At 38.7% G+C, this 52550-nt stretch overlaps 2 protein-coding genes across 8 annotated transcripts; both read right to left on the bottom strand.

The window, feature by feature from the left end:
• Positions 1-6906: 6906 nt before the first annotated feature.
• On the bottom strand, positions 6907-22347 carry ZNF879 (zinc finger protein 879). 7 transcript variants are annotated; one of them, XM_067032211.1, is made up of 6 exons: positions 22236-22347; positions 21101-21168; positions 18195-18321; positions 17645-17740; positions 13320-13532; positions 6907-7095 (listed from the first exon to the last, which is right to left on the bottom strand). In XM_067032211.1, exons 2-6 carry the CDS (start codon positions 21131-21133, stop codon positions 7001-7003), a joined length of 564 nt encoding a protein of 187 aa, XP_066888312.1. In that variant the 5' UTR covers positions 21134-21168; positions 22236-22347; the 3' UTR covers positions 6907-7000. The 7 variants fall into 7 exon arrangements, with proteins under 7 accessions (XP_066888312.1, XP_058918394.2, XP_066888306.1 ...); XM_059062411.2 differs by lacking the exon at positions 6907-7095 and having other exon boundaries at positions 11473-13532; XM_067032205.1 differs by lacking the exon at positions 6907-7095 and having other exon boundaries at positions 11473-13532; positions 22223-22329.
• A 5197-nt stretch (positions 22348-27544) lies between these two features.
• LOC131755799 (transmembrane emp24 domain-containing protein 2-like) lies at positions 27545-34211 on the bottom strand. Its single transcript, XM_067032226.1, has 2 exons — positions 33631-34211; positions 27545-27575 (listed from the first exon to the last, which is right to left on the bottom strand). Exons 1-2 carry the CDS (start codon positions 34209-34211, stop codon positions 27545-27547), a joined length of 612 nt encoding a protein of 203 aa, XP_066888327.1.
• Between the last annotated feature and the right edge of the window lie 18339 nt (positions 34212-52550).

Raw genomic sequence — 52550 nt, 5'->3', positions numbered from 1 at the left:
CCATTTTTCTAAATTTTGTTAAACATTCCTTTCATTAGCCTGATGAGTAGTAGGTCATATTGATACAAACCAGGGTTCTTGGCCTTCCCCAAAGGCCAGACAAGAAATTCAGGCGAGGCTTTATTGGGGCCCCTGCTGCAGCAGAGGGGAGCAAGAACAAGTAACAGGTTTCCTTGCTCACTTGCTGGGGGGGCAGGGGTAGCTTGTTCCTTATATGGGGTGAGGGTAGGGGTGTGTCCAGAGGTCCAGCGGGAGGGGAGGCTTAGGTGGTTTGTCCACCCCTTAGATGGTGTTGTGTGCAGGGGACATGGGCAGTACCCTGCTTTTGCTCTGGGCTCTTCAAAAGTGGCAGTTGGCTTTTTTGGTCTGTTTATATCTTGTCCAGAATTTGCTCCAACTGCACATGCAAGCAGTTATTTTTAGTCCCATATAGTTTCTTTGTATTTCGTTGCTGGAGGAGAGGTGTGTACAGGTGCAAGCATTGCAGCACTACAGCAAAAGGTCCCAGTCCCAGTCTGTCTCAATATGTATGTGTCCCTAAAACAGTAAGTGTTTACTTTTGCAAGGTGTTTGATACTTATATAAACAGAATCTGCTATATGTTCTTCTGTGACTTACATCCCCAACATGAACACTTATTAGGTTCACCTATCTTGATATATGAAAACTTCATTTTCACTGTTGTATGACTCCATTATTCATTCATTGAACAGAGAAAAGTATACTTAACACCTGTCTTGTGCCTGGCATTGTTGTAGATGCTAGAAATAGACCAGTAAATAAACCTGGCAAAACCTCTGCATTCATGCAGCTTAAATTCTCATGGGAGAGAAAGAAGAAAAATAATAACAAAAATAACTCAGCCATAAAAAAGGAAATAATGCCATTTGCAGCAACACGGATAGACCTAGAGATTATAATACTAAGTAAGTCAGGCAGAGAAAAACAAATAACATATGATATCATTTATATGTGGAATCTAAAAAATAATACAAATGAATTTATTTACAAAACAGAAACAGACTCACAGACACAGAAAACAAATTTATGGTTACACCAAAGGGAAAAGGGGTGGAGGAGAGATAAATTAGAAGTTTGGGATTAGCAGATACAAACTACTATATATAAAATAAACAACAAGGTCCTACTGTATAACACAGGGAATTATATTCAATATTGTGTAATAAACTATAAAGGAAAATAATCTGAAAAAGAATATGTATAGCTGCATAGATGAATCACTTTGCTGTACACCAGAAACTAACACAACATTGTAAATCAACTATACTTCAATAAAGTAAATAAATAAATAAATAAATAGTATGTGTTTGGAAAGTGATGAATATTAACAAGAACAGGAAAGGGGAATAGGAACCTTGGCAGGAGAGGAATTTTACAATTTTACACAAAGTGATTATGAAACATTTGACCAACAAGGTGGCATCTGAAGAAGGACCTGCAGAAGATGAGAAGTGAGCCAAGCTAAATATCTGGGGGAAGGCTTTCTGATAGACTAACAAGCAGATGCCCTAAGATGGGAGCATGCCTGGCCTGTTCAAGGAACAATAAGGAAAACAGAAATAAGGAGGGAAAGAGAAGTAGGGGATCAGCGGCAGGAGGACTAGAATTTATAGGCTCTTATTTGTCATTATGTCACTGGATTTTACTCTCAAGAGAATTCTCTGGGGACTGGAGAGACATACTCTTGTGTCCATTTTTCTTAGTGATCATGCTGACTACTGTGCTGAGAATAAACTAAAAGTTCAAAGGAACAAGTAGAGAGACTAGGACTAGTTAGAAGGCTATTGTGGTAAATCTGTGAGAGAAAACAGCAGTTTGGACTGAGTAGAAGTTATGAGAAGTGGTTGGAAAAAGTAAAAATTCAAAATATGGAAAAGATGAGGATGTTAAGAACATTGGAATATAATGTTTTTCAACTATGAATTATATATATTCCTTTTAAATTGTCCTGGTAATATTACACTTTTAAAAATATTCTTTATGTTCTGTTTTTCTGGTTGTAAAAATTAAGAATTAGCTTATCTCTTGACTTCCTTTTGTTGACCTAAAACAAATAGACTGCCAGTTTTTTCCTCAGTGAAAATGTGTTTATTCAGGATTAGCAAAGAATTGCAATTTAGGGTCTGTAAACATGGTTGTGCAAGTCCTCAGCAAAAATGGAGAGGAGAACTTTTTTATAGAGGGGAAAAGGAAGTTGAGAGGGCTATAAAGAAAGAGCCCATGGCTTTTTCATTGGCTGAGTCCTAACAGACTCTCATTGGCTGTGCTCCTTCCAGGAAAGAAGGGGAAGTCTTTCATTTTCCTGTTGGGCTCTTCCTGTTGTAGGGGAGAGAGCACCCCCTTCTAGTGTCCCATGAGGTTTCTGTTTATTAATTTCTTACACTTTATACTTTAAACCAAATGCAATTTTATTTTCTGTCCCATTTAAAATTTTTAAAAATATGAGCTAATAGGCCTATCTAATTTTAGTACTTCCATATTCCATTTTCTCTCTCAACTATGAATTTTGGCAATTTCCTTGAGTTTTATAATTTATTTTTATTTGTAATTAAATTTATATTTAATCTGTTTCTCTTCCTTAATTTTCTCTTTTGGTCTTGACATTTCTGGGTTTTTTCACATTGCCACAGCCTAGTTTTTATCTGTGTCCTCTCAGTTATTCCATGGGCCTCTTTTACTTAGTTTTCTGGAGATATCTGAGGCCAATTTTTTCTTCTCTTGTAGGTAATCTTCTTCTGTTTATTTATTTCTCTACATTGACTTTTATAAATCCCCCCCCTTTATTTCCTGTATTTCTATTTTTTTTTCCTGTATCTAGCAATTGGTTTTTTCCATTATTATTGTCTGGGACACAAAGAAAGGATAAGACTCTGTTCTATTTTTTTCTGCTTTCTTCATTGGCAACATATTAAACTGTTATTGATGTCTGGCTTTCATGACAATGTGCAAACCTCACATTTAATTCTTTGTCCTTTCCTCCATTTTCTGGGAGGAATCTTCAAATTTATCTTCCAAGCTTACAGAATCCAGTTTACAAAGTGACTGTCCTTCCACTTTCTCTTTCTAATGTAGTTTATTCTTTTAAAATAAATGGCCATCTACTTTGTTTGAAAAAATGTCTGCACTGCATACGATATCCATGAAATAGTAAGAAACCCAATATCCTGACCTGGCAGGTTCCTTGGGTCCATTGTGGTATAATTGAAGGTGGACAATTTTTTTCCTTCCTTCCTCCCTCCCTTCCTCCCTTCTTCCCTTCCTTTTCTGTACAATGGGGAAATTTTAGAAAAGGAAAAATTGGAATTGTTCCCAACTATTCAAAATTTGAAAGGCTAAATTGAAGTATATGCATAGTGTTTAAAATTAAATTACAGCTCCTTTTCCATCTTATTCTCTTAATCAGCTGATGATCTTAACAACATCCATCCCTGTGTACATGTGGAATCGAGGCTGATGGACTGGCTAGATTGGGGGGACACAAGGGTGTATACTGTTTAAAATGCCATCCAGATACTACTGCAAACCTGAGTGATAGAAACATGCAATGTTATTTATATCTTCCTGTCCTGTATGAACTCTTAGAAGTTTAAAGGATTTTGTACAAACACATTTAAGAATGATTGCAAATATTTGTTTAGAAAAAATAATCCCACTGACCTAAGTGAAGAAATGTGCAGGCTGGATGGTATTGAAAAACAGGAATCCAAGGTGTAATTCTATTCTGGGCTTTCCATCACAACTTTTATGAAGTGACTCATGAAAACCTACAGTTTTTTACTGTGTATAATCTATTTGCTTGAAAGAAACTGAAGCTCTGCTAACTTGTTTCCCTTTGCCCATATCTTGCTACTGAAGCAGAGATCACAAAGCAAATGTTGGAGCACTGGCAGCTTTTAGACTTCTTGCCACAGGCATGACAAGGGTTTGCTCTGTTACAGAAACAACAAACTTTTTTGGATATGGCACATAATAAGCACTTAAAGAATACTGTTTGAATAAAGAGAAATAAAAATCAGGTAGAAATTCTGTGGAAATTGGATAACAAAAATGTTTCCTCAGGTAATTCTTGGAGGTAAGGTAGCGATGGTGATATAATCTAAAACTCCCATCATATCCTTTGAAAAAACAATAAAGGATAGGCAACAGAAAGGAGAAGAGGTGGTGGTGTTCCTAAAATTGATATAAAACCACCACCAGAAAGAGAAAGTACAGCCTATGTGTGAAAATATGCAAAAGTTTACGGTATGTAAGAGAACTATATATACATAAGTGCTTTAAAGTACATGCAGGATATATAAACAACTTCCAAAGCTCAATAACAACAACAACAAAACAATGCAGTTCAAAAATGGGCCACGGACTTCCCAGTGGTCCAGTGGGTAAGAAAGACTCTGTGCTCCTAATGCAGGGGGCCGGGGTTCGATCCCTCATCAGGGAACTAGATCCCACACGCATGCTGCAACTAAGAGTTCGCATGCTGCAACTAAAAAATATCCTGCATGCCGCAATGAAGATCCTGTGTGCCGCAACTAAGACTCAGCGCAGTCATAATTAATTAATTAATTAAAATAATTAAATAAATGGTTAAAAAAAACCAAAAAACAAAAACGGGCAAAGGTTTCAAATAGACAGTTCTCCAAATAAGATATACAAATGGCCAATAAGCATATGAAAAGATGCTCAATATCCCTAGTCATTAGAGTCATTAGAGGAACACAAATCATAACCACAATGAGATACCACTTCACACCTGTTAGAATGGCTATTATATTTTTAAAAAAAGCAATGTTAACAAGTGTTGGTGAAGATGTAGAAGAATCCACATTCAAACTAGAACCCTTGTACATTGCTGATGAGAATGTAAAATGCTGCAGCTGCTGTGGAAAACAGTTTGACAGTGTCTTATAAAGGTTAATATCCACTTCTCAAATGATTATGCAATCCCACATTCTTAGGTATCTACACAAGGAGAAATGAAAACTTAATGTTCACACAAAAACCTGTATGCAATTGTTTGTAGCAGCTTTATTCATAACTTCCAAAAATAGGAAATAACCCAAATGTTCCTCAAGTGGAGAATGGATAAACAAACTGTGGTACATTCATATAATGGAATACTACTCAGCAATTAAAAGGTGCAAAATACTGATACAACAACATGGGGGAAATCTCAAATGTACTAGACTAAGAAAAAGCAGCCAGACATATGATACTCTATAAAGGCAAAACTATAGGGAAAGTATTTGAAAGCACGGAGTCAAACAGATACTTGTATGCCAGTGTTCATGGCAGCATTATTTACAATAGCCAAAAGGTGGAAGCAACTCAAAGGTCTATTGACAGATGAATGGATAAACAAAATGTGGTCTATACATACAATGGAATTTTATTCAGCCTTAAAAAAAGGAAGGAAATTCTGATAACATGCTACAACGTGGATGAATCTTTAAGACATTACCCTAAGTGAAATAAGCCAAACACAAAAAGAAATATATTGTATGATTCCACTTATATGAACTAGCTAGAAAAGGCAAATTTTTGGAGACAGAAAGTAGAATAGAGGTTACCAACGGCTGGGGAAAGGGGAAAATGGAGAGTTACTCCTTAATGAGTACAGGGTTTCTATTTGAGATGATGAAAAAGTTCTAGAAATAGATTTTGGTGATGGTTACACCCACATTGTGAATGCACTCAATGCTACTGTAGACTATGGTTAAATGATACATTTTAAGCTATATATATTTTACAAATTTTTTTTAAGTACATGCAGGACGCAAGGAGGCATTAGTGGGAAGGTAATGCTTCGGGGGAAGATTGTTAACAGAAAATAGACGTGTGGAAACCATGTTTCAAGGGGGAAAGTAGCAAGAGGAGGAAATATAAGATACTGCAGAAAAAAGAGGAAATCCCCCCACTTATTTTTGACCTCACAATTCTTCTCCCCAACCCTCAAGTCATCTAGTTAATAAATCATACTTTGCTACACAGAAAGAAGTAGGTGTACTTGAATTACAAATCTTGGACACAATTCTAAGCTTGTTGTGACAGAAAGGACACAGATACCAGCTTGCAGGGAATCTCAGAGGCCAAGTCTGGGACAATTTCAGCATCAAAATAAATAATGATATTAGCAGATTACAGTGCATTGAATAAAATAAGAAACTGTGCTTCCAGAGTCATAGAAACAAATAGAAGATAAAACTCTTCCCTAAAGTAGAAAGCCAATTAAAAAGTATAGAAGGAATGATGGAATTAGATAATTTCCATTTGGAAACCATTATAATAACAATTGATTACAGCAAGTGCCATCAATAGATGCTAAAACTAGTGGAGGGGAGTTTGACCAATAAAAATATATATGCATACACTCTAGGATTTCCTCTCAAGATTACGATGAGAAAAACAGTAACTTTACAGTGGGACATTAGGCAGATACCACCTTAACCAACAGAGCAAAGTTAAATTTCCCACGAATAGGTTAACTCAACATCACAAGCCTCCTAATGTGATAATATAATGTACTGAGATGAATACCGTATTACTTTGGTGACTTTCTTACCAAAAAGCAAAATCTAATCATGAGGAAATATTTGATAAATTCAACGGAGCGACAGCTGAGAAATAAAATGATCTATTCATTTCACAGATCTCTTCATGAGAAAACATCTGTTTGATAATGCAACCCAAAGCGCTTGAAAAGATGAATATTTTAAATAATTTAATCACTTTGAACACTGTAAATATATCAGGCATGTCAATTATCACAAAAATTAAAGCATAGTTTGCTTTTTCAGGCTGCTTTGAAAATGGCCTATTAAGAAGCTATGAAAATGGACATTTTTCTCTTTTGCCTAGATTCTGAACAAGTCTCTGAGAATAAGAGAAATTAGGCAAAGAAAAACCTATCGACAGCTTAATGATGATTATTACTTCTTTGCCTTGTTCTCTTATGATGCACGTTTTGGTTTACTACGTTTCCTTACTTGTGATAGGAGCCAATATTCTCTTCCTCTGGTGATCTAGGGAGACGAATGAGAAAGGGAAGGTGCAGACAGGAGGGAGATGTTGATGGTTCTGTTAATGAGACACATTTAAATTTAACAGTGGCCTGAAGAATGTTAATCACTTTGGGATAGCCCTTGGTACAACATCTGAGGTCATTACATCTTAAACTTTATCCTTAAACTATTTGTTCCTTAAACTTTATCTTAAACTACATGTTCACTTTATCCAGGGTGATCAGGCATGAAGATGTCTGCTTTATTCTCTCTCAAATCACCCAGTACAGTGTTGGACCAAAAATTTATACTTAATTAGTTTTACTGACATACACACTGGCCATCATTCTAGCTGGCCTGGGCAGCTTCTTCTTGACAAGGGCTCCTCTTTCAGGCATCAAGCAAGCTGAGGAACTCTATGCTCTTTCCCAAGTCATTTCCTTGCCTCACACCCTGAGGTAATTACCATACAGAATTTTGTGTTTATGTGGTAGCTAGTCACCAAATGTGGTCACCCAATGAACCATGCCCCCTGGTATTAATGCCCTTCTATAATCTTCTCCCCTTGAATCTGGGCCAAAGCTGTGAATCATTTTTGATCAATAATATTCAGCAGAATTAATGTTGTGACTTTCAAAACTGAGTTATAAGATTTGCCACTTCTACCTAGGTCTCTCAGAATGCTTGCTCTAGGGACACTCCCTCTCAGAAACCAGCCACCTTTCTGTGAGAAGCCCAAGCCACACAGAAGCCCAACCATGCTCCCACCTGGCAGTCATCAACAATGGCCCGCCATCTTGGGTATCAAGCCCAGTCATGCCTTTAGCCCCAGCTGCCACTTGAACGCAAACATATTAGACACTCTAAGTAAGAATTGCCCAGCTGAGCCCAAACGTGGAACCAAGACAGATGTTAAAAACTTGTTTGTTTGTGGTACGCGGGCCTCTCACTGTTGTGGCCTCTCCCGTTGCGGAGCACAGGCTCCGGATGCACAGGCTCAGTGGCCATGGCTCACGGGCCCAGCCGCTCTGCGGCATGTGGGATCTTCCCGGACTGGGGCACGAACCCATGTCCCCTGCATCAGCAGGCGGATTCTCAACCACTGCGCCACCAGGGAAGCCCTAACTTGTTTTTTAAGCCAGTAAATTTGGGGGAGAGTTGTTACACAGTAGTGAATAATGTGGACCATGAACAACAAAATGGAGTTACTTATGTCAAAGGTATCTAAAATGGAGCCAGGAGGCCACTAAGGAAGTAGAACTTACACACATCCACCCCCGATGCAATATAAACTTTTGACACAGCCAACCTGAGACCATCTGGAACGTTTTTTTTTAATGGAACTTGTTTTCTTTTCTCCCTCGAGACCACAGCTTAGCAACCAATCTGCTGTCCCCAAGCGACTGGATGCCACCAATCGTAGTTCTCTAAAAATAACGTGTATATAATGCTACTGGGATGTTTTTGTCTGTTGCTTTTATAAACCCTAGCCATTTTTTATTTCCCTCAGAACATATCTGAGTGGCTGCTAGAATCTGTGCCTCTCAAGTTGCAATTCTTAGGACCTCAAACAAACTTTTTTCTTATTTGCAGTCTTCTGCATTTCGGGGGTTAACAATAACTAAAATACCATCTCATCCAATCACTTGCTGTTTTTATGATCTTCACCACATATACATATCACTTAATAAACTTAATTTTGCAAAAAATGATATACCACATGTAGTTTCCTATGACTTTAGAATTCAACATGTTTTACAATTCATCAAAGTTTTGTATATAGCTTTGGTTCATCAATTTTCATTGCTGTTTACTGTGTTAATATTCTAAAGTGTATCCATTCTCCTACTAACGGACATTCAGACTACTTCCAAATATTTTCTATTATGATCAGTATAAATGTCTTTACACATAATTCTTGGTGCTCATCTGCAAACATTTATCTAGCATGTATAGGTGCCTGTGTATTACAACAAGCAGGTGTTCAACTTTGCAAGATGTCATGACCTGTATCAATTTACACTCCCAGTAGTAGAGTATGAATGCCAGTTATTCTACATACACTCCAAAACTCAGTATTGTCATACATCTTATATTTGCTCATGTGTACTTTAAAATCATGCCTGTGGTCCTAATTTACATTTTTAAACTAATTAAGTTAAGCATCTTTTCATGTTTTTGGAAATTTGTATTTCCTCTTCTGTGAAATAAGTAGCCATGTATTCAGATCACTTTTTTCTATTAAGTTTTTCTTTTTAATTGATCCATACAAATTAGTCAAAATTTCCAGAAAACATATTGGGCATGCTGTGGAAAGATTTCCTTCTGTTTTGTGTCTTGATTTTTCATATCCTTTTTGGTATATTTTGATAAGCATAAGTTCCTTATTTCAATGTGGGCAAATAATATAAATATTTTATATAGCTTATTTGTATCCTGTTTAAAAAATCCTTCCCTATCTTGAGGTCATAAAGTTATTCCTTACATATTCTTCCAAAATCATATAACTCTTGATATGGTGAGGGTAGGCATCCTTTTTTTTTTGTATGTGCATGAACCATTTCTGCTTCTTAGAACCATTATTGGGTAGTTCATTCTTTCTCCATACTCATCATGTCATGAATACTTCTTTTTATCATTTTTTTAGCAGGTTTTTTGTTAAATACTTTTTTATCTGGTTAGAAAGTTCCTTTCTACTGCTGCTTGGCTAAAAGTTTTTATCATGAGTAGGTACTGCGTATTTTGGGTTTTTTCCTACATGTATTGAGATGAACATATGGACTTCTGTTAATATTAAGGTAGTGCACAGCATCTGTAAGTTTCCTAATGTTAAAATAACCCATGCATTCCCATGAAAAAGCTGTATTTATCATGTGTTATCTATGTTTCGGTACTTTGGTTTACATTTGCTAATGCTTTGTTTAGGATTTTTACATTTCTGTTGATAGATGATACCAGCCTGCAATTTTTCTGTCTTGTATTTTCCTTGTCTGATTTTGGTACTGGGTTATATTAGAATCATCATGCTTATAGATTATCTCCTCTGAAAGATCCTGCAAAAGACTTAATCTGTTACATTCAAGTTTGATAGACCTTGCCTTAAAAATAACTAGGCTTAATATTTTGTGTGACTTTTAGATTTAATTTTTTGATGATTTTAGGACTATTGATACTTAGGGAATGCTATTATCTGAAAGTTTGTGTCCCCTCAAAATTCATGTTGAAATTCAACCCCAAAGATGATGGTATTAGGAAGTGGGGCATTGGGTGATGATGATCATGAGGGTACCTCCCTCATGAATAGATCAATGACCTTATAAAAGAGGCCCCTGACAGCTCCCTCACCATGTGAGGACACAGTGAGAAGTCACCAGAAATGAACCAGGAAGAGGGTTAACCACAATACAGCTATGCTGGTGCCTTGATCTTGGACTTCCCAGCCATAATTGTGAGAAATAAATTTCTGTTGTTTATAAGCTACCCAGTCTGTGGTATTTTGGTATAGCACTCCAAACTAAGATTGGGAAGTTATGTGTTTCCTAGGAATTTTCCTTAGGTAATTAGAGAATTTTAAAGAATGGTTGTTGGGAAAGAGACGTTGCAGGTAGAGTACTAAATGACCCAGAAGAGTTTGTTCCTCACAAGTCTGAAACAATGAGACTGATTAGTCCCAGGAGGCAAAGCTGAATTCACTGATTTTTGCTTTGCTTAATCTCCACCCCAAATAATAACATTTTGGAGTTTTTGTCTTGTTTTGTTTTAGCACCTTGGCAAATAGAAACTAACAGTTTTTTAAATGAAATGAGTATTCCTGTCCTTAACTGCTTGTCTACTCCTGATAAAACTGGCAAAACTGGATGTTAACCTCTGAACTTCTGTGAAGCTCAACAATTTTAGTATGACTTGTTTTTAGCTTGCTCAGATTATTGTTAACATTTTAGAAATGCTTTACTGGGATAACTTGTTAAAGGGCATAGCCCATTTCTTGGAGGAGAAACCATCTGAACTTAGAGCCTGAATTTTTGTCTAGTGGCCCTCAGAGTGTGCGAGGGAGAGAGCATCATCTGATGGAGGTGAAGGTAGAATGTAAGAGTGAAAGTTATCTTGTTCACTTGACCTCCTAGGAGGACAACCCAAGTTCCATGTTGTTCCTGGGCCTTACTGGTGGCTGGTAACCAGAGAACTCAAGGAAGCAGGCACAACCTGGGGGCCAAGAGTCATACTCCCTATGGCTACATTGCAAGATGATTTTTAAAAACATTTATCAGTAAATTAACTTGCAAAAGCAGTAGTTATCTAAACAACCTCTAATTCTCAGCTTAACACAGCAAAGGTAATCACCTTTTGAGAAAAACAAGTGAAATACCATGCCTTCTGTGATTTGAAATGATGTGACTTTAGATCTGATTCAGAGTTTGGAATAGTTGGGGAGAAAACTCACAGGACTTACACCTGCAGTTTACAGCGTGATTTTATTTTCAGGTGAATGGCTTAGGAAGCAGGGGAGAAATAACTCAAAAGTTTTAACAACCACCAAGTACAGAAGTTGCTTTTAAACTCTTACAAAATAAATTTTTGTGACAGTGAGGTAGCTCCAGGTCACCTGCTTACACTTCCTCTCCAATACATTCTTCTTAGTACAACTGGCTTGCATAACACTCAAATTGCAGTTTCAAAAAAATAGAATCCTAGATTAATCTGAAGTCTGGATTTTATGGCTGCACTTTTCCATAAATCAACATGCTTCCCAGTGATGCCTGTGAAAGCTGGTGGCTGTTATCATACATCACTAGAAAGAAAATAAAATACTAACCTTTTGATCTGACAAATTTTCTATTTTATAGTCAGTAATAACTTAAGAATATATGAAAAAACATCTTATAGAAGCTTTCCTAATATTCCTAAGGTTATCTTGCATCATAAAGTCTCTGATGTTTGATGAGGTCTAAATTCTGAAGTTTAATGCACAATTAACTAATCTTCATGATTTTCTCCCCAAGATGAATTCTTTGATATTTCATGTGGAATTAACTTCAGTTGGAAGGTTTTTTCCCATGCATTTAACTTATAGTTTTTCTCCAGTATGAGTCCTCTGATGATTTGTAAGGGATGAGCTCTGACTGAAAGCTTTCCCACATTCTTTACATTTATAAGGCTTTTCTCCTGTATGAATTCTCATATGTGTCATAAGGGATGAACTCTGTCTAAAGGCTTTACCACATACTTTACAGTTATATGGTTTCTCTCCAGTATGAATTCTCTGATGCTGAATGAGAGCTGAGCTTTGGTTGAAGGCTTTTTCACAGTCATTACATTTATAAGGTTTCTCTCCAGTATGAATTTTTCGATGAGTATTAACTGCTGAGTGGGAACTGAAGGCTTTTCCACATTCCTTACAGTTATATGGTTTCTCTCCAGTATGGATTCTGTTGTGTATATTAAGCCGTGAAATCCAGGAGAAAGCTTTCCCACATTCATTACACTTGTAAGGTTTTTCTCCAGTATGAATTCTTTGATGTTGTATAAGAGCTGAACTTTGGCTGAAAGCTTTCCCACATTCTTTACAGGCATAAGGTTTCTCACCAGTGTGAATTCTCTGATGTATAATAAGAGCTGAGTGGTAACTAAATACTTTTCCACACTCATTACAATTAAAGGGTTTCTCTCCAGTATGAATTCTATGGTGTCTACTTAGCCGCGATATTGAAGTAAAGGCTTTCCCACACTGACTACATTCATACGGTTTCTCTCCAGTATGAATTCTATGATGCTGAATAAGAGATGAGCACTGGCTAAAGGCTCTCCCACATTCATTACACTTATAGGGCTTTTCTCCAGTATGAATTCGCTGGTGATTATTAAGGGATGAACTACCTTTAAATGTTTTTCCACATTCATTACATTTATAGGGTCTCTCTCCAGTATGCATTCTTTGATGTCCAATGAGAGATGTAGTGAAACTGAAGGCTTTTCCACATTCACTACATATATAAGGCTTCTCTCCAGTATGAACTCTCAGGTGCTGAGTTAGAGATGAGCTTTGGCTAAAAGCTTTCCTACATTCCTTACATTTATAGAGCTTCTCTCCAGTATGGATTCTCTGATGTTTACTCAGAGAAGAACTGTGGAGGAAGATTTTTCCGCAGACACTACACTTGTAACACTTACGCACTGTGTTGATTCCCAGCTGTTTAAATAGAATTGAATACTGCTGTGAACAGGGTTTCCTTCCTCTGGAAACAATTCTGGGTTTTCTAATAAGTGATAAATTTAGATCAAGATTTTTCCCAAGGTCAATACCTGTAAAGCTCTTCTCCTTCATACAAGTTTTCTTGATGGTAACTAAGACTTCCCTCAAAGGTCTGTTCTTTTTGCCTTGCTGATTCTCTAGTTTTTCCTCATTTATGTAGATTTCTTCCAACTTGAAGTCAAAAGGACCATCACCTATGAGTTGATTCATTACTTCCTGATTTTCTTCTTCAGAAACTGTGGTTTCAAACAAGCTCTCCCATCCTAAAATAAATGAAACATGTAAGTCTCTCTTGCACTGAGAATAAAGAAAAATGACATCAACATATACAAGCATGGCTAACAAATGTATCCTGGGAGTCCTTAGAAAAGGATGAAAGAAGAAGAGCAAGAGAAAAAAGCAGGATGGAAGATGTGCCTGGGTAGGAAAGGGTCTGAAGAAACCTATGTGTGGGCAGGCTGAGGAACTGAGAGGGCAGCTCTTCCAGTAGAGCCAGGCCTGATCTAGTAACACAGCAGAGGTCAGCAGGGTATACAGCATTTCTGTGTACTGCAGGTTGTATTGTTATTCAGCTTCATCTTCCAGGTCAGCTACCAGTGTACTCAAGCCAAATCCAAGAGAAAACTGCAGAGGGGCTATAAACAAAAAGTGGAAGAAGCGCTGCCCTTAAAAGGCTCTTTGAAACACCAGACCTCAGCTATTGAAGTTCTGGGACTCATTTGAATGCTATGCATAATGTTGTAATGAACTTCACTGACTCACTCAGACAATATCTACTGAGTATCCACTATGTATTACCATGCAAAGGTCAAGACTCAGGGTTATGGGGAACATGCCAGATAAGAGTCAAATTTTCACAAGGTTTACATTCTAGTAGCCAACGCTGACAATAACCAAGTAACCAAATAAAGTATTGGGAGTAATGAGAACTGTAAGAAAATAAACAAAAACAAGGCAATGTGTAGTATGAGTGAACAACCTGATATTTTAAACTGTGTGATGAGGAAATAAAATTAAACATGAGATCTAAATAGCACACAAGAGCTGGCCATGAAAAAAACGTGGGTATAAAGATGATTCCACCTAGAAAAAAGAGCCATTATAAAGGCACTAAGGCAGGAGTAAGTTTTGTGTGTTTACAGATAAAGAACCAGTGTGGCCTAGGCAAGAGGGAACTGGGGGAAAGTGCTTCAATGGGAGGAAATGAGGTGGGCAGGGGCCACATCATGTGGCATCTTGTAAGATATAGGAATGTGTTTGGAATTTCTTCTAAGGATCACTGGGGGATGGTTGTGTGACAAATGGGATGTAATTAGGGGCAGAGGAAAACAGAACAACGACAGGTATAGAGCAGCCAATTAGGAGGCTGCCACAGTCTTCCCGGAGGAAGGTGATGGCAGTCTGCACTGGCATGATGGCAGAATCAGGCACACTGAGATATTTTAAAGGCAGAGATGACAAGTATGTTCACCTGTGAATAGGGGGTACGGAATAAGTGAGAAGATTCAAGAATGATGACACCTAGCTTTTGGCTTGGGGAACCCAATGGAGATGGGTGCCATACAGGAAATACTGGGAGAAGACTAGATTTTTGAAAATGATTTTCTGTCTACCTTTTTGATCACTTAGGATACAGTGCAAGAAATGGGATCACTGATTCAAAAGGAATGAATGTACCTTATGAAAGAGCTTTCATTTTCTTAACTAAAAAGGAAATATATAATCATTGTAAGAAAAATTAAGAACTACAGAAAACTATAAAAATGAAAATACAGTTCACCCATAAACACATCATGCAAATATAATCACTGCTATATGTGGAATTCAGCTCACCAAAATTTTTCTGTATATAAAGAAAACATTTTTACTTAAAAAATTAAAGTGGTTAAAACTTCCCCCTCCCCCACTTCACTTAAAAAAAAATCATGAACTCTCTCCATGTCCATAAATGTAGGCTGACATCATCATTTTGATGGCTGCATAATATTCCAGTACATGAATATACCATATTTAATAAATCTCCTTTGGTGTCATTTAGCTTTAGTTACTCCTAGTAATGCCTCATGTTATAAGAAACATTCTTTTACACTATCTTTGCAACGTTGCACAATTATGGAATTATTTTCTTAAGATAAATTTCTAAGCCTGGGATTGATTTTAATAAAGCCAGAAAGACTTCCAATCAAAATCCCACTAAAGATATTGCTTCTTGCTCAGAACAGTAGCAAAACACTGGATGTGTAGTTCTTAACCTTTGGTAATATTCCCTATTAAAAAGAAAAATGGTATCTCATTGCTTTAGTTTGCATTTCATTGATTTATAATGAAGTTGAATAGTTTTTCAAGAAATCTTTTTAATCATAATGCTCATGCCTTTATGCTATAATTATTCAGACCTTCTTCCCCTTATATTTACTTTTGTATTCCATAGTCATGACAGCAATATTAATAGGGAAAAATGGGAAACTAAATTTCCAAAAGGAAGATTGTTTAATAAAATATGGCTTAACAATACACTAGAGTTCTTTCAATGAAGTAGACCTCTATTCAATGATGGCTAAATAATTGAATGACATTCATAATTAAAAACAAACTCAAGAACAATATGTATAATCAATCTGTTTCTCTGCATGCGTGTCTTTCTCTCTCATGTACAAACACACTCAAACAAATATCCACAGTCTGAAAAGATAAATAGTAAAATATTAACAATGGCTCAGCACAGTTGGTAAAATGTCAAGTGAATCTCCTTTTTTTTGCTCCTCTGTCTTTTATTTTTTTACAATACCATGCACACCTTTAACAAATTTAAAATAATTAATTTTTTTTAATGCTTGCAAAAGAAGAACACAGTCAATTTGAAAGTAACGATTTCTTTGCCAACTAGCAAGCTCACAGCCAAATTTGAAACTCATCCTTCACTACCATCCTGGTTCTTACAACAGACACATTTATTTTCTACAGTTCTGATTGAATTTCTATTTTATTATATTGTTATTCTTACAGTCAGGCTTCTCCAATTTTCCATGGAATATGGCAGAATATATTTTAGTATGTGGTAGAAAAAAGATCCCTGAACTGAAAAAAGACTTGGGTCTTCAAAGCAAAGGGCCCCGTGAATGCCAAATAAGATTAAAAACAAAAACAAAAAAGTCAAACCTCCTTGATATAACTTAATGAAACTTCTGAATTCCAAAGACAAAGAGGATATCTTATAATATTCTAGATAGAAGACAAAAAAGGGGGAAAAGGTTTTCTACACAAGAAATAGAGGGGAAAAAACTCCAGAGGACTTTTAATCAACAATACTCAGTGCACCAACACAGTGGAGCAAAGTCTGAACAATTCTTGGGAATAAAAACTGATGCCAGAATTCTAGATCCCAAACATAATTCCCACAGGAGAGGTAAAAGAATTGATAATAGACATGCACAAATATAGCACATGCGAATCTTTCTGAAAACATTATGCAGTAAATACTCTAGTCAAACCAAAGGAAAAAAATCTGAAGACAGAGTTCATGAATAGAAACACAGACTGAACTGACACAGAAAGGCTATCTCTTGCTATCAAGTGAAATAAATTCTGGACAAGCAGCAAAACTCAAAAAGTGAGCCATCCTCTGGTGTCAGAAACAAGGACAAAATTCAAAGTAGAACAGAAAGCAAGAGCTTATGATTCAGCAACCCACAGGGATTTTAGAGATTGAGAGATATGTCCTAGAAGCCAGGGTCTGGAACATATTAGTTTAAATTTTTTCACACAAAAGAATTAGGAAAAAGGCATGTTGAACATCTGCAAACCTTCTGCCTGAATTCAGTAATTGTTACCACTTTGCTAACCTTGCTTTCTCTCTTTTGCATAGTACAAAATATACATGCATTTTTTTGTTTTGTTTTTTCTTCTTTTGTATTTTTTTTAGCTGAAACGTGTAAAAAGTTGCAGATAAGTCAAAGCAAAAACCCAAGATGGGACAATGAGAAATGCATTGTAGTGATAAAAGGTTTGTTCAGACCATAAAAAGAAAATAATTTAAGAAAATAATCAATCCAGTAAAAGCAAGAAAAAAGGGGGGAGATATGAAACACAAACCTTTACACATTACATATTGCATTACATATTCTGCATTCAAATTACAAAGGACATATGACAAAAATGCAACCCATATTGGAAGAATTCAACTCTCCCTCTGAACCTGCTGTACCAGGTACTCAAAAAGGTCAAGTGAGGATATGCCCTTCACAGCATTTCTCACCTGGCCTGGCACATCAAGGAGGGCCTTCATCAATATCTCCTGAGTGCAGCCTCCTCACTGATCAGCAAAGCCCAAGCAGTCAGAAAATGCTATACCCATTTCCCAATTACTGTCACTCACCTAGAAATGTGCTTTGAGAAACTCCATTTTCCACCATCCAGGGGTCTTCCCCTTGCTCTAACTGGAGGATAACTTTTGGTTTGGAAAACAGAATCCCTGTTCATGAGCAAGAAAGAGAATGAATCCATGGTGCAGACATGAGTGGCCAGTCTGACACTCAGATCCAGCCCCTGAGTCTGGGGCAGAGGGACAGTTGAGAGGAAAGAGATTTGTTCTGAGAAGGGCTTAAAATTGGGCTCTCAGATGATGGCCAGGAGGTGGTCTCAGGAAGAAAGTTAGGGTTCTGGCTGTGCACTCCTCTAAGCTGGAACCTCCTGTGAGACCCAGAGGGACAGAGTTCAGGGGGCAGAAGACAGGAAAAGCACAGAGAGGATGCCCATCACCAATTCTACCAAGCCGAGACTTGTCCCGGCGGCCAAGGGCAATAGCAACCACTACTTTCTGAGTCCACCTGTGGGTTGAGCCTGGCCATGCCCTCCAAGTGTCCTCCTTGGAGAGGGCACCAAGGTGCTCCCCCAGCAGATTCTACATCACAAGGAAAGGTCCTTACCCAGCGAGAACAGAGTGCTGTAGTTCTCCAGCATCACCTCCTGGTACAAGGTTCTCTGCGCAGAGTCCAGATGCAACCACTCATCTCGGCTGAAGAACACAGCCACATCCCTGAATGTCACAGACTCCTGTAACAGAAACCCATTCTTGCTCACCCTCTGTGGGATGACCGGGCAGCAACACTGCCGCCACTCTAGGTTCTGAGAATTTCAGGTTGAATACTTCCTGACCACCCCTCAATTACTGATCACATATACATTTGTCACCTACCTACTGTCAGTGAAGCACTGTGTCCCCAGAAAAATGAAACATAGCAGCCAAACAAGGTAAAGCACTTGAAATAATTAAATAAAATCAGAATGATGGCAACACTGGACTCTAGACATGAACATGTGCAATCACCTAGACCAAACTCATTTTACAGGAGAGACATAAGAATTGGGTTTTAGAAGGTTTTAGAGCCTCCAGTACACTCACTCAAGGAGGAATAGGTGTGCTTGGATTCTGTCATCACCGTGGGCCATCTGTGTCCTGGGCGAGAGGACACTGACTGACAGTCACAGTAAGGGAGACTCAGAGAATGCCGCAGGCATGGCTTTCCCAGGAGCGGACCCAGCGTGGTGAGCTGCACAGTCTTTGAAGAGCCAGGTGAGAAGGCTGCAGTTGGGACTCTCTCTCCCCACCCCAGAAGTCTTTGTTCTACCTCTCTCTGATACCAAGCAGGACCCTGTGGGGCCCTCCTGTATTCAAAGAGCCTTTCCATGTTCCCCATTTCTTGTTTGTAGGAAAAGGGCTTCAGCTTCCTAGACCTTCCTGAACACCAAAGAGCATATTCAAACAGTCGCTAATCAGGGAAGTGAGAGAATGCAAAAACAAAGGAACAGACAAACAAAGGAAACTGTTTCTGTTGTCAAGAAACAACAGTGCAGCCAAAAAGCAGGGTCCTGGTTCCTGCTCAGGGGACATACATAACAATATATCTTTGAGTTCTTCTGCAGGAACTAAGGCCCCCATCCAGATAGAGAATGTTACTTAAGGCTGAGTGCAAGAGTCCTGGAATACTGCCCTGTTACCTCACCACCAACCAATCAGAAGAAAGTCACACACTCTGCAGCCCTCACCCCAAATTTTCCCTAAAAAAACATATCCCCAAAAACAGGGAGTTCAAGTTTTTTTTAACACAAGCCATCCGTTCTCCGTGCTGGCCCTGCAATAAACCTCTTCCACTCCAAACTCTGACGTTTTGGTTAGTTTTGCCTCACTATGCATCAGGGACATGAACTTGCTTCACTGCATCACAAGTCACCTCTTTTAAAGTAGTGGCCCCTTTCTTTTACTATTAGGAATCTTTTTTTTTTTAAAGCAAATTAGGAATAAGCAAAAGAAAAAGGGATGTTAATCTAACTTTCTACCACTAGAAACAAGGTTTATTAACTTCTTGCTGTATGTCCTTTAAGACTTTTACATGATAATATGGTTCTAAGTTTAAACAAAAATAAAATGTTACACAGGTAACTTTATCCAACAACATTTTTTATTTGCTGCCCAGCATCTCACTGTATAGATTACTTATAGATTATTAGATGGTTTACTTAACTAATCTACTGGTGGGCATTTAGGTCGTTTCCATTTTTGTAACCCTAAAAATTCTGGATTGAGCATCGCTGCACATCACAAAAAAGTGTGCAAAGCCTATTTCCTTAGGACACATTTCTAGAGGCAGAAATACTTCCACACCTTCTCTTTATCCCCAAAACCCAGAAAGGAGATCACAAGGCCAGGGATGTTCTCTGACTGATAAGGGCAAAAACAAATTAAAACTACGAGGCTGTTGGAAATAAGTGAGAAGACTCCCACCCCAATCTCCATTTTCTTTCTGAATTTCTTTCTTCGTTCTTACCAAATGTATGTAAATCTTTTTAATAGCTACATAAACAATCTGTCAGTTTCACAACTCAGGACTGTTTCCTCAAGGACCTGGTAACCATTTCTTTGAATGAGCCAACATTCCCAGTTCCTGGGAGGAGATGGGCCTAACTTGTCACCTGACAAATTTCCAAATTGCAAAATTGGGTTATAGCACTTAGCTATATAAGAGTGAGTTTTCGGTCTTTGCACCTCTTTAGTGGATTGCCTGTGATGCACATTACATTCTGGCTTAATGTGTTTATTCAATAACAAAAGTGTTTTCTTTCTCTTCTACCTTTGTGGAAAGGTTTCCTGGGTTGGGAAGAGATTATGTTTTTAATTATAGTTCCCCAAGTGAAAGGGCAAAGAAGGGAAAAAAATCACTGTGAACCGGATGCTTCCCACCTCAGGGAAGGCTCACTTCCCTAATCTGTCCCTGCGAACCACTGCCCAAACTGCAACTTCTTTTCCTTTCACCATCTGTACGAGCCTAAACCTGCTTGCATGTGCAAAATCGCACAATAGGAGGGAGTATCCCTGACCACACCTGCTGACTCAGAGGTCTTCTTTGTAGGATCTTCTTAGAAAATCACCTGGACCCTTACCAGGTATTACTGGAGTAGACTGGTTCTTAATACCTTGAGGATAGAGACCTTCCTCTTCGATTTCCTAGCATTATGGAAAGATCTGACTCCCCCATGTCTCTGCCCTCCCCAAGACAAAACAGACCTGGATCCCACACAAAGCTCTGGGTGTGGCACTGGCATGGGGCCTGTGGGCCCATTCATTTCTTAGTCAACAAGCACTAACTGTTACGTAGAAAATTCAAAATGAGACTGGCCCTGTAGCAAGGGAAACACCTTCTTTCTGAAGTTCCTCAACTACCAGGCCTTCTGGTCCCTCAATGGGCTTCATTACTTAGAAAAGCTCAACAGTGGATGAAGCACATTTCCCACCTCTGAACCCAGAAGGCAGTTCAAGAAAGAAGCCTTCACATACCAGAGGCTGGGCTGGCAGCAATCTTGTGGCCATGTCTCCCTCCTGCCTGCTCCTCTTGGAGAACGCACCTGAAACGGAGAAAGAAACTGTGAGCTCTCTCCATCCTGTCTGCACTCCCGTCCTCATCAGGGTTAGACTAGGTTAAGAACCACACACTGAGTACCCTGCAGAAGGAAACCAGAAGGAACCTGGAAGCCCAGGCATTCCTGAGTGGGAGGGGCCCTGTGCTTGACCACCAAAACCAGGAGTGGGCAGTAACAAGACTGCCAGTCACTGGGCCTGCTACCTTTCAGCCAGTGGTTTATGAATAAAGAGGAATCAAACTAAGGGCCATCTAACATGCATTAACAGTGTAAAGGGCAGTCACACTGGGCTCATGGAAATGTTTAATCATTGAGAAATGACATAAATATTCCACACACCTGCATTTAGGTACGTTGAGCTATAGTAATTATGATATAATAATTCTTCAAAAGTCATTTTAAGAATTGGTGTCCTTTTCAGAAATAGTCAACCAAAAATTACTTGTGTTTTTGGAAATTGTGTTTCCTTTCGAAGAAAGAGTTATCAAAGCTCCTTAAACGTAAAAGGAAACATTACCTATCCACCTTCCCTACTCCCACACGCCCAAAAATACAAGACTTAGAAGAAATAGCTTCGTTGGCTAGAAATGAATTTAAAATTTAGAGAAAAGGGAAGTAACTTTGCAAACGGACAAAATTACTCTAAACAAAAAAGAAAACAGTTAAATCACTTAGGATTCACTCTAGGAGAACAATGTCAAAAAAACAAGGTTGGCAAAAACGGATAAACATAAAGTTTAAACTCTAGGGGAGAAAAAGACCAACCAACGGAAAAAGCCGAAAACCGCCCCAGGGTTCACGAACCCTGAAACAAGGCACAGCTTGCTGCAATCTCTTCTCGAGGGCCGTTTCTCCAGGAGCCTTGCCCCAGGCACAGGCCTCGCTGTCGGGCGGGGAGACCTCCCCGGGCAACGCCCCCTCCACTGGCCGCATTCACCTGCCAAGGCCGCCTGGCACGCCCAGAGGTGGGACTCGCGCCGCGGCTAACCTTCTGTCCTGGCCCCGCCGTAGGAGGCGCACACACTGGGCCCACTCTCACCGGCAGTCTGTACCTGGGCTCGCCGGGACGGGGACTCGAAGCGGCGGCCCTTACGGCAGGCAAGGGGAACACCTAGCGCAGGGATGTTTGTTGTCGCCGCCACCGCCGCCGCCAGGCCGCCGGACAAAAATGCGCGTGCGCAAAGGAGAACGGCAGCTCTTTTCCTTTCGAACTATACTTCCCAGACGTCTGCACTCTACGGCACTCTACGGGGTACGAGAAGGGCCAACGGCGGAAGGCTAGAGTCTTGCTAGAAGGCAGAGGAAGTTGAAGCCTTTGCTGTAACCACGTGTCCTCTCGCGCACCCTTTTTATTCATAATTATGAATAGTAAGAGGGAAAAATGAATATGTAATAGAAAATGTGGAAGACTAGACGTTTGCTGCTCCTTATTGGTTATTGAGAAAACTTAGAATCTATTTAACAAATTTTTGAATTTAAAAAAATTGTCTAAATTTTATAGCCTATGATAAAAGATATATTTTTTAACTGACACACTGGGTAAAAACAAAAACATAGACCTAGTATTGCCCTTTTCATGACACTCATTACTTCTTTTAAAAGGGTTCCTTTAAATTGTAAAGCTTGTCTTCCAGTATTGACTGTACTTCCCTTCTTTAACTGCATCCTCATTGTCTGGCACTGTACATACCAAATAATACGTATTCAATAAGTGTTGAATGAATGCTTTTTTAAATATCCACGATTACGGTTTACAAAAACAGACCTAAAATCAAAGGTTACCTTAAGGTAGAAGATAAAGAGATGAATTAAGATATACCCAGAAAAATAATATGAAAAAGAAATCTGGGATCACAATGTTACAAAGACAAAGATATTTCAAAGTAAAAATAGTTAAGTTGGACAAAATAGGTTGTTATGTATCGATAAAAGATAACAATACACATTACTTACCATTAGGGAAATGCAAATCAAAACCACAATGAGCTATCACTTTACACCCATTTGTTTGTTTACACCAAAACAAACAAACAAAGACAAAAAATAATACAGAAAACAACAAGTGTTGGTGAGGACTTGTGGAAATTGAATCCTTGTGAATTGCTGGTGACAATGTAAAATGGTGCAGCTGCTGTGGAAAACAGTACGGCGTGTCGACTTAAAAAAAATGCACAACGTGCAAGTTATGAGTCAAGTTTTATTTGGGGCGAAATGAGGACTATAGCCTGGGAGACAGCATTTCAGAGAGCTCTGAGAAACTGCTCCAAAGAGGTAGCGGGGGAGGTCAGTATATTTGTGATTTTGGTGAGGGAGGAGTACATGCAATCAAGCACATATTTTTTTTGCAGAAGGTTTCTGCTAGTCACAAGGAGCAATCATCACCATGAAGGTGCTTAGTGCTTTTCTAGATATGAGGAGATGCAAGAATTGGACTCATAAAATTGTCTCCTGAAAATATCTGACTATCTGAAGACCTGTTCTGCCAGTTTTTCCCAGAGCACAGAGTGCCTCATTTCTGTTCTCCACCCTGAATTCCTTTCAGGGAGTATTGAAAGTCAGCAGCTGCAGCAGCACATCTACCTTGTAGAGGTAGATGGCAAGTGCCAATGGCAAGTGCCAATTTGTAGTTGACAGGCGGTTCCTCAAAAAATTAAAAATAGAATTACCATATAATCCAGCAATTCCACTTCTAGCTATATTCCCCAAAGAACTGAAAGCAAGGACTCAAGCAGGTATTTGTACACTAATGTTCACGGCAACATTATTCACAATAGTCAAAAGGTAGAAACAACTGAAGTGTTAATGAATGGATGAATGGATAAACAAAATGTGGTCTATCCGTACAATGAAGTATTATTCAGCCATAAAATGAAGGAAAATCCAATACATGCTACAACATGGATGAATCTTGAAGACATGCAAAGTAAAATAAGGCAGACATAAAAGGACAAAAATTGTATGATTCCACCTATATGAGGTATCTAGAAGAGTCAGATTCATAGAAGGAAAGTAGAATAGTGGTTACCAATGGTTGAAGGAAGAAGGAAATGAAGATTTATTGTTTAATGGGTACAGAGTTTCAGTTTGGGATAATGAAAATTTTCTGGAGGTGACTAGTGGTGATGATTGCACAACAATGTAAATATGCTTAATGCTATTAAGCTATACACTTTAAAATGATTAAAATGGGGCTTCCCTGGTGGCACAGTGGTTGAGAGGCCGCCTGCCGATGCAGGGGACACAGGTTCATGTCCTGGTCCGGGAGGATCCCACATGCTACGGAACGGCGGGGTCCATGAGCCATGACTGCTGAGCCTGCGCCCTCAGAGCCTGTGCTCTGCAACCAGAGAGGCCACAACAGTGAGAGGCCCGTGTACCGCAAAAAAAAAAGATTAAAATGGTAAATTTTATGTTATATGTATTTTACCACAATAAAATAATAATATAAAATAAAATAACAATTATGGACCATTACTGGCAAGACAACATTGAGATTTACAAAGTAAAAACAAGGTGGCAGACTGAATACACATAACTACCTCCTTTTTTCTCTTTATATTCTTTAAAATAACAAAAACACATGTATAATTTGAAAAGTAATAAAAACCATACAACTCTAGAAAAATACCACCAGAACACCAGAAATGGATAATCTTGGAAGGCATGCAGCAGATATGTGCCCTGAGAGCCAAAGGCCATCTAACAGAGCCATATGTCTCCTTGCGTGGCCCTGCAATAAATCTTTTTCTGCTCCAAACTCTGACTTTTCTGTTTGTTTGGCACATGAGCTTGTGTTGGGTAACAAAAGTATTTACACAGATTATAGTTCCTAGAATAGCTCTGATGGAATTAATTATGAACATAATTCACTACAAAATCAACGAAAGTAAAATTTGTATGGATTACAAGAAAATGAAGTAAGTAAATTAATCAGTAAAACATTTGAGTCAAAATTAGTGTTGAGGCATATTGTGAGGGTAATTAATCATGCAATTAAAAACCAAAATGGGGCTTCCCTGATGGCGCAGTGGTTGAGAATCCGCCTGCCGATGCAGGAGACACGGGTTCGTGCCCTGGTCCGGGAAGATCCCACATGCCGTGGAGCAACTAAGCCCGTGAGCCATGGCCGCTAGGCCTGCGCGTCCGGAGCCTGTGCTCCGCAACGGGAGAGGCCACAACAGTGAGAGGCCCGCATACTGCAAAAATTTAAAAAAATAAAAAAAATAAAAAATTATATTAAAAAAAAACCAAAATGATTACAAAAGAGAGTGGCAAAGAGAATATGGTAGCAGGTTAGTGTTCTTGATTATTCAGGAGAATGACATAATTTCAGAAATAAGTTTTAAAAATCTTTAAATGTGTATGTTAAATATTCAATAGAAACCACTAGGCAAATCAATATATGACTATCTAACCAGCCACTGTGTAATCTTTTTTTTTGTAGGTTCAAATCTTACTTATTTATTTATTTTTATAATTTTTATTAGAGTATAGTTGATTTACAATGTTGTGTTGTTTCAGGTGTACAACAAAGTGAATCAGCTATACACATACATATATCCACTCTTTTTTAGATTCTTTTCCCATATAGGTCATTACAGAGTATTGATTAGGGTTACCTGCGCTATACAGTAGGTCTTCATTAGTTAACTATTTTATAAATAGTAGTGTGTATATGTCAATCCCAATCTCCCAATTTATCCATCTGGCTTTGTTTTTGCCTTTTTTTGTTTTTGTTTTTAAAAAGACTTGTTTATTTACTGGACCTGGGGCAGATTAGATACACAACCAATTTTAAATTTACATCTTTTAACTCAATTTTGAAGTGTTTTCACACATACACGCACACAAATTAGCATGCAACAGTTGTCCTAAGGTAAAACACAGTCACCATAAACTGTTGCAAGTATTTTCACCCAAGGTTGAAAAATTGTTTATCCTGAACATGAAAGCCTGTAACAGATTTAAATTAATTATATAAAACCCATTACTTGTAGTTTTCCCCTTGCAAAGATCCAAAAAATATGTACAAGTAACTAATATACATCAGTCACAACATAATCCTGGATCATCCCCACACCAAAACTAGATGCTCCTTTAATTTTGACCCATCATCACAGGCCAAGAGAAAGTCATTTTATTTTATATGAAACAAAATTCACATGTGCCAAAAAAGAAAGACCCAAGAAAAATAAAAACAAACACCCTAGTGCTGACAGTAATGTTCAGTACGCTAATTAAACAGTGGCCAAAATGCCACTGATCAAAAATAAAATAGTGGCTGTATATCACTGCAAAGAAATCCAAGATGCTTTTAACCCTTTGGCATCAAAAATCCAGATTTTTCCAATTATGTGAATGCATACCTCCTCCGTGCTAAGAGTAGAGAAAGTGGATGGGCCACCACAGAAAGAAAAAGAACTACCATTCACTGCAACACCCAGAGAATTGGCTTTAATAGCGACTTCTTACTAGGTTAGGCAGAAACCAAAAAAATGGTTATTAGCTGCTTGTGTCAACAATTTTAAGTGGAGGTGATTGCGTTCTAAGGTTGAAAGTAAAACTTTAAAGGGGAAAAGGGTTGTTGGTTTACGTCTTATCTTTAAAGCAAAAACAAGATATACAAAGTATAAAAGTATCAACCTGGTAGCATATTCTAGTCACAGAGCTCTGCCATTAGGCTGGATAGAAAATGTCAAGTTCAGATTGTTGCTTCTGATAAGGACTCGACAAAATGAATCTTTAATGACTTGAACTGCAGGGTAAGGGATCCCAAGAATGCAGTCATTTTTAGTAAAGTACTATCAGTAAAGTACAATCCTGAACAGACTGTATTTTATTATAAAAACAAAGGAAAGAAGATATAATAAGGACAATGCACCTATATTCCACTTACAGTGCTTGAATTCTGGAAGGCCCTGTATAATGGAGGAAGAATTCAAATATGAAATCATGCCAATCACATGTCAAATTTCACTATGACTTTCCTAAAAAATGTTTCTCCCCAATATATATTAATCACAAAGAAACATAAGCTGTGAATGTACAATTTAAAAAATAAAAACATAGAAACTAATGACATTATTATGACCAAGATGTTTGGTAAACAGTGAATTATGAGTTCAGGATAATCAGAAAAAGACTTTTTTTTTCTTTGCGGTACGCGGGCCTCTCACTGTTGTGGCCCCTCCCATTGCAGAGCATAGGCTCCTGACGCGCAGGCTCAGCGGTCATGGCTCACGGGCCCAGCCGCTCCGCAGCATGTGGGATCTTCCCGGACCAGGGCACGAACCCACGTCCCCTGCATCAGCAGGCGGACTCTCAACCACTGCGCCACCGGGGAAGCCCAAAAAAAGCCTTTTTAAACAACCCTCCGTACTTCAAAGAAATCTCTTCAGAAGTGGAAGGATGTGCTCTCATTCCCTCTTCTGAGAGCACCGGAATCACAAGGGGCTGCTGGACGATCATCGACAGGGGGACACTGGAGCTCACCAGGGAAGATGCCTCACATCCAAAGACAGAGGAGAGGCCATGGTGGGATGGTGGGAGGGGTGCAATCACAGTAGGGTCGAGACCCATAACTGCTGGGTGGGTGACTCACAGACTGTAGAACACCTGTACCACAGAAGTCCCTGAAATGGAGTGAAGTTTCTGAGCCCCACGTCAGGCTTCCCAACCTGGGGGTCCAGAAACGGGAGGGGGAATTCCTAAAGAATCAGACTTTGAAGGCTGCTGAGATTTGATTGCAGGACTTTGATGGGATTGGAGGTGGCAGGGACTCCACTCTTGGAGGGCACACACAGAGTAATGTGTGCATCAGGACCCAATAGGGGGAGCGGAGACCCCAGGGGAGACTGAGCCAGGCCAGCCTGCTGGTGTTGGGGGCTCTCCTGCAAAGGCGGGGTGGGGGGGAAGGTGGCTGTGGCTCACCGTGGGGAAGGGGACACTGGCAGCGGAAGTTCTGGGAAGTGCAACTTGTCATTAGCCTTCCCAGAGTCTGTCATTGGCCCCACCAAAGAGCCCAGGTGGGCTCCAGTCTTGGATTGCTCAGGCCAAACAACCAATAGGGAGGGAACCCAGCCCCACCCATCAACAGTCAAGCAGATTAAAGTTTTGGTGAGCGCTGCTCACCACCAGTCTCTCCCATCAGGAAACTTGCACAAGCCTCTTAGATAGCCTCATCCACCAGAGGGCAGACAGCAGAATCAAGAAGAACTACAATCCTGCAGACTGTGGAACAAAAACCACATTCACAGAAAGATAGACAAGATGAAAAGGCAGAGGGCTATGTACCAGATGAAGGAACAAGATGAAACCCCAGAAAAAAAACTATATGAAGTGGAGATAGGCAACTTTCCAGAAAAAGAATTCAAAATAATGACAGTGAAGATAGTCCAGGACTTCGGGAAAAGAATGGAGGCAAAGATCGAGAAGCTGCAAGAAATGTTTAACAAAGACCTAGAAGAATTAAAGAACAAACAAACAGAGATGAACAATACAATGACTGAGATGAAAACTACACTAGAAGGAATCAATAGCAGAATAACTGAGGCAAAAGAACGGATAAGTGATCTGGAAGACAAAATGGTGGAATTCACTGCTGTGGATCAGAATAAAGAAAAAAGAATGAAAAGAAACGAAGACAGCCTAAGAGACCTCTGGGACAACATTAAGCACAACATTTGCATTATAGGAGTCCCAGAAGGAGAAGAAAGAGAGATGGGACCAGAGGAAATATTTGAAGAGAATATAGTCGAAAACTTCCCTAACATGGGAAAGGAAATAGCCACCCATGTCCAGGAAATGCAGCGAGTCCCATGCAAGATAAACCCAAGGAGAAACATGCCGAGACACGTAGTAATCAAATTGGTAAAAATTAAAGACAAAGAAAAATTATTGAAAGCAGCAATGGAAAAATGGCAAATAACATACAAGGGAACTACCATAAGGTTAACACCTGATTTATCAGCAGAAATTCTATAAGCCAGAAGGGAGTGGCATGATATACTTAAAGTGATGAAAGGGAAGAACCTACAACCAAGATCACTCTACCCAGCAAGGATCTCATTCAGCTTTGATGGAGAAATCAAAAGCTTTACAAACAAGCAAAAGGTGAGAGAATTCAGCACCACAAAAGCAGCTCTACAACAAATGCTAAAGGAACTTCTCTTAGTGGGAAACACAAGAGAAGAAAAGGACCTACAAAAACAAACCCAAAACGATTAAGAAAATGGTCATAGGAACATACATATCGATAATTACCTTAAATGTGAATGGATTAAATGCTCCAACCAAAAGACACAGGCTTGCTGAATGGATACAAAAACAAGACCCATATATATGCTGTCTACAAGAGACCCACTTCAGACCTAGGGACACATACAGACTGAAAGTGAGGGGATGGAAAAAGATAATCCATGCAAATAGAAATCAAAAGAAAGCTGGAGTAGTAATACTCATATCAGATAAAATAGACTTTAAAGTAAAGAATGTTACAAGAGACAAGGAAGGACACTAAATAATGATCAAGGGATAGATCCATGAAGAAGATTTAATGATTATAAATATATATACACCCAACATAGGAGCACCTCAATACATAAGGGAACTGCTAACAGCTCTAAAAGAGGAAATTAACAGTAACACAACAATAGTGGGGGACTTTAACACCTCACTTACACCAATGGACAGATCATCCAAAGTGAAAATAAATAAGGAAACAGAAGCTTTAAATGACACAATAGACCAGATAGATTTAATTGATATTTATAGGACATTCCATCCAAAAACAGCAGATTACACTTTCTTTTCAAGTGCACATGGAACATTCTCCAGGATAGAGCCCATCTTGGGTCACAAATCAAGCCTCAGTAAATTTACGAAAATTGAAATCATATCAAGCATCTTTTCTGTTCACAAAGCTATGAGATGAGAAATCAATTACAGGGAAAAAAACGTAAAAAACACAAAAAAATGGAGGCCAAACAATACGTTATTAAATAACCAAGACATCACTGAAGAAATCAAAGAGGAAATCAAAAAATACATAGGGAAAAATGACAATGAAAACACGATGATCCAAAACCTACGGGATGCAGCAAAAACAGTTCTAAGAGGGAAGTTTATAGCTATAGAAGCCTACCTCAAGAAACAAGAAAAATCACACACAAAAAACCAATCTAACCTTACACCTAAAGGAGGTAGAGAAAGAGGAACAAACAAAACCCAAAGTTAGTAAAAAGAAAAAAATCATAAATAGCAGAGCAGAAATAAATGAAATAGAAACAAAGAAAACAATAGCAAAGATCAATAAAACTAAAAGCTGGTTCTTTGAGAAGATAAACAAAATTGATAAACCATTAGCCAGACTCATCATGAAAATGAGGGAGAGGATTCAAATCAATAAAATTAGAAATGAAAAAGGAGAAGTTACAACAGACATCGCAGAAATACAAAGCATCCTAAGAGATTACTACAAGCAACTCTATGCTAATAGAATGGACAACCTGGAAGCAATGGACAAATTCTTAGAAAGGTATAACCTTCCAAGACTGATCCAGGAAGAAATAGAAAATATAAACAGACCAATCACAAGTAACGAAATTGAAACTGGGATTAAAAATCTTCCAACAAACAAAAGTCCAGGACCAGATGGCTTCACAGGGGAATTCTATCAAACACTGAGAGAAGAGCTAACACCCATCCTTCTCAAAATCTTCCCAAAATTGCAGAGGAAGGAACACTCCCAAACTCATTCTATGAGGCTACCATCACCCTGATACCAAAACCAGACCAAGATACTACAAAAAAAGAAAATTACAGATCAATATCACTGATGAATATAGATGCAAAAATCCTCAACAAAATACTAGCAAACAGAATCCAACAACACATTAAAAGGATCATACAACATGGTCAAGTGGGATTTATCCCAGGGATGCAAGGATTCTTCAATATACACAAATCAATCAGTGTGATACACCATATTAACAAATTGAAGAAGAAAAACCATACGATAATCTCAATAGATGTAGGAAAAGCTTCTGACAAAATTCAACACCCATTTATGATAAAAACTCTCCAGAAAGTGGGCAAAGAGGGAGGCTACCTCAACATAATAAAGGCCATATACGACAAACCCACAGCAAACATTCTCAATGGTGAAAAACTGAAAGCATTTCCTCTAAGATCAGGAACAAGACAAGGATGTCCACTCTCACCACTATTATTCAACATAGTTTTGAAAGTCCTAATCATGACAGTAAAAGAAGAAAAAGAAATAAAAGGAATACAAATTGGAAAAGAAGAAGTAAAACTCTCACTGTTTGCAGATGACATGATACTATACATAGAGAATCCTAAAGATGCAACCAGAAAACTACTAGAGCTCATCAATGAATCTGGTAAAGTTGCAGGATACAAAATTAATGCACAGAAATCTTTGTCATTCCTATACACTAATGATGAAAAATATGAAAGAGAAATTAAGGAAACACTCCCATTTACCACTGCAGCCAAAAGAATAAAATACCTAAGAATAAACCTACCTAGGGAGACAAAAGACCTGTATGCAGAAAACTATAAGACACTGATGAAAGAAATTAAAGATGAAACCAACAGATGGAGAGATATACCATGTTCTTGGATTGCAAGAATCAATATTGTGAAAATGACTGTATTACCCAAAGCAATCTACAGATTCAATGCAATCCCTATCAAATTACCAATGGCATTTTTTACAGAACTAGAGCAAAAAAATCTTAAAATTTTTATGGAGACACAAAAGACGCCGAATAGCCAAAGCAGTCTTGAGGGAAAAAAACAGAGCTGGAGGAATCAGACTCCTTGACTTTAGACTATACTACAAAGCTACAGTAATCAAGACAATATGGTACTGGCACAAAAACAGAAACATAGATCAATGGAACAAGATAAAAAGTCCAGAGATAAACTCACACACCTATGGCCAACTAATCTGTGACAAAGGCGGCAAGGATATACAATGGAGAAAAGACAGTCTCTTCAATAAGTGGTGCTGGGAAAACTGGACAGCTACATGTAAAAGAATGAAATTAGAACACTCCCTAACACCATAAACAAAAATAAAGTCAAAATGGATTAGACACCTAAATGTAAGACCAGACACTACAAAACTCCTAGAGGAAAACATAGGAAGAACACTCTTTGACATAAATCACAGCAAGATCTTTTTTGATCCACCTCCTAGAGTAAGTGAAATAAAAACAAAAATAAACAAATGGGGCCAAATGAAACTTCAAAACTTTTGCACAGCAAAGGAAACCATAAACAAGATGAAAAGACAACCCTCAGAATGGGAGAAAATATTTGCAAATGAATCAATGGACAAAGGATTAATCTCCAAGGTATATAAACAGCTCATGCAGCTCAATATTAAGAAAACAAACAACCCAATCCAAAAATGGGCAGAAGACCAAAATAGACATTTCTCCAAAGAAGATATACAGATGGCCAAGAAGCACATGAAAAGCTGCTCAACATCACTAATTATTAGAGAAATGCAAATCAAAACTACAATGAGGTATCACCTCATACCAGTTAGAATGGGCATCATCAGAAAATCTACAAACAACACATGTTGGAGAGGGTGTGGAGAAAAGGGAACCCTCTTGCACTGTTGGTGGGAATGTAAATTGATACAGCCTCTATGGAGAACAGTATGGAGGTTCCTTAAAAAACTTAAAATAGAATTACCATTTGATCCAGCAATCCCAGTACTGGGCATATACCCTGAGAAAACCATAATTCAAAAAGACACATGCACCCCAATGTTCATTGCAGCACCATTTACAAAAGCCAGGTCATAGAAGCAACCTAAATGCCCATCCACAAATGAATTGATAAAGAAGTTATGGTACTTATATACAATGGAATATTACTCAGCCATAAAAAGGAACGAAATTGGGTCATTTTTTGAGATGTGAATGTATCTAGAGACTGTCATACAGAGTGAAATAAGTCAGAAAGAGAAAAACAAATATTGTATATTAATGCATGCATGTGGAACCTAGAAAAATGATACAGATGAACCAGTTTGCAGGGCAGAAATTGAGACACAGATGTAGAGAACAAACATATAGACACTAAGTGGGGAAGCCACAGTGGGGTGCAGGTGGTGGTGTGATGAATTGGGCGATTGGGATTGACATGTATACACTGATGTGTATAAAATTGATGACTAATAAGAACCTGCTGTATAAAAAAATAAATTAAATTCAAAAATTAAAAAATATATATATTAGGACACACAAACTAGCAATACATAAAAATGGTAATAATATATGATAACCATGTTGGGCTTTTCCAGAATACAGATTATTTTAACTCTAAAAATAATGTGATTCACCACATTAACAGATTAAAGAAGAAAACACACACACACACACACACACACACACACACACACACAATCTCTTCACGTAGTAGATCTGTCCCAATGACATGGAAACTAGAACAAGAGCTTCAAAGAAGAACCAAAGGACCACTCTGCTGTTTGTTCTGCCATTGATTGCTCTGTGTATTCTCTCCTGAACTTCCATGTATTCCTGTTCATGCTTTACAGCTGTCATCGCCACTGTGAGCTCATTAATCATTTCTTCTAGCTTGTTCTGGTGAGCTTCTGTTTCCATGTTTTGTCCTTTGGGCACCTCCTCAATATCAATGGTGAACATCACTATTTTTGGAGTCAAGGTGGACATCTTATTGCTGAAACAAAACTTACATGTTCCATCCATGTGAGCAGCAAATGTGTATTTCCCACTGGATTCCCAGTCTCCTTTATAAATTCCTTTATTATCAGGCCCTGTAATCTCCACATCGATGTCCAGGAAGACTCCCTTGGCTACCTCGAAGATGAGGCCCATCTTGGTGCCCGAGGTGACCCGCTCGAAGAAGCACTCCTCTGCATGTGCGTCAACACTGACGAAGTGGTCCAAGGCTTTGGCCAGGATGGTGGCTAGGAGCACCAGCAGCTCAGCAAGTGTCACCATGGTGGGGCTGGGGCCGAAACCAGGACCAGGACTGCAGCCTCCAGAGCTGCCATCACCACCGCCACTGGGGTCGTCTCAGCCACTGCCACCTCAGCCCATAAGTTTGTTTTCTACATCTGTGACTCTATTTCTGTTTCTAAATAAGTTCATTTGTAACTTTTTTTTTTAGATTCCACATATAGGCGATATCATATGATATTTGTCTTTCTCTGTCTGACTTACTTCACTCAGTATGACAATCTCTAGGTCCATCCATGTTGCTGCAAATGACATTATTTCATTCTTCTTTTTATGGCTTAGTAATATATCACATTTTCGTTATCCATTCATCTGTCAATGGACATTTAGTTTGTTTCCATGTCTTGGCTATTGTAAATAGTACTGCAATGAACATTGGGGTGCATGTATTTTATTTTATATTTTTAAAATTAATTTTCATTGGAGTATAGTTGCTTTAGCATGTATCTTTTCAAAGTAGCATGTATATTTTTCAAAGTATATTCTCCAGATATATGCCCAGGAGTGGGATTGCTGGATCATATGGTAGCTCTAATTTTAGTTTTTTAAGGAACCTCCATACTGTTCTCCATAATGGTTGTACCAATTTACATTACAACAAACAGCATAGGAGGGTTCCCTTTTTTCCACACCCTCTTCAGCACTTACTGTTTGTAGATTTTTTTTGTGTGGTACACGGGCGTCTCACTGTTGTGGCCTCTCCCATTGTGCAGCACAGGCTCTGGACACACAGGCTCAGTGGCCATGGCTCACGGGCCCAGCCACTCCACGGCATGTGGGATCTTCCCAGACCGGGGCACGAATCCGTGTCCCCTGCATCGGCAGGCGGACTCTCAACCACCCCGCCACCAGGGAAGCCCTATTGGTCTTCTTTTGTTCTCTTCTCTTGTGCTTTGATGAACATCTTTAGTGTTGTGTTCAGGTTGCTTTTTCTTTTTGTGTGTGTATCTATTGTTTTTAGTTTGCAGTTCCCATGAAGTTTTGATATAGCAGTCTGTATATGTACAAGGCTGTTTTGAGTTGCTGGTCTCTTAATTTCAAATGCATTTCCCATTTCCTGCATTTGTACTCTCCTCTTTTCATCATTGCTTGTTTTGATATCATATATGTGTATGATAATTCCCTACTATTACTTTATGTTTGCATTTACTCATGACCTTTCCCATTTGTGATTTTCTTGTTTCTAGTTGTGTCCTCTTTTTACCCCTTTTGCCTAGAGAAGTTCCTGTAGCATTTGTTGTAAGTCTGGTTTGGTGGTGCTGAATTCTCTTAGATTTTGCTTGTTTGTAAAGCTTTTGATTTCTCCTTCAAACTGAATGAGAACCTTGCTGGGTAGAGTATTTATTCTTGGTTGTAGGTTTTTCCCTTTCATCACTTTAAATATATAATGCCACTCCCTTCCAGCCTGTAGTTTCTGCTGAAAAATCAGCCGATAACTTTATGGGGATTCCCTTGTATGTTGCTTTTAATATTTCTTTGTATTTAATTTTTGTGAGTTTGATTAATATGCGTCTCAGTGTGTTCCTCCGTGGGTTTATCCTGTATAAGACTTTCTGTGCTTCCTGGACTTGGGTGACTGTTTCCTCTCCCATGTTAGGGAATTTTTTGGCTATAATCTCTTCAAATATTTTCTCAGGCCCTTTTCCTTTCTCTTCTTCTCCTGGGATCCCTATAAGTTCAAGTTCCCTTGTTTCTCCTGGAATTTACCTCTACATTTCCAAATTAAATAAAACAAAAACAAAAGCAAACTTATGTAGCTATTTTTCTACTTTAAGATATTAAATATTGACAATGTTTTATCCATGGCTTCATTTGTTTATATTTTTCTAATTTAGGAAATACTTGGTACAGTGGTTAGGAAGTATAACTTGGTCTCATTCTTTGTAGAATGCAGAAAGAACTAGTAATTATCATTGACTTGTGAGGATTAAATGAGCTAAAGTACAAAAAGCACTTAGAGCACTGGCAAATGTAAACACTATACAAATATTAGACATTATACTATTATTGTCATTATTTTTTAACATCTTTATTGGAGTATAATTGCTTTACACTGGTGTGTTTGTTTCTGCTTTACAACAAAGTAAATCAGTTATACATATACATATGTTCCCATATCTCTTCCCTCTTGCATCTCCCTCCCTCCCACCCTCCCTATCCCACCCCTCTAGGTGGTCACAAACCACCTAGCTGATCTCCCTGTGCCATGCAGCTGCTTCCCACTAGTTATCCACCCTACATTTGGTAGTGTATATATGTTCATACCACTCTCTCACTTCATCACAGCTTACCCTTCCCCCTCCCTATATCCTCAAGTCCATGCTCTAGTAGGTCTGTGTTTTATTCACATCCTACCCCTAGTCTCTTCATGACATTTCTGTTTTTTCTTAGATTCCATAAATATGTGTTAGCATATGGTATTTGTTTTTCTCCTTCTGACTTACTTCACTCTGTATGACAGACTCCAGGGCCATCCACCTCACTACAAATAACTCAGTTTCATTTCTTTTTATGGTGGAGTAATATTCCATTGTATATATGTGCCACATCTTCTTTATCCATTCATCTGTTGATGGACCGTTAGTTTGCTTCCATGTCCTGGCTATTGTAAATAGAGCTGCATTAACATTTTGGTACATGACTCTTTTTGAATTATGGTTTTATCAGGGTATATGCCCAGTAGTGGGATTTCTGGGTCGTATGGTAGTTCTATTTGGAGTTTTTAAAGGAACCTCCATACTGTTCTCCATAGTGGCTGTATCAATTTACATTCCCACCAATAGTGCAAGAGTGTTCCCTTTTCTCCACACCCTCTCCAGCATTTATTGTTTCTAGATATTTTTATGATGGCCATTCTGACCAGTGTGAGATGATATCTCATTGTAGTTTTGATTTGCATTTCTCTAATGATTAATGATGTTGAGCATTCTTTCATGTGTTTGTTGGCAATCTGTATATCTTCTTTGGAGAAATGTCTCTTTAGGTCTTCTGCCCATTTGTGGATTGTGTTGTTTGTTTTTTTTTGTTATTGAGCTGCATGTGTTGCTTATAAATTTTGGAGATTAATCCTTTGTCAGTTGCTTCATTTGCAACTATTTTCTCCCATTCTGAGGGTTGTCTTTTGGTCTTGTTTATGGTATCCTTTGTTGTGCAAAAGCTTTTAAGTTTCTTTAGGTCCCATTTGTTTATTTTTGTTTTTATTTCCATTTCTCTAGAAGGTGGATCAAAAAGGATCTTGCTGTGATTTATGTCATAGAGTGTTCTGCCTATGTTTTCCTCTAAGAGTTTGATAGTGTCTGGCCTTACATTTAGGTCTTTAACCCATTTTGAGTTTATTTTTGTGTATGGTGTTAGAGAGTGTTCTAATTTCATACTTTTACAGGTAGCTGTCCAGTTTTCCCAGCACCACTTATTGAAGAGGCTGTCTTTTCTCCACTGTGTTTCCTTCCCTCCTTTATCAAAGATAAGGTGACCATATGTGTGTGGGTTTATTTCTGGGCTTTCTATCCTGTTCCATTGATCTATATTTCTGTTTTTGTGCCAGTACCATACTGCCTTGATTACTGTAGCTTTGCAGTTTAGTCTGAAGTCAGGGAGCCTGATTCCTCCAGCTCCATTTTTCGTTCTCAAGATTGCTTTGGCTATTCGGGGTCTTTTGTGTTTCCATACAAATTGTGAAATTTTTTGTTCCAGTTCTGTAAAAAATGCCAGTGGTAATTTGATAGGGATTGCATTGAATCTGTAGATTGCTTTGGGTAATAGAGTCATTTTCACAATGTTGATTCTTCCAATCCAAGAACATGGTATATTTCTCCACCTATTTGTATCATCTTTAATTTCTTTCATCAGTGTCTTATAGTTTTCTGCATACAAGTCTTTTGTCTCCTTAGGTAGGTTTATTCCTAGATATTTTATTCTTTTTTGTTGCAATGGTAAATGGGAGTGTTTTCTTAATTTCATCCTCAGATTTTTCATCATTAGTGTATAAGAATGCCAGAGATTTCTGTGCATTAATTTTGTATCCTGCTACTTTACCAAATTCATTGATTAGTTCTAGTAGTTTTCTGGTAGCATCCTTAGTATTCTCTATGTATAGTATCATGTCATCTGCAGACAGTGACAGCATTACTTCTTTTCCTATTTGGATTCCTTTTATTTCTTTTTTTTCTCTGATTGCTGTGGCTAGAACTTCCGAAACTAGGTTGAATAACAGTGGTGAGAGTGGGCAACATTGTCTTGTTCCTAATCTTAGTGGAAATGGTTTCAGTTTTTCACCATCGAGAACAATGCTGGCTGTGGGTCTGTCATATATGGCCTTTATTATGTTGAGGAAAGTTCCCTCTATGCCTACTTTCTGCAGGGTTTTTATCATAAATGGGTGTTGAATTTTGTCAAAAGCTTTCTCTGCATCTATTGAGATGATCATATAGTTTTTCTCCTTCAGTTTGTTGATATGGTGTATCACGTTGATTGATTTGCGTATACTGAAGAATCCTTCCATTCCTGGAATAAACCCCACTTGATCATGGTGTATGATCCTTTTAATGTGCTGTTGGATTCTGTTTGCTAGTATTTTCTTGAGGATTTTTGCATCTATGTTCATCAGTTATATTGGCCTGTAGTTTTCTTTCTTTGTGACATCTTTGTCTGGTTTTGGTATCAGGGTGATGGTGGCCTCATAGAATGAGTTTGGGAGTGTTCCTTCCTCTGCTATCTTTTGGCAGAGTTTGAGAAGGATAGGTGTTAGCTCTTCTCTAAATGTTTGATAGATTTCGCCTGTGAAGCCATCTGGTCCTGGGCTTTTGTTTGTTGGAAGATTTTTAATCACAGTTTCAATTTCAGTGCTTGTGATTGGTCTGCTCATATTTTCTATTTCTTCCTGGTTTAGTCTCGGCAGCTTGTGTATTTCTAAGAATTTATCCATTTCTTCCAGGTTGTCCATTTTATTGGCATACAGTTGTTTGTAGTAACCACTAATAATCTTTTGTATTTCTGCAGTGTCAGTTGTTACATCTCCTTTTTCATTTCTAATTCTATTGATTTGAGTCTTCTCACTTTTTTTCTTTTTTTTTTTTTTTTTTTTTTTTTTTGCGGTATGCGGGCCTCTCACTGTTGTGGCCTCTCCCATTGCGGAGCACAGGCTCCGGACGCGCAGGCTCAGCGGCCGTGGCTCACGGGCTTAGTTGCTCCGCGGCATGTGGGATCTTCCCGGACCAGGGCACGAACCCGTGTCTCCTGCATCGGCAGGCGGATTCTCAACCACTGCGCCACCAGGGAAGCCCCTCACTTTTTTTCTTGATGAGTCTGGCTAATGGTTTATCAATTTTATTTATCTTCTCAAAGAACCAGCTTTTACTTTATTGATCTTTGCTATTGTTTCCTTCATTTCTTTTTCATTTATTTCTGATCTGATCTTTATGATTTCTTTCCTTCAGCTAAATTTGGGGGTTTTTTGTTCTTCCTTCTCTAATTGCTTTAGGTGCAAAGTTAAGTTGTTTATTCGAGATGCTTCCTGTTTCTTAAGGTATGATTGTATTGCTATAAACTTCCCTCTTAGAACTGCTTTTGCTGTATCCCATAGGTTTTGGGTCGTCATGTCTCCATTGTCATTTGTTTCTAAGTATTTTTTGATTTCCTCTTTGATTTCTTCAGTGATCACTTCGTTATTAAGTAGTGTATTGTTTAGCTTCCATGTGTTTGTATTTTTTACAGATCTTTTCCTGTAATTGATATCTAGTCTCATAGCATTGTGATTGGAAGAGATACTTGATACGATTTCAATTTTCTTAAATTTACAAAGGCTAGATTTGTGACCCAAGATGTGATCTATCCTGGAGAATATTCCATGAGCACTTGAGAAAAATGTGTATTCTGTTGTTTTTGGATGGAATGTCCTATAAATATCAAGTAAGTCCATCTTGTGTAATGTATCATTTAAAGCTTGTGTTTCCTTATTTATTTTCATTTTGGATGATCTGTCCATTGGTGAAAGTGGGGTGTTAAATTCCCCTACTATGATTGTGTTACTGTCCATTTCACCTTTTATGGCTGTTAGTATTTGTCTTATGTATTGAGGTGCTCCTATGTTGGGTGCATAAATATTTACAATTGTTATATCTTCTTCATGGATCGATCCCTTGATCATTATGTAGTGTCCTTCTTTGTCTCTTGTAATAGTTTTTATTTTAAAGTCTATTTTGTCTGATATGAGAATTGCTACTTCAGCTTTCTTCTGATTTCCATTTGTATGGAATATCTTTTTCCATCCCCTCACTTTCAGTCTGTAAGTGTCCCTAGGTCTGAAGTGGGTCTCTTGTAGACAGCATATATATGGGTCTTGTTTCTGTATCCATTCAGCCAGTCTGTGTCTTTTGGTGGGAGCATTTAATCCATTTACATTTAAGGTAATTATCGATATGTATGTTCCTATTACCATTTACTTAATTGTTTCGGGTTGTTTTTGTAGGTCTTTTCCTTCTCTTGTGTTTCCTGCCTAGGGAAGTTCCTTCAGCATTTGTTGTAAAGCTGGTTTGGTGGTGCTGAACTCTCTCTGCTTTTGCTTGTCTGTAAAGGTTTTAATTTCTCCATAAAATCTGAATGAGATTCTTGCTGGGTGAGGAATCTTGGTTGTAGGGTTTTTTCCTTCATCACTTTAAATATGTCCTGCCACTCCCTTCTGGCTTGTACAGTTTCTGCTGAAAGATCAGATGTTAACCTTTTGGGGATTCCCTTGTGCGTTATCTGTTGTTTTTCCCTTGTTGCTTTTAATATGTTTTCTTTGTATTTAATTTTTGACAGTTTGATTATTATGTGTCTTGGTGTGTTTATCCTTGGGTTTATCCTGTATGGGACTCTCTGTGCTTCCTGGACTTGATTGACTATTTCCTTTCCTATATTAGGGAAGTTTTCAACTATAATCTCTTCAAATATTTTCTTAGTCCCTTTCTTTTTCTCTTCTTCTTCTGGGACCCCTATAATTCGAATGTTGGTGCATTTAATGTTGTCCCAGAGGTCTCTGAGACTGTCCTCAGGTCTTTTCATTCTTTTTTCTTTACTCTGCCGTGCAGTAGTTATTTCCACTATTTTATCTTCCAGGTCACTTATCCGTCCTTCTGCCTCAGTTATTCTGCTATTGATCCCATCTAGAGTATTTTTCATTTCATTTATTGTGTTGCTCATCATTGCTTGCTTCCTCTTTATTTCATCTAGGTCCTTGTTAACTGTTTCTTGAAATTTGTCTATTCTATTTCCACGATTTTGAATCATTTTTACTATCATTATTCTGAATTCTTTTTCAGGTAGACTGCCTATTTCCTCTGCATTTGTTAGGACTGGTGGGTTTTTATCTTGCTCCTTCATCTGCTGTGTGTTTTTCTGTCTTCTCATTTTGCTTATCTTACTGTGTTTGGGGTCTCCTTTTTGCAGGCTGCAGGTTCGTAGTTCTCTCTGTTTTTGGTGGCTGGCCCCAGTGGCTGAGGTTGGTTCAGTGGGTTGAGTAGGTTTCCTGGTTGGGGGGACTAGTGCCTGTGTTCTGTTGGATGAGGCTGGATCTTATTTTTCTGGAGGGCAGGTCCACATCTGGTGGTGTGTTTGGGGATGTTGGTAGCCTTATTATGATTTTAGGCAGCCTCTCTACTAATGGATGGGGCTGTAGACCTGTCTTGCTCTTTGTTGGGCATAGGGTGTCCAGCATTGTTTGTTGTTGGTCCTTGAGTGAAGCTGGGTCTTGGTGTTGAGATGGAGATCTCTGGGAGATTTTTGCCATTTGATATTGTGTGTAGCTGGGAGGTCTCTTGTGGATCAGTGTCCTGAGGTTGGTTCTCCCACCTCAGAGACACAGCCTTGACACCTGGCTGGAGTGCCAAGAGCCTTTAATCCACACAGCTCAAAATAAAAGGGAGAAAAAATAGGAAAGAAAGGAAGGAAGGAAGGAGGGAGGGAGGGAAGGAAGGAAGGAAGAAAAGAAGCAAGGAAGGAAGAAAGGAAGGAAGGAGGAGCGGAAGGAAGAGAGGAAGGAATGGAGGAAGAAAGGGAGGAAGGAAGGAAGGAGGGAAGAAAGGAAGAAAGAAAGGGAGAAGACAAAATAAAGTAGGATAAAATATAGTTATTAAAATAAAAAATAATTATTAAGAAGAAAAATTTCTATTTAAAACAACAACAACAACAAAAAAAAATGGGTCGGTCTAACCCTAGGACAAATGGTGAAAACAAAGCTATACAGACAAAATCTCACACAGCAGCACGCACATACACACTCACAAAAAGAAAAAAGGGGAAAATAATAGTCTATCTTGCTCCCAAAGTCCACCTCCTCAACTTGGGATATTTCGCTGTCTATTCAGGTATTTCACAAATGCAGGACACTTCAAGTTGATTGTGGAGATTTAATCCACTGCTTCTGAAGCTGCTGGGAGAGACGTCCCCCTGTCTTCTTTGTTCGCACAGATCCTGGTGTTCAGCTTTGGACTTGGTCCCGCCTCTGCATGTAGGTCACCCAAGGGCGTCTGCTCTTCGCTCAGACAGGATGGGGTTAAAGGAGCAGCTCATTTGGGGGCTCTGGCTCAGGCCGTGGCAAGGGAGGGGTATGGATGCGGGGCGAGCCTGCGGCGGCAGAGGCCAGCGTGACGCTGCACCAGCCCGAGGTGCACCGCGTGTTTTCCTGGGGAAGCTGTCCCTGGATCACGGGGCCCTGGCAGTGGCGGGCTGCACGGGCTCCCGGGAGGGCCGGTGTGGAGAGTGACCTGTGCTCTCACACAGGCCTCTTGGTGGCGGCAGCAGCAACCCTAGCGTCCCACACCCATCTCTGTTGTCCGTGCCGACAGCCGCGGCTCGCGCCCGTTTCTGGAGCTCCTTTACGCGGTGCCCTTAATCCCCTCTCCTCACACCCCAGGAAGCAAAGAGGCAAGAAAAAGTCTCTTGTCTCTTCGGTAGCTCTGCGCCCATTTCTGGAGCTCCTTTAAGCATCGCGCTTAAACCCCTCTCCTCGCGCAACAGAGGCAGAGGGCAGAAAAGGTCTCTTGCCTCTTCAGCAGCTCCAGACTTCAACCGAACTCCCCCCCCCCCCCCGCCAGCCGTGGTGCACTAACCCCTTCAGGCTGTTTTCACTCTGCCAACTCCAGACCTTTCCCTGGGATCCGACTGAAGCCCGAGCCTCAGCTCCCAGCCCCGCCCTCCCCGGCAGGTGAGCAGACAAGCCTCTCGGGCTGGTGAGTGCTGTTCGGCACCGATCCTCTGCGGAATCTCTCCGCTTTGCCCTCCGCACCCTGTTGCTGCGCTCTCCTCGGCAGCTCCGAAGCTTCCCCCCTCCGCCACCCGCAGTCCCTGCCCGTGAAGGGGCTTCTAGTGTGTGGGAACCTTTCCTCCTTCACGGCTCCCTCCCACTGGTGCAGGTCCCGTCCCTATTCTTTGTCTCTGTTTGTTCTTTTTTCTTTTGCCCTACCCAGGTATGTGGGGAGTTTCTTGCCTTTTGGGAGGTCTGAGATCTTCTGCCACCGTTTGGTGTGTGTTCTATAGGAGAAGTTCCACGTGTAGATGTATTTCTGATGTCTCTGTGAGGAGGAAGGTGATCCCCGCGTCTCACTCCTCTGCCATCTTCTCACCTCCCTGATCTGATCTTTATGATTTCTTTCCTTCTGCTTAGTTTGGGCGGTATTTTTGTTCTTCTTTCTCTAATTGCTTTATATGTAAGGTTACATTGTTTGAGATTTTTCTTGTTTCTTGAGGCAGGATTGTATTGCTATAAACTTCCCTTTTAGAACTGCTTTTGCTGCATCCCATAGGTTTTGGGTCATTGTGTTTTCATTGTCATTTGTTCTAGGTATTTTTTGGTTTCCTCTCTGATTTCTTCAGTGATATCTTGGTTGTTTAATAGCATATTGTTTAACCTCCATGTGTTTGTATATTTTACAGGCTTTTTCCTGCAATTGATATCTAATCTCATAGCGTTTTGGTCAGAAAAGATGCTGGATATTATTTCAATTTTCTTAAATTTACCAAGGCTTGATTTATGACCCAAGATGTGATCTATCCTGAAGAATGTTCCATGTGCACTTGAGAAGAGTGTATTCTGTTGTTTTTCATGGAATGTCCTATAAATATCCATTAAGTCCATCTGGTCTAATGTTTCATTTAAAGCTTGTGTTTCCTTATTTATTTTCTGTTGGATTATCTGTCCATTGGTGTAAGTGGGGTGTTAAAGTCACCTACAATTATTGTGTTGCTGTTGATTTCCCCTTTTATGGCTATTAGCATTTGCCTTATGTATTGAGGTGCTCCTATGTTGGGTGCATAGATATTTACAATTGTTATATATTCTTGGATTGAAGAAGAAGTTATAACTACTCCAGCTTTCTTTTGATTTCCATTTGCATGGAATATCTTTTTCCATCCCCTCACTTCAGTTGGTATGTGTCCCTAGGTCTGAAGTGAGTCTCTTGTAGACAGCATATGTATGGGTCTTGTTTTGTATCCATTCAGCCAGTCTGTGTCTTTTGGTTGGTGAATTTAATCCATTTACATTTAAGGTAATTATCGATATGTATGTTCCTATTACCATTTTCTTAATTGTTTTGGGTTTGTTTTTGTAAGTCTTTTCCTTCTCTTGTGTTTCCTGCCTAGAGAAGTTCCTTTAGCATTCATTGTAAAGCTGGTTTGGTGGTGTTGAATTCTCTTACCTTTTGCTTGTTTATAAAGCTTTTGATTTCTCCATGAATCTGAATGAGATCCTTACTGGTAGAGTAATCTTGGTTGTAGGTTTTTCCCTTTCATCACTTTAAATATATCCTGCCACTCCCTTCTGGCCTGTCGAGTTTCTGCTGAAAGATCAGCTGTTAACATTATGGAGATTCTCTTGTATGTTATTTGCTGCTTTTCCCTTGCTGCTTTTAATACTTTTTTCTTTGTGTATAATTTTTGTTAGTTTGATTAATGTGTGTCTTGGTGTACTTCTTCTTGGGTTTATCCTGTTTGGGATTCTCTGCACTTCCTGGGTTTTATTGACTATTTCCTTTCCCATGTTGGGGAAGTTTTCAACTATAATCTCTTCAAATATTTTCTCAGAACTCTTCTTTCTTCCTTCTTCTTCTGGGACCCCCATAATTTAAATGTTGGTGTGCTCAATGTTGTCACAGAGGTTTCTGAGACAGTCCTCCATTCTTTTTTCTTTATTCTGCTCTGTGGCAGTTATTTCCACCATTCTATCTTCTAGCTCACTTTTTTTGTTCTTCTGCCTCAGTTATTCTGCTATTGATTCCCTCTATAGTATTTTTAATTTCAGTTATTGTGTTGTTCATCATTGTTTGTTTGCTGTTTAGTTCTTCTAGGTCCTTGTTATACGGTTCTTGTATTTTCTCTATTCTATTTCCAAGATTTTGCATAATCTTTACTATCATTACTCTGAATTCTTTTTCAGGTAGTTTGCCTATTTCTTCTTCATTTATTTGGTCTTGTGGGTTTTTATCTTGATCCTTTGCCTGTAAGATATTTCTCTGTCTTCTCATTTTGTCTAATTTACAGTATTTGAGGTCTCCTTTCCCTAGGCTGCAGCGTTGTAGCTCCTCTTGCTTCTGTTTCTGCCCCTGGTGGTGGGGTTGGCCCACTGTCTTGTGTAGGCTTCCTGATGGAAGGGACTGGTACCTGCATTCTGGTAGCAATGTAGACACATAAACTTATATAAAAAAGAAAATATATTAAAGAAAGAAAAAGACAAGCAAGCCCTGGAAAAATTGTAAAAAAACAAACAAAAACAGAAAAACACACACCCCACATGTAAAAGAAACAAAAATAGAGCCAAATACAACAAAAACCAAGAGAACAACCAAACAAATAGAAGAACTCAAAAAATGAAATCAAACAATTAGGACTAAAACTAACAAAAACACGTAACTTAAAAACAAAACCAAACAAAACCAAAGCAGTGTGCCAACTGAAGAATAAAGCAAGGAAACAGAACAAACTGATAAAAATGATTTTTAAAATAATAAAATAAAAATGGAAAAACACAGAACAGAAAAGCAAAGTAGAAATATAAACATAAATATATACATATATATACATATGAAAGAAAAAGAGGAAGAAAACAATAAAGGAAAAAACACTGAACAGCAGAAGAGGAAAGTAAAAATAGAAATGTTTAAAAAAAATTAAAATATGTTATAAAACACAGAGATCCCAAAAGAGTAAAAACAAAAACAAAAACACACAAAAAAACAAAACATCAGTAAAACAACAACCACCAAAAAAAAAGAAAGAAACCCAAAAAAAGCTAGAACAAAGAACAGAATGAATCAAAACATCCTAAAATTAATAGTAATAATTATGCTTCACTGGGGTCTCTGCTGTAAGTGTCCTTGCACATGCCATGAGCCACAGCCCATGTCCACCTCCCCAAGAAGCTCTCTTCTGCCTCTGGGCTGGTCTCTGGACCTGCTGTGGGCCCTGTGGGCACCATTCAGACTCTGATCAGGCCCAGTTCCTGTGTGTGCTTGACCCCAAAGTCCACAGCTGCCAGGATTAGACTGTTTTCATTTGTGGGAACACTCATTGTCTACTCAGATATTCCACAGACACAGGCTCTACTTAGCTGATCACAGCGGGTTAATCTTCAGCTTGTACAGCTGATGGAAAGATTTTCAATCTTCTTCCTTAGTCACCCTGTCACTGGGGTTCAGCTTTGGTTTTATCCCCACCTCTGCATGTGGTCCACCCACAGGAGTCTGGTCCTGAGGCTGCCTTGGAGCTCTTGGGTCTGCCCCTGTGAGGACCAGGCACAGAGGTGGTATGACTGCTTGGATTGCAGGAGCCCCAGTGGCACCAAATGCACAGGGAAGCCAGCGGCCACAGGCACAAGAGATATGGCCCTAGTGAGAGATTTTTCTGGTGCCGATTTACCCACTTATGACAGCCTCAAATGCTTCCCTTCTGTCCCAATCCATTTCCCCATCAGAGAGGTGGTTTCCCCGTCAGAGAAGGCGTTTCTGCAAATTTGGGAATCTCTCCTCTGCTTCAGCAACCCCATCCGGGGGTGCAGGTCCTGTCCCTCTTCCTCTCCTCCTCTTTCTCCCTTTTTTTCCACCCTACCCAGTTATGCAGGGATCTTTATAGTCCTTTCCAGTGTCCAAGGTCTTCTGCTAGTTTTCAGCTGGTGTTCTGTGAGTCTTGTTGCATCTATAGATGTATTCCTTATGCATCCATGGAGAGATATGAACTCCACGTCCACCTACTCCTCCACCATCTTGAATCTCCCTATACTTTGAGAGAACAGTTTTTAACCTAATATTTCCCCTTGCATATAAATCCTGCTCATGTCTCATAAATTTGTCAGATGTTGCATTTTCCCCAAAACTTCCTCCAATTCTGCTTGTATTAATCAAGGTTTTCCAGAGAAACAGAACCAACAGGACACATGCATTCATGTGCACATGCACCTATTTCATTTAATTGTTCGCCTCTTCTCCCTTTTTTTTCTTAGTCTAGCTAAAGGTTTTAGAATTTTATTGATCTTTTCAAAGAACCAACTTGTGGTTTTACTAATTTTTATCATTTTTTTCCTATTTTCCATTTCAATGATGCATGCTCTAGTCTTTATTATTTTCTTTCTTCTTTCAATTTAGTTTGCTATTCTTTTTTTTTTTTAGTTCTTTAGTGTGTAAAATTAGGTTATTAATTTGAGATTGTCTTCTTTTTTAATGTAGGCATTTACAATGATAAACCTCTCCCTGAGCTCTCTTTATGCTGCATTCCATAAGTTTGGTTATGTTGTGTTTTCATTTTCATTTCTCTCTCATGTTGGTATCTTGCTGGTATCCCACAGACCTCTGTGGCTCTGTTCATTATTCTTCATTCCTTTTCTGCCCCTTCTTCCTTACATTGGATAATCTCAATTGTCTTTCAAGTTCTGCAAGTTCACTGATTCTTTCTTCTGCTCTCTCAAATCTGTTATTGAGCTTTTCTAGTGACTTTTTCATTTTAGGTATTATAATTTTCAGCTTTAGATTTTCTACTTGTTTCCTTTTTATAATTTCTATCTCAATATTGATATCTTCTATTTGGTGAGGTATTGTTCTCATGCTTTCTTTTAATTCTTTAGATGTGGTTTCTTTTAGTTCTTTGAACATTTTTTAAATAGATGATTTAACAGCTTTGTCTAGAAATTTCAATATCTGTTCTTCCTCAGAAACAGTTTCAGTTGATTTATTTATTCTTTCCCCCATGAATGGGACATACTTTCTTGTCTTTGCATGCCTCATATTTTTTTTGTTGAAAACTGGATATTAAAATGTGATAGCTCTTAGAATCAGAGTTTCCCCTTCCCCAGGGTTTGTTGTTTTTATTTGTTTGTTGTACTTGTTTAGTGACTATTTTGAACTAGTTCTGTAAAGTCTGTATTCTTTGTTGCCTGTTGGTGATCTTAGTGATCAGTTAATGACTGGATGGAGATTTCTTCAAACACCTAGAACTAATAATCTCCCAGTCCTTGACAAGAGGCTCTGGGTACATGTTGGTGCATGCCTTCAGCACTCAGGCAGTTGACAACTCTGCCTTACCTTTGCTTCCTGCTTCTTCAGAGCCTCAAGGTCAGCCAGAGTTGAGGGCTTAGGGCTTTCTCATGTCTTTCCTCAGTATGTGCACAGGCTACACATGTGTGTGGACTTCTAGATTCCCAGGAATATTTCAGAGCCTTTCAAAGCTCCAGTAGTCATCTCAGTTGTCAGTTTTTAGAAAAATCCTTATTTAGCTTGTCCATTTTAGCCACAATATTATGACATCTGCTTGCAAATTTTTTTCACAAGTGTTCCCCAGCAAAAGACTTTTAGCACTGGTTGAGCACTGAATCAGGTAAAATAAAGACAAGCCTTTCAAGTAAGGTCTTCCAGGGGACCATCAGATAGGTCAGACAGGTACACAACTTTGGGAACACAACTTTGTACTCTTATGTTTTAGGTGTGTCCTTTATTTTATTTATTTATTTATTTTTGTTCATTCTCATGGCTTTATTCTATTCAGTTGTATGGATACACCACAATTTATCAATTCTACTGTTTATGGACATTTGGGGCTGCAATGAACAGTGCTGCAATTGTATGTGCCTTTTGGTGAACCTATTTCTGTCTGTCTATCTGTTGACTGTGCAGACAAAGGAGAAGAATATCTTGGTCATTCTGTTTTTTTTAACATCTTTATTGGAGTATAACTGTTTTACAATGGTGTGTTAGTTTCTGCTTTACAACAAAGTGAATCAGTTATACATATACATATGTTCCCATAACTCTTCCCTCTTGTGTCACCCTCCCTCCCACCCTCCCTATCCCACCCCTCTAGGTGGTCACAAAGCACAGAGGTGATCTCCCTGTGCTATGTGGCTAGGTGTGTCCTTTAAAAGCAACCCAAACTGGATTTTGTTTTACCCAACCTCAAAATTTTTCTTTTAAAGGAAGCAATTTGTCCAATTACACTTATTCTAATTACTGATGTATTTCAATTTAGTTCTCACATCTTATTTTTCCTCTCTAATTGTCCTATATTTTCCATGTTTTAATATCTTTTAATTGTGAAAAATAACACATAAATTTTTAAAATGCAAGAGCATAAATGTGCAGTGTAACTCATTAGTATAAATCAAACACCTGTATGATCCCTAGCAACACTAAGCATCCTCACAAACCACTTCCCTATTACAATCCTTCCTTGCATTTATTTGTGGTTTTACCACTGAAGTATGTATCTCTAAACACTATGATTTACTTTGCCTACTTATGAATACTATGTAAAATGGAATCACAGTGTACGTATTCAACAATATGTAAGATGTGTTGTTATGCATAGTTTTGGCTCACTCATTTTTCTATGTAATATTCCAGTCCACATGAATATACCACAAGTTATTTATTCACTCTACTGTTAATGCACTTTTGATTTATTTTAAATTTTTTTCTCTAATGAATAATAATACTTTGAATATTCTTTTGCATGCATCTATGCATTCATTTCTCCAGGGAATATACTTAGTAAAATTGCTATGAAATAGGGCATGTATATCTTCAACTTTAGTTATAATGCAAAACTGTGTTCCTTAGGATTATATCAATTTATCCTCCTACTAGCAGTGTCTAAAGAATTCCTATTACTCCCCATCTGCATTAACACATGCAGTTTTCAGTTGCTAGTTGGCCTGCCCTGCTTATTGTAATTTTAAGTTAAATTTTCCTAATTTTTAATGAGGTTGAATAACTTTTCATTTGGTTTTTCATATTTTGATATCTTCTTTTGTGAAGTGACTTCTCAAATCTTTTGCCCATTTTTCTCGTGTAATTTGTCTTTTTATTACCTTCTGGATACAGTTATTTGTTGGTTATATGAGTTTTAAATATATTCTCCCACTCTGTGGCTTTCCTTTTCACTCTCGTTTTGTTGTCTTTTTCTCTTGTTTTGTTTTATACAGAAAATAGTGTAATAAACTCCCATAAACCTATCACTTTTCTTCTATAATTATCAACACTTTATCCTTATATATATATATATATATATATATATATATTTTTTTTTTTTTTTTTTTTTTTTTTTTTTTTTTTTTTTGCGGTACGCAGGCCTCTCACTGTTGTGGCCTCTCCCATTGCAGAGCACAGGCTCTGGACGCGCAGGCTCAGTGGCCATGGCTCACGGGCCTAGCCGCTCCGCAGCATGTGGGAGCGCCACCAGGAAAGCCCCTATCCTTATATATTTTGATAGAGTTCTTAATTTTAAAGTTGTTGAATCATAGTTATAGTTATTATGGTTAGTACTTTTCATGTTCATTTTATGATATCTTTCCCTAAGGTCATGAAACATGCTCATATATAATCTTTTACCTGCTTTATCAGTTTCCATTTCCTATTTAGGTCAATAATTCATCTGGAATTGATTTTGGCATCTGGAATGAGATACGGTTTAGGTTCCATTTATTTTCATATGGACACACGATTTTTCCACATTATTTACTGAAAAGGTTGTCTTTTATCCAAATCTCTGCAGTGCCACTTTCCTCACTCTCTGTCTCTCTTTCCTCCTCTTTCTCTCAGCCTCCCGCTGGCCCTCCAGAACCCAAATCAGGCCTACTAGTTGGGGTTCCTGACCCAAGTTGATACAGAGAAGGGGAATCCCATTCACACAACCAGCTAGTGCCTTGTTTGCATTCCTGGCCATGACCCTGAGGCTGACTCTGGGAACTCTCTGTGACTCTTTTCTCACCACATCAGCAGAGTTGAATACTTATGACAGAAACTGTATGGTCTGCAAAGCCTAAAATATTTACTACCTGGCCTGCACTAGTTTTCTTTTGCTGCTGCAACAAATTGCCACAAACTTAGTTATTTAAAACAACACAAATTTATCCTCCTACAAAGTTGTAAAATCAATATCACTGGGTCAAAATCAAGGTGCCTGCAGAACTGTGCTCCCTCAGGAGATTCTAGGGGACAAACCATTTCCTTGTCTGTTCCAGGTTTTAGGGCTGTATTCCTCAGCTTGTGGCTCTTTTCTGCATCTTCAAAGCCAGCATTTAGCATCTTCAAATCTCTCTCTGCTTCCATATTCATATCACCTTCTCTCTTATAAGGACGCTTACACATACATGGGGCCCACCAGGATAATCGAGGATCATCTCTCCATCACAAATCCTTAATTTAATCACATCTGCAAAGTCCCCTTTGCCATATAAGGTAACATTCACAGGTCCTGGGGATTAGGACTTTGACAGATTGAGGTGAGGGGGTGCATTATTCGGCCTACCATATGGCCCTTTAAAAATAAGTGTTTTGCTGTGATCATCATACCATGACACTATGTATTATGGAGAAAATTCCATTAAATCTAAGTTCCATTAATTAAAAAAACTTTTTTCTGACTGCTGTTCTACACTACATCAGGGATAACTTCCCTGAGATTCATTCTATGGCTTTCCTCACTTTGATTTCTCTAATTTTGAAGAAAATGTATACTCTGGTTAAAGGTTTGCCATCATAAACAACAACAACCACAACAATAATTATGCAGTATCTCCCAATGAATACCATGCTATTTAGCAAATAGTTCCCTTAAAATGAACAGTTTCTCAAGTATGTTTCATACCTGAGTAATATCACTGAGTCCACAGTGTCAAATCCTTGGCTCAAGCTGCCTCTACTCACCTCACAACTCATGTTATCAGTTATTATTGTCCCAAAGCAAAGGGCTGGCAGACTAGGGAGAAAGCTCATTTGCAAAGTTTTTCGAGGGGCTTCCCTGGTGGCGCAGTGGTTGAGAGTCCGCCTGCCGATGCAGGGGACACGGGTTCGTGCCCTGGTCCCG

The sequence above is a fragment of the Kogia breviceps genome, chromosome 4, assembly GCF_026419965.1.
Source record: "Kogia breviceps isolate mKogBre1 chromosome 4, mKogBre1 haplotype 1, whole genome shotgun sequence".
Taxonomy (NCBI): domain Eukaryota; kingdom Metazoa; phylum Chordata; class Mammalia; order Artiodactyla; family Physeteridae; genus Kogia; species Kogia breviceps.
This window is presented reverse-complemented; position numbering and strand designations above follow the sequence as displayed.

What these genes read in the sequence shown, in the direction of transcription:
- ZNF879 (XM_059062411.2), bottom strand. Translation starts at nt 21,133, where the DNA reads ATGGCCACAAGATTGCTGCCAGCCCAGCCTCTG. An exon ending in TGCTGCCAGCCCAGCCTCTG is followed by an intron (nt 18,322 to 21,100) that starts GTATGTGAAGGC and finishes TTTCTGTTACAG; the next exon opens with GAGTCTGTGACATTCAGGGA. An exon ending in CAGCACTCTGTTCTCGCTGG is followed by an intron (nt 17,741 to 18,194) that starts GTAAGGACCTTT and finishes GCTCATGAACAG; the next exon opens with GGATTCTGTTTTCCAAACCA.
- LOC131755799 (XM_067032226.1), bottom strand. Translation starts at nt 34,211, where the DNA reads ATGGTGACACTTGCTGAGCTGCTGGTGCTCCTAGCCACCATCCTGGCC. An exon ending in ATCTACTACGTGAAGAGATT is followed by an intron (nt 27,576 to 33,630) that starts GTGTGTGTGTGT and finishes CCACTTCTGAAG; the next exon opens with AGATTTCTTTGAAGTACGGA.